The sequence below is a fragment of the Amblyomma americanum genome, chromosome 1 (assembly GCF_052857255.1).
Source record: "Amblyomma americanum isolate KBUSLIRL-KWMA chromosome 1, ASM5285725v1, whole genome shotgun sequence".
Taxonomy (NCBI): Eukaryota; Metazoa; Arthropoda; class Arachnida; order Ixodida; family Ixodidae; genus Amblyomma; species Amblyomma americanum.
The window spans coordinates 361,123,782-361,195,870 of NC_135497.1; the positions used below are offsets into that span (position 1 = coordinate 361,123,782).

Here is a 72,089-nt window from a genome sequence, read left to right on the forward strand (position 1 = left end):
AATTGCTCATACTCGAGCAGCGCCGCCCCCATTCGTGAGCGCGGGTGCGAGCGCATACGCTGGAGCAGCGAGCCGCCGTCCGGTGCGCGGTGAAGCCGGTCGATGTGATTCAGTGCCCTGCGCGCTGCTTGGAGCTCAAGGGGCCACGCTCCTGCCTCGGCCAACGTTGCGGCGCACTGCGAGTTTTTGGGCAGGCCTAGGCACACGCGCAGGGACTTGCGGTGCTGAAGCTCGAGCTTCTTCCAGCACGGCTTGCGCACCGTGACGAGCGGCAGCGCATAGAGCACCACCCCCAAAGCTGCGGCATTGTATAGACGCAGCGCGGCTTGCTGCGAGATGCCCTGGCCTCGAGCGGTGAGCTTGTGCACGTCGGCGGTGATCCTCTTCATCTGCAGACAGGCCTTGGTCGCCGCGGGGCGGAAGGAAAGGCGCCAGTCGATGTCCAGGCCAAGGTACCGCACCGATTTACGCCAAGGAATCGGAGTCCCGTCCAGTGACAGTGGCGCAAGGTGCGCGCGCGAGCGCGAAACGCAGGCCATGGCCACCGATTTGTCCGCGCTCAGCGACAGACCAAGGCCGCGCAAGCTGGCACCGATAGCGGTCAGGGCTCCCTGAAGGCACCCCCGCACGCGGAACGCCTCGCCCGGTGGCCCCCGGCACCACAGAGCTATGTCGTCTGCATATATGGACATGTACACATGGTGTCGCCCGCTCGTGGGGAGGGAGGCCGGCACCACCGACATGGCCACATTAAACAGAAATGGTGATAGGACAGAGCCCTGCGGCACGCCCATGTCGACCGGGCGAGGCATGGAGAGCTTACCCCCTACTCGTACGCGCATGGTGCGCCCGCTCAGGAAGCCATGAACGTATCGCAAAAGGCGCCCGCTCACACCAGCCCCCTCAAGCACCGCGAGAATTGGTGCGCGGTGAACGTTGTCAAAAGCGCCCGAGACGTCCAGTAGCAGCAGCAGCGCAACCTGGCCTGCTGCCCTGGCATGCTCCAGCGCGGTAACAACGTCCGATATAGAATCAGCCGTGCACCGCATCCCACGGAAACCCGTCTGCCGCTCGTCAAACAAATCAGCCTCCGCAGCCCGCTCGTTCAGACGCTGCAACGCCATATGCTCCATGAGCTTACCTGCCGCCGATGTTAATGCCACTGGCCGGTATCCGCTCAGCTCCGTAGGTGGGCGCCCTGCCTTTCGGATGGGACAAACGACTGCGGTTCGCCAATCCTCCGGTAGCTCCCCGCGTTCCCACACCAGGTTGATCTGCTGCAGGAGGATCTGTCGTTGCTGCGCATCCAGGTTTCGCAGCATTTGGTATGTCACCCCGTCCGGTCCGGGCGCCGAGCGGCGGCGGCAGCGCTGCAGCGCATTGTTCAATTCCGCCGCGGTGAACGGCGCATCACATGGACCTTCCGAGGCGCCGGGCGAGGGACTGGCGTCGCCTCTGGGGCTCTCAGGAGCAGCTATGTTAGCGGCGTTTTGCGGGGCTGGGCGGCGCGAACCGATCGGCAAACCGCTCTGCCAATTCTTCAAAGCTGAGCCCGCTCGAGATTGCGAGGGCGGCCAGCGGTTGACGGTTTGCCTGTGGTTCGGTGATGCGCCGCAAGGTGTCAAACAGCCTCCGCGAGCTGACATCTTCCTCCATCCTTTGGCATAGTGAAGCCCACTGACGGCGGTATAGCTTGTTGGCGTGGCGGCGCGCTGCTGCGTCCAAGCGGTTGTAGACAGTCCAGTCGGCGGCTCTGTCAGTCCGTCGCGCCCGTCGCTCTGAGCGATCTCTCTTCTCGCGGAGATTGAGCAGCTTCATATCAGGTGTGGGCTGTCCTGCCCTTACCTCTGCTCGTTGGGTGGCTGCGAGAGCGCTTCGGACTAGACTTGAAAAGAAATCTGCGGCAGTGGCCGCCGCCTCGTCGACCGCCCGCCTGAACGCACTCCAGTTGGTAATGGAGTAGGCACGTTTGGGGCGCGCCTCCATCGCAGTGGGTTCAATTAGGATGGAGTAATGATCCGAGCCCCAGAGAGATGGTGATCGGCGCCATGTCGCCTCGATGCCTCTGATGCGAAGGCAACGTCGATGCAGGAGCCGGGTGATCCGCGTCGTCGAAAGGTGGGCTCGCCGGTGTTCAAAGGGGTCAGTCCCAGCTGCGTTGCTGCGTCTTGCAGGTCATCTCCACGCGCAGAGTGGCGCGCACTGCCCCACGCACTATGGTGGGCGTTAAAATCACCACAGATGATTTGGCGCGGGGCACAGCACGAAGACACAGCACGAAAACACAGCGCGTTCCACGCGACAGCTGGACGCACATAAACACTGGCCACCGACGTGGCAACACCACCGACGCGCACTGTCACCACCACGCACTCCTGGGCGTCAGATGTCGCCGCCGCCGAGCCGACGACGGTGTGCTGGACGTCCTGCCGCACGTATATCGCGCACCTTGATTTCCCGGGGCAATGAGATGTGACACAACAGGGCACTGCAGCACAGGTGGGTCCCTCGCACGTGGTGGCTGAGTGGTAGCCAATGTAGCCAGGTAGCCGCATCTGGGGCTCCCCGTCATGTGAACGTACGTACGTCTCCTGCAGCGCGATAACTTCCGGCGAATCCTGTGCGATGCGAACTCGCATTTCGGCGTACCGCGCCGCAAGTGAGCGCACGTTCCACTGCAGGATGGATGGCATGCGGGAGGGAGTCCGGCGGCTAGCCATCATGCTGGCTTATCTGTGCGGGAGCACCCGCTGCTTCTAAGCAAGCCCGGTGTCCATCGGTGCCCTCCGGGAAAAGTGCGCTGAGGGCGCGCAACGCCAGCTTTAGGCGCGCGATCTCCGCGTCCCGTGCGTCAGGGGGCTGGCCGTGAGAAGCGGCTGCAGGCTCGGGCCGCGCTGTACGGGACGCCGGGCAACCGGATCGCCGCTGCCGCTGCCGGCGCTGCCGTTGCTTCTGTGTCTGCTGCTGCTGCTGCTGCTGTTGGGGTGTTCCCCTGACGACCTGCGCATAAGAAAGAGCGCGCGGCGTCTGCTGATGTTGCTGGGCTGGGGCCGCTGTCTCAGCCTGGACGACGGCTCGGACAACCCGCCTGGACATCGGGGCCATGGATGTGGCCATTAAAGTGGCCACGTGACGCTCTCGCTGCCAGTGCGGGAACGCTGGGTCAATGGCTGAGTGCCGCCCCCCGCAGTTAATGCAGCGGGGCTTGCTCGCGCAGGTACCAGGCTCGTGTGGCCCGCCGCAGCGCGTGCATCGGGCAGGAGCATGACACACCTCAGTGGCATGCCCCAGGCTGGCGCACTTGGCACACTGGAGCGGCCGGGGACGGCAGGGGCGGACCGCGAGCCTGCGCTTGAATATGGTGATGAACGCCGGGGGTGTCGGCGCCGCAAAACGGAGAGCGAGTGTGCTGCCCGACAGAGACGCCGACACCATCGGTACCGTTGACTCCGCCGCCGCTAGCAGCTCCTCCGCCGTCCTGCGCCCGTCCACACCGAAGACCAGGCCGGAGCTTTGATTCCGAGGAGGAGGCTCCTTGGCGCAGACCGGCAAGCCGCGGATGACGGCCGTGGCTAGCAGGGCCTGGAGAGCATCGCTGCTCCCCGCGTCCACTGCCACCACATTCCGCCGCATGTTTACCCGGACGGCGAGGACGCCCGGGCGGGATCCGATCTCCTCGGCCAACTCCCAGCCCTGTTCCCTGGTGAAGGCGGTGCTCCGGTTCGCCGGCCGAAACAGCACCGTCCCCACCAGGCTGGACGGGACCTCCACGACAGCCGCGGCTCGCTCCAGGGCAGCTCTCCGACGCCGCTGCGCCTTGGTAGTGATAATGCGCCACGGGACCAGGCTGGCCCCAGCATCAGCGTCGCCGCTGCCTGCGGGGCATTGCCGCGGCGCTCCGCGGAGTTGGGCTCGCTCGCTGCCAGCAGACGAAGCCCCAGCTGCAGCCTGGTCTCGTGCAGCGGGATTTGGTGAGGTTGCACCCGTTTTTCTTCCGGACGCCGTCGCCCCACCAGCAACAGCAGCAGCATCAGCAGCAGGCTGGAGGTGGGCTCCATGGACCTCCTGCTGGGAAGGCCCTGCTCCTTCGAGTGTGGAGGGAGAGGGAACAGTGACGGTGGGGGGCCTTCGAGCTTCCCGCTTGGCCACCGCGATTTCCCTTTTGGTTTCCGAGTCCCTCTCCTCCTCGGACCCCGTTGAGCGTCGCCGTTTCCGGAGAGCAGACTCGTCCATTGGGGTGCACATGCTCTCCTCGGCTGCAGGTGTCCGCGGTGAGCCCGCAGCAGCAGCATCAGGGGGAGAGGGCATCACAGCCGGTTCCCCAGGAGCAGCAATGGCGGCAGGAAGCGCAGGGGTGGCCAGAAATGGCGGGGAGGGAGCCGCCATGGAGTTTTGCGTCTGGTGAGCTAGCGCCATGGCGTCCCTCAAGGCTAGAACGCGTGGGTCCGCCGGCGACACGTCCAATGTCCCGATGACGGACTGAAGGTTCTCCGAGGTGGTGATGAGCGCCGCCGTCAGGCACCTCACCGTGTCCCGCAGATCAGCGATCTCGGCCTGCATTCGCCGAATGGCGCTGGACGACCTTCCTCTGGACGGCGTTCGTCTCCGTGATCGTGAGCGTGACCGGCCTGCCCTGCGTTGCTGATTGTCACCGGCGAACACAGGCCTTCGCTCGTTCACGGTGTCTGTGGCCTCCATGGGGAGACCCCGCAACGCCGCGAAGCCTTAGGCCCAGCGTCCGAAGGAGCAGAGAGCTAAAAAACACGTCCGCTCGCTTCGAACGCCCACCGAAGAAAAAACTTTCTCAAAGAAAAAAAGCCGTTTTAGTGCTACCTGCGCAAAGGCGCTCGTGCAAGCGACTTAATGCGGCAAAGAACGTTCGAAAGACATGCGGCGCGCTGGTGGGGATCACATAGCGGTGAAAAAATTACTGCATTTGCAGTTTTTTTACTACTTTGTCTGGGGATAGCGATTCTAATGCATCACTTTCATGGTCGAGCAGCTTAGAAATTTAATGAATTACTTCATAACAGTAATTTGGCACCACAACTAAATAATAGCTTCAGAAATTACTTCTTTTATTAAGGACGGCTGCCCTTTTTGTCGGCAAAGCTTTGCTCTCTTATATGCTGAATACGGCGCATCGAAAGCAGGAACGATAAGCGGGACGCCTAGGCCAGTGCATCGCCAGGAGTGCACGTGCTACGAGAGAGAGAGAAAAACTATATTGTTGGAGAGGAAGTCGGGGTACGCCCCTGGGTCTCCGCACGACCCCACTGCACTCAAGTGCTTATGTTCCTAAGGTCCATAACACTGGCAGCCCAGCCGGTGGCGATTGTCTGCACGGCCGGGTCCTCCGAGCGCAGCAGGGTCTCCCAGTCCTCCCAGGTCTTGAGGTCCTCTAGGTCGCGCAGGGGAGGGTCCGCAGGGCAGAGGGAGAGGATGTGGAGGGAAGAGGCGAATGGTTCTCGGCACAAGGTGCAGGCAGGAGTGGGGAAGGAGGGGTGATAGTGGGCTAGGTTCAGGGGTGAGGGGAATGTGTGTGTCTGTAGTTGCAGGCGCGATATCGCATCTCATCCGCAGAGTTTCGGGCCATCATAGAGGCATGAAGGAGCGCGACCTCTGTCGCCTCATTCATGCCATTGTCCTAAGCCGTGTGCTCTACACTACCCCATACCTAGAACTATCCAAACACGACATAAATACTTTGGATGCCTTGATCCGCAAGGCATTCAAAGTCGCACTTCATCTTCCCCTCAACACCCCCACAGACAAATTACTAGGCCTGGGCCTCCACAACACGATCGGGGAACTCGTGGAGACCCATCGACAGGCCCAATACATAAGGCTTACGCAAACCTCCATAGGCCGGTATATCCTGGACTCCCTCGGAATCAAAATACCGGCCAACGACCCAACCCTCCTTCCCATTCCTCGATCCCTTCACCGAGAGCTAGTCATCAAGCCACTGCCAAAAAATATGCACCCCTCCAACCATGAGCAGCGCCGCAGAGCCCGTGCGAAGGTCCTTCACCGAGTGTACGGCTCCGAGCCGGACGCCGTATGGGTGGACGCCGTCTGCACTGGTGACGAAGCAACCGCAGCCGTGGTGGACTGCTCTTCATCCGCCCTCCTCTCACTACCTCTCCCCCTGACACCACCCCAGAGGCTGCCGAGGAAGCCGCAATCGCAATTGCCATCACCCGCACGGAAGCCCAGTACATTTTACAGACTCTAAAACTGCAATTCTAAATTTTTCGCGGGGCCGAGCCCACGTCCCTGCTTTTGGCATACTGGGCTCGCCCGATGCACCCCCACCCCGCCATGTAGAGCTTATATGTGCGCCTGCGCACTCCGGGAATCCCGGAAACGAGGCCGCCAACCTTTTAGCCCGAGGTTCTTTAAACCGGATTCAGGTGGCCTCGGATCGGGGATTCGCGAGGGAACGAATGCACTCGTCCAGCGAGATGACGCAGGCCTACAGAGCCTCGCGCCAGCTCTACCCCCCGCCCCACCCCTCCCTAGATAACAAAGACGCAACACTCTGGCGTGCTACGAGCATGTCTCAAGCAGACAGCGCATTTAGTGACTGAAGACGGGGTAGGAGAGCTCACAGAGGAGCTTCCATGGTTACATCGGCGAATGGCACAGGCATGTCTCAATATGCCGTTACCAGATGCGCGAGTGGACTGCCGGTGGACACCTCTGCCTTGCAGTGAATGGGATATGAAAAGGTCGAAATTATTCCGGAGCATTTTAATAGGACACTCGTTTCTCTCTTTCTTCTTTCACCATCACCTTCCTGCCTTCCCTTACAGCTTGAATGAGGTATCCACTGACTAATGATGCGGTTTATGCGCCATTTTCTTTCCTCAAAACCACTAATATGGGAAAGAGGCCGCCGCGAAGGGATGATGATAGGAAATATTACTAACAAAAAAAGATGTGCCTAGTGGATGCAGGTCTCCGGAATAATTTCGACCATCTAGAGATATTAACCTGCGCTAACATCGCACAGCACGGCGGCACGTTTTGTGTTTCGCCTCCATCGAAACGCGGCCGCCAAGTCTAGAGGATGCATTTGACTGAGGATGGCGGCGGCTGTGTTTGGATGGAAGCGAAACGCGAAGGCGCCCGTGTGCTCTGCGATGTAATTGCACGTTAACGATCACCAGGCGGTCGAAATTATTCCAGAGTCCTCCACTACGGCACCTCTTTCTTCCTTTCTTCTTTCATTCCCCACTTTATCTGTTCCCTTATGGCGCAGTTCAGGTGTCGCCGATATGTGAGACAGATACTGCGCCATTTTCTTTCCTCAAAAACCAATTTTCAATGCGCCCATGTACTGTGCGGTGTCAGTGCACATTGAAGATACCCAGGTGGTCGAAATTATTCCGGAGCCCTCCACTACGGCAGCTCTTCCGTCCTTTCTTCTTTCACTCCCTCATTTACCCCTCGCTTATGGCGCGGTTCAGGTGTCGGCCAATATGTGATAAATTTTCTGTGCCATTTCCTTTCCCAAAAAGTCCAATTAATAATAATAATAATATTAATTGGTTTTTGTGGAAAGGAAATGGCGCAATATCTGTCTCATATATCGTTGGGCATACGAACCGCGCCGTAAGGGAAGGGATAAAGGAGGTAGTGAAAGAAGAAAGGGAGAAGGAGGTGCCATAGTGGAGGGCTCCGGAATAATTTCGACCACCTGGGGATTTTTAACGTGCAATCACATCACGCAGCACACGGACGCCTTACCGTTTATCGAACCCGGCAACTCCTGATCAGTAGTCGAGCGCTCTAACCACTGAGCCACCGCGGCGAGTCTAAAAGTCCAATTTCCAATTTCCTACCTTCGAGAAGGAGGGAGGGCACTGCCTTCGCTTTGCATTTATTGAAGTTGAGCGTGTGACGGAATCCCGTCTGGCTGGGAGCGTACATTTGAAAAAAGAGGTCGGCGTCTGGTCGGCGTCTCTTGTTTTTTCAAATCCATTTATTGAACAGAACCCTTTTTTATGTTGCTTTTGGAGTTGCTGGTAGCCTCCAATGTCTTTACTAAAAACCTCCTCCTCGGGGCCAGATAAGCGCCGTTATGAATGCGAACTGTGATAAGCAGGAGGAAATAGCTCCCCTAAAACTGAAACCAAAACGGGTATTTTCACCAGTTTAATAAACTATCACGTGCTAGACTTCGAGTTCTATTCATGGCTGGTTTCCTGATAATGGTTGACTCGTTCTGAAACAAAGAACTTAGCGCAGCTTTCACTTGTGTCAGCACACTTTCGGTGGTCAGGCATGACGACTTCTCGAGTAGTAGAAATGAAGCGCCGGCTTCGAATGCAGTGCAGGTTTCCCAGTTTTTGGTCAATAAGGTTCCAGTTCGCATGTCGCAACGCATTCCAGTTGGCATTCATTCCGCTCGCCGCCACAGATTTTTCCCCTGTTCTCACTGTCGTGATGTACGACTGCAGAGAGGGGGACTTGCGCACGCCTTCTATTTGCCCACTGGTGGGGGGAGGTTTTATGAGACCACCACATAACATATATGTAAAAAATAAATAAATCATTTAATAATTCAATCAAGGAAGAAATCCGTTTATTTTTCGCGAAAAAAAGGTGACTGAAGAAAACGCCATTATGTTGCCGCTTGACAAAGCTCCAGTCACCCATCACCAATCAGCAGTGACGAACGGTGCTGTTGCATGAAAAATTAAACGGAAAGAGAAAAAAATTAGGGAGAAACGTACATCAGAAAAAACTGGAAATAAGAAACAAACATGGAAAATTACATCAGTGCAGGGTGTTGGTTGGAGTAGCAGTATACAAAATTTATATGAACAGCTCGGTATTACGTTTAAGGAATAGTTGTTCAATGTCAAATTGTGATGCGTCCCAATATCGATTTATTATTGTTGGCAACGCAAGTTTTGTCGTCATTTTACCGTAATTAGTTCGTGATGATGAAACTAGCCAAGGTGATTAGGAAAGCAGTAGTTACCCAAAGATTATTCAGTGGCGCCAATTCAAAATATATCTAGGGAACCGTTACTGGGCCTTTCGTATGTCCAGAGTATTTTATGCACGTACATGTTTTGTGTCTTAATGATATTATGTGTATGAAAAAACTGTCGCTGTTTGTTCTGGGAATTCCACATTTTCAACTGCCCGGAGGGTTCGTATCTACAGAAGAGAAATGTTCTGCTTATTCGTAGGAGTGCGTTGCCTCATATTGAAACAAGAACACAGGTGGTAATGAAAAAGAGGATATTAAATCAATCGTTTTATTTCAGTTGAAAAGAAATGCGGGAACCAGTTTATTATTCTTACATTCCTGCTCAATTTTGAGAGATAGAGAGAGAGAGAGAGAGAGAAAAAACATTTATTAGCACCCGTCAAAAGGATGATGGGTATCCGAGGCGCCGCTCGGTCCCAGCCATGTCCTCCCCCTCAGCCGTCGACCGGGATCTCTTAGATCTCAGCAGCGGCAAGGGCGAGAAGGATGACTTCACGTTGTTTAGTTTCGTCCTCGTTGTGAAGAAGTTCCTCCTAGGACTCATCTGTTCGGTGAAGTTGTCCAAAGCTCGGACATATCCATACCATATGGATCATGTCCGCTATGCCGTCGCTACGTTTGCACCTGGGGTTGAAAATCTCAGGGTGCCACTTGCTATAAAGCTGAGGGTTAGAGAATACTCCGGTTTGGAGCTTGCGCCACGCAGCCTCTTCGTTTTTGGTTAGCTGCTTGCTTGCTTTTGGAAGTACCGTTCGACCTAATTTTGAGAGAAAGCAGTGGACATGATCATTCCAGGAAATATTTCCACTCTGTTCACATTCTGCCGGCGCCGATCTGCTGCCCAGCGGCATGACTTGACTCGTGAGAGAGCGAGAAAGACCACGTTTCTGCTTCGGATGCGCATTGCTGGTCTTCTTGGCCATTCGATTAAAAGCCCCTTTTGAGTCGCCCTACGTTTGTCGGCGAAATTGTGGTGGAGGTGCTCGGTGACGTCCTGTACACCCTCACCGCGAAGACAATTTTGACGCAGATCCCCAACGCTCGGTAACAACACCCGTACACAATGCGAGCCGCACCTGCGAGGTCTGGAATCTGTGTTTCAACCACTGACGAAGCCAGTGCGTACCATGACGTCCACTACTGGCAGTCAGACACGTCAGCCTTCCGGCACTGTCCCGCCGGTTGTACTCCTTACACATCGCTCGCCGCCATCCTTCCACGGCGATAGACTCGAGGATGTCACGGACTGGTTGGCCACCTTTGACCGTGTGGCTACTTTCAACCAGTTGAGCGACGAGCGAAAGCTAGGAAACGTGAATTTCCTGATTCAAGAGGCGACAAAGACATCGTTCGAGAACCATGCTGCTTCCTCTACCAACTGGGAAGCGTTCCACTGTGAGTCGCTCACTACCTTCAGCAAAAACAAACGAAAAGAAACCACCGAAATCGCTCTTCGCTCCACGTCAAAGCATTCAAACGAAAACGTCGCCATGTTTATGGAAGATATGACGTGCCACTTAACTCGTGTTGATTCTGCCATGCTCGAGGCAACGAAGGTACACCACCTGATGCGTGGTGTGAGAGCAGCTCTTCGCAGGCTTCACACGCGACCCTCCAAGAAACGTTGCTGACTTTGCGAAAGAAGCCACGGGTATGCAACGTTCCTTGCAGGAACTCAGTGCACAGTACGGTCGTCAGGAATGTGTTGCGACCGTCAACTACACCGCATCACTGCCAGTCGCCGGGGACGAGGCGCTCCGGGAGCTTCTGCGTAGCGTGATTCGCGAAAAACTGCGCAACCTCCGCTTACAAGCTCCACCTGGAAGTGTTGCAGCTGTAGCCGATGTCGTCCGGGACGAAATTGGGCGAGCGGCGCAGCCACCACCGGCACCGCAGCCGGAGCTGCACAGCATGAGCTACAGCGAAGCCCTACGGACGCCACAGCCGGAGCCGTACATCATGAGCTACAGCGAAGCGCCAAGGAAAACTGCGTCGACGCCGCATGCATACCGTCCTGCTGCTGAAATAATGCAGGGTTAACTTCCCCCCGTCGAGCTGCGGTACCCGCCCCTGTTCTACCAAAAGCGAACATGCGGCGCACACCGAACAACCGGCATCTCTGCTACCAATGCGCGGAGCCAAGTCTTCTCCTCTGCAACTGCCCATACCAATGGATGGGCTTGAGAGGATTTCCACCAAGCGCACCTCGACCGCGTTATGATAAGAGACGGCGGGACATTGAGCAGTACCTGGCCGATCATGTGCTCCCCGCAACGACTCCTCGACGTCAGTCTCGGTTGCCATCTCCAAGGTGGGTTCCTTCGACCAGTCGCGCATCATCCTCTGGCCAATTCAGAGGCACGTTCCGCCACCGGGAAAACTGAAGTCGGCGTCCTCTGGGGGTAAGACGCCGTAGGTAGACAGTCGACAGCCTTCATCCGATGATCTGATGCGACCTGCTGCTGCTGTCGCGCGCTCCTGTCGTACCGTCAAACTTCAGCTTGGGAGCCCTATTGCTCGGACAGCGCAGTGTCCTAACGACCCTCTCCAAGAGTAATGATTTCACGTGCTCTAGGTCCGCGTTTATTGAAGAGCTGTTCATTCTGAACTTTCAGGTCTGGGAGTGCGACGATTTTTATCGAGCAGTCGTTTTCTTGCCGGCCATGTTTCGCGTATCGTGCTAGATGCCGGTGCTTTATTTCTCTGGCGCAATCGCTGTGAGGCTGTTGTGCCACAATGCCGCCGCCGTGCCCTTTTTCCGCGGCTGGGGTCCCTTCGTAGAGAGCTGTTTTTTCTTTGGGAGGAAGAGTTCTTTAGACAGTAATCCTGCCCATTCGAGTCCGTTTCAGACGGGCGTGTAAGGGTCGTTTTTCGGCCCGCCTGGTTCGTGTAGCAGGGTCGGAATTTGCATCTATTATCGCGTATTGTGATCACACAGTATAAATCAGCAAGACGGACATCCACATTAGTAAAGTTTCTTCTTGCTTTCTTCCGTTTGCTTTAACCAGGGGTGCGCCGTGCGAGACGGTTTTGTGAAGGGAAGGCTAGTACTTGTGGGGTTGCACCACATAAGGATATGATTTCTCTTTCTTGAGACAGTGCATTGGTTTCCAAAGGCTGGGATAAACACAGAACTTTTATTGCTGAGACTGCTGCCTGGTACTGATCACCCGAATAACTAGGTCACTTACAGATACTTTAAAAGAAACTTATGTGTGGCTTGCCAACAGTAAACCACATTGATGCTTCCCTCGGAGAATAGTGCTGCTCAACAAACAATTCACATAATATATTAAAGAGAGAGAGAGAGAAAGACTAAGGAAACGGCTGGGCGGTTAATTAGGCGACGTCCGGTATGCTACCCTACACGTGGGAAGGGGAACCGTTGCCCAGTTCTTGCTGGGTACACAGGGCACACACTGATAGAGCACAAGCTTGCACTCAGTCCTGTGTCCTTTAAGAAGTTGAAAAGTGCCTTCAAAGCTGTCCTCTAAGGCGAAGGCTTACTTGAAGGACCCAGAATCTTTGCTTCATTAAGAGGCCGAGGATCTAAACGGCGGAGTGTTGCAGCCAGGAGGGCAATCTCAAGCTGAAACCGAGGGCCATTACAAAAAGGTGTCATTGTCCTGTCGCACCCACAAATCTCACACGCAGGAGAGTGTACCATTGCGATTAAGTGAGAGATGCATTTGTAAACGCCACTTCCAGCCACAGGCGACACAACAGCCTAGCATCGCAGCGGGAGAGGCAGGACGGCAGTCTGATTTGAAGTAAGGGGTCTAGGCGGTGCCGACGGCATGCGGAGTTTTCAGGAGAAGAACATGACGCTAAAAGCCAATTTCGGCTAAGCATTCGCAGATGTCTTGCTGCGTTGGTTCTTGTCAATGGTATCTGGAAATGTAGGCACTGCCGTGATGTGATCTAGCTGCAGTATCAGCTGCGTCGTTTCTGACAATGCCACAGTGTCCCGGTATCCCCTGGATGACGACGTTATGACCCTCGTCCTGCGACTGGTGTTGAAGAAGTCTTAATACAGCTACGAGTTAGTGGCGATCGCCATGGCGTAAAGCAGAATTAAGGCATTGTAAGGGTGCTTTTGAGTCGCAGAATACAGCCCTTTTTTGGGGGAGTTTGTGCACCGATGTACTGCACAGCCACATTAAGTGCGGCCAATTCTGACTTGGTACAGGTTCTCTGATGCGAAGTTTGCTGCTTAATACTGGTCTGTCTCGTAGGAAGGATCGCGACGTGGGTTGAACTTGTACTTTATACCGAGCCATCTGTATACACATAAGTGCGGTCAATCTATGCGAAGTGGAGTAGGCAGCGTCAACTGTTTAATGGCCGTTGTCGATAAGTTCAATTCTTTCATTGTGCCCGGAATTTTAAGGCGCACACTATGCTTCAGCAGACACCAATGCGTAGAGGAAAGCCATGCGGCCGGTGTGAACTGTGATGAAATGGACGATCGGTGGGCTGCTATAACCTTTGGAAACGCTGCTTTTGGTCTTGAACCGCAATTGACACAAGGTGGTGCTGGGGAATTCTAGTTAGATGGCATATGTGGATAAGCTGGGTGCCGAGGGTTATATACGTCCAGACTGGGTAGCCCTGGGCGCTAGCAATGGTAGCAGATGTTGATGCCCTGCAAGGGACACGCTGGCATGTGCGAAGCGCCTTATTTTGTATAGTCTGGAGGGCACGAAAATTTGTCTTGCATGTGCCTGAACGCACTGGTGTACATTAGCGCAAAAATCCCAAAAATAGTGCTCTGTACAGCTGTACTATTGACAGAATCGACGAGCCCCATAATTTCCCGCCAAGAAATCTGAGGAGGTGCGTGATAGAGATTAGCTTTTTCTTTACAAAGCCGCAATGCGGGCTCCATGATAAATTCAGGTCTATGATAATTCCTGAAAAACGCTGAGAAGCGCGGTAGGCAAGGGCATGGCCGTCAATAGTTAGCGGATAACGAGCCAAACTTTCCGCGTAAATGCCACTATAGCGCTCTTCTGGGCTGACACGCTCAGACCTTGCTTTCGGAGATAGGAAGAAGTTATGGTTGCTGCCCTCTGAAGACTTGCTCGCCCCTTGAGACGCGTCACAGAGGAGGCCCGGAAGCAGATGTCGTCGGCATACATAGATATATGGGTTGGATTAGATAGGTACTCTGGGATAATTGTAAGTGTTAGGTTAAACAAAGTAGGACTGACGACTCCGCCCTGGGGCACGCTGCGGTGAGTGTAATGCACGAGTGTAAGCCATCTTCACACGTAATAAAAATATCTTTTTGGCCTGATAGCTTTGGATCTATTTATACGATAGAGTTTCATACTATTAACTAGAGGTAAAGCAGGCGTGACGTCTAAGAAGTTTGCATGGAGCTTCGTCGAGGCCACTTGTACCACGATGGGCGCTCTAAGCATCATGGGGCAGGGAGCTACCGACGGCAGAACCACAACGTTTGGCCAAAAATAATGAAAAAACAAACGGTGTTCGGTAATCAAGAATGCCCTGGCATTCAATATCCTGTCTATAGTTTGCAACGAACGAGCAGAATAGCATGTAAATATAAAGGTTGATCAAAATAAGTGATGGCTTGCTCTCCCACTGGCCCAGCATGGCAAACTACAAAAGGCATAAATTCGTGCTTAACAGGCGCACTTTAAAATGTGTGTGTGTGTGTGCGTGTGTGTGTGTGTGTGTGTGTGTGCGTGTGCGTGTGCGTGTGCGTGTGTCTGTGTGTGTTTAAATATTGCTTCAACAATTTTAGAGGTTTTTCGTGACTTTTGAGAAAACAGAAACCTCTTGTTGGCGTCATGTCCTGTTGCATTTTCCCTACTATGGCTTTCGCATGCTATAGGTTCGGGCGGTGCGAGCCTAAGTCCAATGTCTTCTGCGCGCACTGCGCGCCATTCGTCGGCTGTTACTATGTCTTGGCGGTGCGCGTACGGACTTTGCGAAGAGAATCATAATGTACGAAGCGGCAACATGTAATACCACAAGTAACTGCCGGACGTTTATGTTAACAATTGCTCATTATCTTGATATTTCCGTGAATTCATTAAGTCGCGTCCGCGAACAATGGGAATCTACCGCCCGGCTTCGAAATCAGCGGGAAAGTTTCAACTGCGGGTAATGTAAATGTCGCTTGTCGAAGTACTTTGCGCTTTTAAAAAGTAAGTGGCGGTACGAGAAAGGGGAAGTTGCGACAGTAGCAACTCGATAAGTTTAAAAATCACAAAAAAACATTGTTCCATTTTCTTGCCTGTAGGAGATGTGTTCACTGCACTTCGCAGGTTGTCTGAAGCTCACAAACACTTTTTTCCATTTCCTCATCTTTAGCGATTGTGTTCAATGCGCAGGTTCCCACGGGACAATCCAAACTTGCTTTCTGAATGGCTCCAACCGATGGGGCAACCAGACTTCAGGCACAACAGACACCAAAAACTGTGCTCGCTGACCTCAGGGCAAGCGATTTTAGAGCTGGGTGTCAACGCTTGCTGCATGAAGGCGCAGTGCCATCGCAGTTTCCACACCACAGTGGAGGCGAACAGGTTGGTATGCACACTCGCATATTTTATTGCACTTCATCCATTAGCGACCACACAACATAGAGAATAGCAGCGGCCTTATTTAGGTACACAAGTTCTTGGCTCGGCAAACTGTAAAATATGGAAGATAGGTTCACTGCTCAGGTGGTGAAGAGTCGGCACAATGCTAATCGGGAAGTGTGACGTACCTTACTTTAGTTTCCATTAGGGGGGGCATGCAAAATAAATATTACCACTGACATTTAAAATATTGAACATACTTTGCAGGTATTATACAGAGCGCTAGAGTTGTTCGGTATAACTAGACACTGCAATGTGAGGCATTAGACATTCGTATGCATGGATCACCCTTTGGTAATTGTGTACGACCACTTAAAAGATTTAGTAAATGAACTCCATCTTTATGCTGTTTTGGTTTCGATTTCATTGACCGAACGACGACTGTGACGTCCACTTGATGTTTTGGTCATGTGATGCATTAGAAAAACTGTAATATTAATCACTGACAGGTCATTCTTTCTCAGTGCAGGACTTGAAAGAGCCAGGATGAAATGTCGTAGGGAATTAAGAATGCATATCAGTGAGCATATTACACTCTTTGTAGTGGATCACGTAACTAAAACACCAACTTTATGTCGCAGTCGTCGGTCAGACGATAAAACCGAACCAGATATAAGAGAAGACATTCAAATGTAAATTATTTAGCGACTGTAGGCAAATATCACCGGGTAATCCGTGCATTCTCTATTGGAAAAATACACTATACTGGGCATGTTGGTACCCGGCACCCGACATGATGGTGGATTATGGTGATGGGCAATGTTGGGTGCCCACCATATGATGGGTGGTGGGTATCATGGTGGGTGCCCAGCATAGTGCTGGGTACTGCTGGGTGCCGGGTAATGCACTGTTGACTGCCCAGCATAGTGGCGGGTGCTCGTGTGTGCCGGGTAACATGGGCACTGTTGGGTGGCCAGCATAGTACGAGGTACTGGTAGGTGCAGGGCATTATGGTGCTCATTGCTGAGTGCCTGGCATAGTACAATGTAGAATGCCGTGCATTGCTCAGGTGCAGCTTTTATGGCAGGCATAAACAGAATATTGAGTGATGGCCATAACCGAGCAAGCTGGGTAGCAGCACGACTGGCATACGCATGGTACTACTGCTGTATACTGTGGCTCGGCATGCTCGACGCCAGAAATTTGATGAAACAGCATGTGGAATGGGACTCAATAAAATTTTACAGATACCAGATATAATAATATTGAGAGACGCTCTCTAAACTCTATATGATGCATTAAACTAAGATTAAGGAGCACATTCACCTCATGATAAAGCATAAACTGATGCACTGCAACCTGCAGAACATAAATTATGGTGACATAAAAGGAAAAATATGGCTGTCTCCTTGGCCTGTTTGCAAACAGAGAAAAACAACCTGCTACCATCAAAGGTTTATTTGTCTGCAGAGCTTGTACGGCACAGCCGCTGGCTTACATAGATCTTCTCAAAAATACTTGTGCACTCACGCACAGCAACGCTCCTGGGACAGCATGGTGTGGAAAGGTCATCGATGTCTTGCCCAAGTCTGTAAAAGGGAATGAGGATGATCACCTACAGGAATGGCAGCAGTACAGAAGTATTCTTGCCACGTTATGTGTCCTTCGGGCTGCAATTCAGTAAACTACCACAAGAACTCATTCCCTCATATAGCCTCCGCAGTTAAGATGGGCAAGTACTATTTAAGGACGCACTGAGGACTCCATCTAATTTTTGTTTCATGCAAAAGCTGAGTCACGGACTCTGTGCCACTTTCTGTCTATGTTAATCGCATTTATTGCAGCCAACCGAATTTAAAAATGGGACATTTTTTCCCACTACTCAGTTTCCAGTTTCCATTTGTGACGTCAAGACCAAAAAAGACTCCGTGATGACTGTTTTGAAGTGAATGACGATGCACCGTACCTTCAAGCATATGCTCACAATAACTGCCATGAGGGCACCAGTTTGCTTGTGAAAACGACCACTGGTAGTGGTACCTGCATTTTATTAGACACTGGCTTCAAAACCTCTTTTCAGTGAAAGTAGGTTCCTTCAAATTAGAACGCAGGAATTTATCAATACAGACCATCATCATCAGCCTGACTACGCCCACTGCCAGGCAAAGGCCTCCCCCATGTCTCTCCAATTAACCCAGTCCTTAGCCAGCTGCACCCACTGTATGCCTGCAAACTTCTTAATTTCATCCCTCCACCTAACTTTCGGCCGCCCCCTGCTACACTTGCCTTCTCTTCGAATCCGCTCCGTTGCCCTACCAACATTTATTGATTTGTTTATGTTACCCCTAAATGCCCTCTACTGGAGCAGCTGGGATACCTTTAAATATTACATTAAACAGAGGAAAGATTAATAAACAAAATTAGCATAGCCAAAGGCAAGCAGGCCGCTACTCATAGCTATTTGTACCTAGCACAAAAATATGGATACTCTTTTCATCAAAAAATTCGTACTTCATCAAAATACAAAAATATGATTTCAAGTCAGTTTTCAAATGGAACACTTGTCGCAAAAAAATTTCCCTGCAAAGAGGTAGATATTCAAACAATAAACCTGAAAGCAAACTGAAAATATGTGGTTACCTTTAAAATCCTTCAGACCCGAGAAAAGAATCCTTTGGCTGCAGTGCATACTTAAGTCTGACTAAGCGTAACTCTAGTACTGTACACAGAATATAAAAAATCTGGTCAGGAAATCATTTATTTCTGCTTTAATTACTATGTAAGTATTCTACCTACGCACTATAAAAGCATTCAACCATTCGCTCCTTAGCTTGAGCAAAGGTATACACCAGTTAAGATGGCGAAATGGACTAGTTGGTAAGAATTCATACTCAAGTAAAACAGCGCAAGAAACACTAACACCGAGAGAACGTAAACCCAGTCCTGACTCGCAGTTTAATACACAACAGAAACTAATTTACAACCTCAAGATATGCAGTGCGGGAAGGTGCGCAATCCATAAAGGCCGCAACAGGACACATGTTCGCCGTCAGTGCTGCGCTAAAAATGCAGATTCCTTATATTAGTGAATGAAGAGACTGCTGATGAAATCACCTCCATTCCTTATATTAGTGAATGAAGAGACTGCTGATGAAATCACCTCCATTTCCCCTGATATGAAAGCCTTCTGACACTTCCCACATTAACTGATCCCAGTGAAGGAATATGAAAGAATAAAAATCTGATCCCAGCGAAGGAATATGAAAGAATAAAAATCTTAAACCTTATGCAACAATTTTTCTTTCATGCTTTCAACTACGCCGTTCACACGAGGCACAGTGCGCTGAAAGATGTGAACCTCTCAGCGTAACTACATAAAAAATTCTCTTCCTGCTGCCCGCTGACACCACGGTGTCCGACTGATATAATATTGACCACAAAACATTAGCACCTATGGCACCAACAATGGCAGGTAGCCTGTGTTGTGCCTGACACCAAACTCAAGCGGTATGCAATCTTCCTTGGTGCGAGAAACCGCACATACGTTTACCTCTAACTCACATTGCGAAGGCAATGAGATAGCTCAATAAGGTAGTATGAGAGCAACCATGTTCCCTACCAGCCTATCCTGAGCTGGTGTCTTCACTTGGCCTTGTATCAAACCTGCACACACATATACAACCAGATCTTGTGAATAGCTGGTTATTGCTAATTTTTTAGACTGAATGGCAATAGCATATGGTGGTGGCAAATTCTACTGAGCATTTATCTGAAGTACGAGACATCACTCTTCATCAACTTCGAATATGTCAACAAGAAACTCAGGATAGGCACTTTTGTCCTCGGATAGTAAGCCTAGCAAACATGCCATGCTTTCCCCTCCATAAGAGCAACAAGGAACTGCAGTCTCCTCATCTGGCACTTTAACACTGAAGTCCAATCCCATGGTTTCCTTTTTGAAGGCCTTACAAACATGAAGTAGTTGTAACTAAACACTTCTAAGGCAAAGCCTTGCAAACTGCGCTAAATGTTTTGGTCCACACACACAAAGAAAATATTACTCAGAATAGAAGCCACACCTGAGCCTGCACAAACTTCTTTCTTCCACACATAAAGGTCCTTCTGTTCCCTCACAAACATAGAATCAAGGTGAAATTGCAAAACCTTGGAGACTGCACCAACAAAAATACCGCAGTTGTGGCCAGAAGAGCTTTTGCACGAAGAAAAAGAAAGAAATGAGCTTGCATTCATTCAAGAGTGGTTCCTACCGTGAGGGATATTTCCCTTGCTTGTGTAGACCAAAACTTTGAGCACAGTTTTAAAGGCTTCGCCTTGCAGGTGTTTAGGTATTACTTCGTGTTTGGAAGTTCTGCCAGCCAGCCTAGACCCATAGTTGCAATGCTGCGGGTTATCAATGTGCAAGGCTGGGGATTAGATTTCAGTGCTGAAGCACCACATGAAGGGATTCAGTAGTTCCTTGATGTATGGCCTTTGTCAAAAATTACAGCCTGAGGAGTTTGCTTCCAAGCTGCATAACGAGGCCCTTGTAGCAACCTGGGAAGCCCTAGATTCCAAGGGGGTGAGGATGCGAACTCTTCTTACCTTCATGAGGTTTAGAAACCTGGTGATAGGTAATGAGACACACACCATGGCGAGAATCAGACTTCTTGGGCTCAAAATTTTTGAGAAAGGACGCATGTATGCAGGTGAGACCAAAACACATTTGCTGGGCGTATCACCCGAGGTCAAACAAAAAGCAAACTTGTTTTGAGCTTCACGGCAGCGTATTCAAAGGAGGTAAAGAGGGGTATTGTAGTCTTACGTTTCAAGTCAGTGCCCATGAGGCCTTGCCACTGTCAGACTGCCGCTAGCTTTGGCCTTCAGCATTTTTGGTCTGTATGATGAAGCCGGCAAGCTCACACCTGTTACCGCGTTGTGCCACGTGTGGACAGCAGAGGGAAAAGGATGAAAGTAAAAAAACAGCGTAAGCCTTTGTTCCATAGTGCTAAGGTTTTTAATCTGTCATCTGGACCAGTAACGTGGGAAGTGTGGACAATGTTTCATATAAGCAGAGGTGGAGATGACTGCATCAGCTTTGCCTCTGTGTACTTGTATGATAAAGGAATCTGCATGTCTGACCTGGCAATGTCAGTGAACACATGTCCAGTTGTGTCCTTTTGGTTTGCGTGCGGGTTTTTTCCACAGCCTGTTTTTTGGCACAATGATTTCTACAAAAAAGCACAATCTGAAACGTTGTAGGGAGCAGAAAATATCAACTTGACATCATATTTTGCCACCATGTATTCTAGAATCTTGCCAATACTCTCCTAAGGGGCCGAAACATGGAGGGTAACGAAACGTGTTCAGCTTAAGTTTAGGACAATGCAGTGAGCTATGGAAAGAAAAACGATAGGTGTAACATTTAAGAGACCTGAAGCAGGCAGAACGGTGAGGGAACAAATGCGGGTTATTGACATGCTACCGAAATCAAGAGGAAGAAAGGGGCTTGGGCAGGGCATGTAATGTGAAATCAAGATAACTGCTGCTCCTTCATGTTAACAGAGTGGATTCCAAGGGAAGGCAAGCATAGCAGGGGGTTCCAGAAATTTAGGTGGGCAGATGAAATTTTCTGGAATACGGTGGCAACAGCTGTCAAAGGAAATATATGGGAGAGGCCTTTACCCTGCAGTGGGCATAGTCAGGCTGATGGCAATGATTCAAGTTATGAGAGAATTTGCGTAATTATGGTTGTAGTAAACACTTTGATCCAGTTCTCTGCTCAGTTTTTCTCACACTGTTGGTCACACTGTAAAACTGCTTTTACACTGTTTCTACCACTGCTTGGAAAAGAGGCAAAGGGAAGAATCCTGTTTACTGTCTCGACTTGTATTTTACTCAGCTCTGCCTTTAGAGGGTATGAGCTTATGACACGGTCATTTAACCAGATGAGACTGCGAAAAATAAATCGCCATGACTTCTTTCAATATTCTAGAAATATGAGCTCACCATATGGTCCTGTTTAAAGGAGCACTAAAGAGGATTCTGAGCTCACCTTTTTGTGATGGGAACTCGATCTACACGCTGCAAGCTTTCTTAGAAACTTTGAATAGTCCTGTGGAGCTGATTTTCATATTACATCAGATGAAACGTCCCGTTTCCCACCTTTTTTGTTTCATTATAATTGACCAAGAGTAGGAGTCAACCAATTTGAGGAGTGCTTTCCAGTCAGTCACATGTTGGCTTGCCACTTGTCATCGGCGGTGTGATATGTAGTAATACGGGGAATGATTTGTGAAAACAGTTCACGGAGATTTTTATTTCTGTGGGCCTAATTGGCAGCTATGCTGTCTGCAACTAAAACTATTCGTAGAAACCTGAAAGCAAAGCAAAAGCAAGAGCTGCCACGTGACTGGCTGAAGGCACTCCCCGCGCTAGTTGACTCCTCCTACTCGCAGAGGTCAGTTAAAAACAATGGTGGCAGCTAGGACATCTAATCCAATTTAACAGAGAAATTGGCTGCACAAGACAAAAATTCGAAGTTTCCAAGAATGCTCGGAGCATGTAGATAGAGTTTTCACGGCAAAAATACCAGCTCAGAATCCTCTTTACTACACCTTTAAAGAACTGCATTACATCTAAACATTTCACTTTCCTTGCGGCACTTCCAAAGCACAGTGGACGTGAATAAATACTGAGACTTCAGGAACAATCAAGGAAAGTTGGCATCATTTAACAAACCATTAAACCAGTAAAAGATCATTTATATATCTCACCATTGTTAAAATCTGGACATCACATAAGGCAATTGCTAGCTGTTTTGTGAATGTTGCTATAGTCGGATACATATCAAGAGAGAAGCAGCAGATACCATTCAAAGGAGGTGCTCCAGCCGATTACGTCGAACGATTTTCCTTATGCCATGGTTAATTTGCTTTCGTCTGGCTCCCCCTACGACGCCACCCTAGCAGGTCAAAGGGAATTAACCACATTTTGAGAATAAGTCCTCGCCATTGGCTGGGTGCAATCATTTGAGGGGCATTTGGTGCTTTGTTTTGAATTTTATCCAACTATATAATAATTTCAAGAAAGTTGTTACACCCTACCAAAAATCAAAACGTCAATCTTGCACAACCACAGGCTTTGAAATCTCAAAATTTTTTGACATTCACTATGCACCACTTTGGAAATTCCACAAGACGAGTGTCTCAGGGGTATAGATTCAAACTAGTCACTTGAATGCGACGTGTTACACTGATCCGCCTAGTATAGTGACAGAAAGAGCACATATTTATTTTCCGCATCCTTAACCTGTTGCACGGGTAAAGAACCTTCATCCTGTAATTCTGCTGTCGTCAGCACCTAACAACTTCACACAGAGCCGAGTAACATACAAGTCGAGTGCCTTCAAAAACCAGGCTTCCCTTACCGCCTTTGCAGGCAGTGGCAAAAACAGAGCTGAAGCAGTGGTAGAAAGCTCCCAACAATGTGAAAGAGGCTGAACACATAACTAGATCAAGTATGTGGCCCTACCAAAAATAGTACACAACATTTCTCTTAGCCTCCAAAAAAGTGGTGGCAAAATATGTCGAGCTAGTGTTTTCTTCAGCATCCCCTCCACCCATATGCTTATTAATGGTCAAAATAAATGTTTTTAATTCTGTCATTCCCCTTGCATTTCAGTTAAGTTTGTGATTACTTAAGGTGGAGATGCACATTTATGTCATTGCTTGCTAATTGACAGACCTAAGGGTTCAACCATCTTCAAATTCCTTAAAACCATCACAGTTTATTACATTACTAAGAAAAATCTTATCCCAGCTTGTTTTTTGCGAAAAAAATTTCTATGCCAAAGCCGCCGTCTCAAGTTTCGAAACTCGTGTAACAATAAATAAATAATAAACTCGAAACAGGTACAAAACTGCGATTTTTCAATTTTTGATGTAATTTTATGTTCTCACAGTGATGATTACAACTACTTTCTAAGTTGCCTGCCAGACAAAGAAGCCAAAAAAATGTTTCAGCGATTAGAAACCGTAAGCACTAAGAAAAAAAATTTCTTAATTTAAGTAAAGTAGCTTTTTGTGCCATATTAAGGTGTGAATTCATTGTGAGGTGATACTAGTAAAAATATGAAAGGTAGTAAGCTGCACATTACCATTGAATGCAATTTATTCTGGAGAGTGATTGAAGTAATTTTTGTATTAGGTGAGAAAACAGTGTTGAAAGCTGAGCACCGATGCCGAACCTCAACGTTGCTCTGTGCCTGCTCTTTACTGCAGTGCTCACTAGAGCCGGTTGCAAACCATATATAAGCAGTGCTGTAAGGTGCTCCAAATGGATGTTCCCATGTTTGTGGGTTGAAAGGCCTGGTGGCATGTTCATCCATGTTTGAATACTTGAAACAATTGGGTCACTGATTACGATGTAATTCTAGCATGCACAGTTGAAGTACGACTGACTTTCAACCGTAGAGAGAAACTGGGAGTGCGACACCGCCACACTTTGAGAACCGCTGCTGCCAAGAGACAGCTAGAACGGGCGCATATTTATTGTGCATGTACCTTTGCCATCAATTCTCCCCAGCTGTCAGCAGCTGTGCTTTGCGAAGCACGGTAGCCATCCACTCCCAGTTTTCCCTTAAGTGGGAAAGAGCCTGCACATGAAGACGATGTGATGAAACACTACTGATCTTTCCAAGGTGCTCTTTTATACCACTTAGTGAGTTCAATTTGTTTTTCTTGAATGACTTCAAGGAAGCAGAAGACAGCACCATCATTTCATAGTGCTTCTTGAATCTGTGCAATGAGGAGCGTGGCTGCGCGGTCTTTGGTCCACATCTCCAGTTACCACGAGGGTAGACTTGATGCTTCTGCTTAGTGGCCATTTAATTTTTATTTTTTGTAACCTTGCCCTTGAGTAGACCTCTGTACTCCAGAAGATGAAAGCATTCAGGCCGAGCACACCACCTGCAGCATTGCTTAAACCTACACTTGCAGCTGGCTCCAGCATGCACTGCACTGAGCAGCAGGCAGGGAGCAATGCCACGGTAGGGCATTGATGCTGAACTTGCAGAATGATGCTTTTTAGAACAAAAATTAGTCGAATTAAACTTGTGATAATAAATGCGACTGAATGGTATTGTGCAGCTTACTACCTTTCTTATGCTTACCAGTACCACATCACTATGCAACTGACAGCTGAATATGCCACAGAAAGCAACTTTTCTCCAATTTAGGATTTTTTCTGGCATGGCTTAGGTTTTCTCATCGCTGAAACATTTTATAGGCTGCTTTGCCATTCATACAACTTTTGTGAGACCATAAAATTTGGTAAATAATTTCAAAAATTGATAGCTTTCCATCTTTTTCAGTTTAAAAATAATGAAACATGAAACAAATTAATTTCAAATTTTTGTAAGTGAAAGCATAATGTCTAGTCTAAAAAAATTGATAGTCATGCGTTCTTTATTAAGCCAAATGAAAAGTGATAGTGCATGCATGTGGTACTTCAGATATCTTTAGAACATTCACCTTTCCACTGTGCAGAAAACATATAAGATCATGCACCTGCATAGTGCTTCACATGTTTATGATGTGCATGATTGCATGTCTGCGCGAGCACATACTAAAAATAAAAAACACTTCGCTATTTCATAATGCCCGCTGCCAGCCCAAAGTAGCCGATTCGATGGTTGAATTGAGAAAGAAGCTGCTTCACCAGCCGCATAGCAAGCATACGCACCATGAATGTAGTTCTGAGCTTTGCGGTTCTGATCTTGCTGTGTACAATGGCTGTACACAGCCAGAGTGCACAGAATGCCCAGCGAAAGCTTCAGCGCTGATGTTTGCAGCTAATCTTTCTTTCAGTTATCGCTTTTGCGCTGTTTTAACTACGAGACCCTTCGCACTGTCGGCTAAGCTCGTCATGCTGCCTTCTTCGCATTTCGACGCTAATGGCCCCATATGACGATATAGCGTTCCTCCAGAAAGCTCACGAGTACGCCACTCGCTATCACGGCTCAAATGCACAATGGACATTACCACGTGTTTCTCGCTTTTCTTACACGTATATCTATAAGTGTTGTTTTCTGGTTAAAATGATGTAAGTGCTTTCATGTGATCCTACCTTACCAGTCTAGCCTGACTTAGTATTTCCGTTTAGTGCCCTTTAAAGATGGGGCCACAGCACAATTTTTTTTTTCAAAAACAAGCTGGCTTCTAGTAATAGAATAAACTATATGCATTTTTAAAGGAAATCGAAGATGGTCGAACAAAATCTGGGTCAGATGGCTTGGAATGACCCAATTTCAAGTTTATAAACTAAAATACACTATCACAAAGTTATTAAGTCTTGTCACATGTCAGCTGCACAAAAAACATGCACTGACGTCTCATCAACTGGTGTCTGCTGAAATTGCTATTTTTGTGTTGTGTACCCAGATATCTCATCCAATCCACTAGATACATCATGATACTTATGTTAGCACACTTATCAGTTGTGTTATAGGCAGCACCTTTCCCACAGAATGATGTATGAAGTCTTCAGCATACTTTTCTGTGAATACATCAAAGTGAAGGGATAAGGAAAGGCAGCTGCTCTACAACACAAGAATGCATAAATAATCATGCACCACAGGTCTTTTCTCCTCCAACAGCACCAATAGCCCAAAGTGTCATTAAAAACTTAAGGTGCTCTTTGAGTGACACGAGAAAGTTTTACTGGCTGAAATGAAACAGTTATGGTATTAGTGTGGCCTCACCTGGATGTGCAGGTAAAGCAGTCAGACCCCATGGCACAGTACAGCTGTGCAACAAGCAGGCAGTGATATTCTTGCTCTCTGCAGTAAAAAATGAGATAAGAACATCATCATATGAATCAGAAGCATTCAAAGCAAATAAAAAAAATATAGACACTATACCACATGCAAAATGGTTTTGGGGCGGTTGGTTCAGCATTTTCAAAAACAGCGCTCGAAGAGACAGACAGAAGGATGAGAAGCACTACACACATTGAAATGAATTAACAGAACAATTTTATTCATTAAGCATTACAATATACACAATGCAGAAAAAAGAGGCAACAATCAGTCCCATCACATGCTCCATCATTATTTTCATCTTTCCCCTTCCAGAAATACCCTTTGTTTCACTAGAAGCGATAGCAATGCACTGCTCACGCATGTGTCTTTATAATCAAAGATTATATGCAATACAGTGATAGTTGACTGAAACCGAGATGAAAAAGCACAGGAAATTAATGAGCGTAAAACAATGTTTGATTATAAAGACACATGCATAAGTAGCACCTCCCTATCACTACTAGCAGAAGAGGCATTTTTGGAAGAGGGAAGATGAGGGTAACGATGGAACGTGACAGGACTGATTGTTGACTGTTTTATCTGCATTGAACATCTTGAAATGCTTCATGAATAAAATTTATTTGCCAGTTCAACATAGCGTGTGCGTCATCATCATTCTGTCCACATCTTCCAGCATTGCTCAGAATAATATATACCAAAGCTGAAGTACATCCAGCGCACGAGGTTTTCCTCTTGGGTTAGCCCATACAAAAACTGCAACTTTTTTTTGCTTTTCATCCCAACATTCAACACACTGACCGCTCTCGCTACGCCAGGCAGCCTGCAGACTGTCCTTAACCTTTTATAAGGTACAAGCTGCACGCATGTCTCCCCATGGCCGGTCTAGAGGGGAACGTGTTCTCTATTTCTTACGGCCTGTGCAAAGCGGTCTGTTTCTGCCTCTTGCCACATCGCGGTGTGGTCGTCACTGCTTCACCGCTGCAACCGCCATTCACGCGGGAGGAGAAGGTTCCTGATAAGGTTCCTGAGTTTTTCCTGATACTTGCTAACACATTAGTCATTAGTATTCCATCGAGGTATCGATACAGGTCTCTCGTTTAAGGAAGTTGTGAGGTATATGGGGGGTAAAATAATTCAGGACACGTGAAAAGTGATATCAGCGTAATGAAGTTTTATATACATTGCCCCGCAATATTTATTTGACAGTCAAATGTTAGTGTATGTGAGTCTGACTATGCTCTACAAGTATCGTCTCAAGCCAACAGCCAATAATGGTGGTACAGGATTTACCACTCGCACGTTGCGGACACTTTTGCCCCCGATGGTACATTTTCATGAGGTGAGCTTCAAAACTCACTATCTGAGTTTTCCGTTTCTTCCCCTTAGCATTACGCATCATTTAATCATGGACCATGAGACGTGCAAGAAAATCATCAGAGTACTTCCTTCTGGATGAGGAATGAATGATTCCTGCTTTTAAATATTTTCACTGAGCACATTTTGTGATGAATCTGTGCGCATGTGGGCTGCACTGAAGACGCGCAGGCTCAGCATTCTGTTTTTTTTTTAAATTTCAGTGTTGCACTCACTATGAACCAGTGGCCGACAGCACGAACCAGGTGAATGCCACCCACCACCGCAGATACAGGCAGGGAGCAAGCAGTCGGGTCTTGACGTCTATAGCAAAAGCAGACGAAATAACTTCTGGAGAAAAATTCCCATTGCTTCTGCGGTGATTGTAAAGGCCGTAGGAAGAGTGAAGTGGTCCCCTTGACACCAGCTTAGCCTGATATGCCTAAAAATGGTAAAAGTGCATTCAGAATGATTCTGAAAATCCAATGACATCATTTTCAAGCCGTTTTGACCACACGTTTTGTAGAAGAATGGTGAACACATTTGCACCAATGATTTCGTTTCTTTCAAAAAGACCTCAAATGCGATGCCTATGTTTTATCTACCTATAAGAACACTTGCAATATATTTGAAGATTGCTTCGAGGCAGTTTACTGATTGAAAAGGCTGAAACTGTCAACAATTTATCAAATTTATTTTCCCACCAGTACGGGCCACATCAAACTGAACAACTATAACCCTTATTGATGTACTTCATGTCTACCCCTCATGTAATAATACCCTGTAATGGGGCCTTTGAGTATGAATATATAAATAAACAAGTAAATACCCATGCTTGTAAATACACACAGAACACCAGGGGGACCATTACCAAAAGAGAAAAACATTCTGAGTGGTTTGTTTTATTGTTAGGTAGTAATGAGCACATAAAATATGTTATGTAATGTATCATATTCGTTTGCCGGCACTTGAAGCAAAAGGAACGCGAATCCCCGAATCCTACAAAGGGCTCAACATTTTTCACATACTGTAATGGCTGAAATGCAATTTGTTTAAATCAGTATGATTATCCAATGTGTACTGAAATCCAAATGCTTATTTAAATGCTGTCCTGAAACAAGCCATAAAATAACACTTTGCCGGAATTCACGCGCTCCTTTTCATTCCATACAACTCACAAAGTTTACTTTTACGAGGAGGCAAGACCCGTGCTGTAGGCTCCAAAGTGGATGCAGACGATCCGCATGCGACGAGCCACGATCCACCTGCGAACACTCGTTATTAGAGAGCATAGTGATATAAGAAATGAAAGAATGTGTCACAACATTGATTCCCCTCAGTTATGAATAGAGAAAAAGAAAAACTAGGAGATTTAACGCAATCAGCTCCCCTAAAATTGCAGTCTGTCAACACAAGTACTTCTGTTATCATGACAACTGCCAAAACCTGTTAAAGCACCAAGTAAACCCCAGAAAAATAAAGGCAGCACACACAAAATGCGAGCATGAGTGAAAGGATTCAGCAGGCATTATTTACGCATTGTAACACGCAACAGAGGTGACGCCCTTTATATTCCAATCATGATGAAAATTTACAGAAGGAAAAAGACGCAGAAACACAAAAAGCTTGACAAATGAATGTTCAATTTTTAACAGTGATTAGCAAATGGTAGACAAACTTGCGCTGAAGCTTCTCCACATACTAAAAGCCTGTAAAGAGAAGCCCATTCCTGTATATTATGGCATTCCTTTTGCGTAAACAACCACACAGGAGAACTGAATGGACATGCTCCGAATTATAATGCATCTTTTCAGCTAATGATAAGGATTGCAAGCGAATAACTCTCCGAGTTGCACAATCGCAGCATTTCAAAGCTGGCCTGCAAGTACTCTCGTTGCCGCTTACTTTTGCACTAACTGAGAAATTTTACATTGTGCAAAATAAGCGCACTAAAGTTTCCGTGCAACGGATTCGCAACAGGCATGCAGCATATATTATAATCGGCGACAGCTTTCTGTGGCTGCGAAGCAGAAAATACGAGCGCGAAACGCCGGCTCTCACAAGCGCGCTGCACGCACGCGCTCACGAACCAACGACGCAAGCTTGTGAGCCGGCGGTGAGTGAGTAAAAACTTTATTGAAAGAAAGTGTAGATTCGTGGTCAGTAAGTGAGGTCCAGACCATGTAGGTCTCGTACCGCACAGGCCCATTCGACAGCCTTGACTTGAGTGCCTCGGTCGTCGCTGACCTTTACTGAAAGCCACGCGTCAGGTGAGGGAGCAGCCATGAGATCTGGGGGTGGGGGATGTGCTTTACAGTCCCAGATTATGTGGTCTAAAGTAAATTTTGCACAGCATAAGCGGCAGTTAGGGCTGGAGGTTGTAATAAATATGTGCGAGTACACATTTGGGTTGGGGAAAGAGTCGGTTTGTAGTCTTCTCCACGCCACCTGCTGCTCCCTTGAGAGGGAGGGGTGCGGCGGCGGGAACTGCCTACGTGCGAGTCTAAAATGGGTGGTGTGGTCGTGATAGGAGGTTAGCGCTTCACCGGTTGCCTCCGGGTTCAGACTATTTTAACCTGTGATACTTTAGTGGTACAGGCAGGAGCTCATTGGTTTACGTTTTTTTATGGCAGCTCCACCATATCTTTGTCTACTGCTCGGCCGGCTTTAACTCGAGCTTGTGCGTTGGCGGCCTCGTTTCCGGGGTTTCCGGCGTGCGCCGGGACCCATACCAGGTCAATGTCTCTGAGGAGGGATGTGTCTAACATTTTCCAGGATATTTCTGGCCGTGAGTGAGATGCGGCCTTTGGCAAAGTTCGAAATGGCATATTTGGAATAGCTAACGATGGTTGTAGCGTCCGTAAAGGCGATAGCAGCTGCAATTGCAGCTTCTTCCGCGGTTTCCGCGTTCTTGGTAAATACTGTAGCGGCCATGAGTGTAGTGGCCGGGTCCGGGTCCTGAGGATGAGATACCCCACAGATGGCGAATCTGTGGGTTCTGTCTTGGTAGTTGGCTGCATCGACGTAGATGACGTCTTGAAGACTCTGCAAGCGTCGATGCAGAGCTCTGGCTCTTGCTTCCCGCCGACCCTGTTGGGTTTGCGGGTTCATGTTCTTGGGTAGAGGTAATATTTTTATCTTTTTTCGGAAATGGCTAGGAACGGGGCCTGGATGGTCCGCCATAGGCTCCCCTTCGATGCCAAGCCTGTCCAGGATGATTCTGCCCGCTGCAGTGCTGGAGAGCCGAGCAGTCTGTGTTGTTAGGTGGGCTTCCTTAAGTTCAGAAAAGGTATTGTGTACGCCCAGGGAGAGGAGTTTCTCGTTGGCTGTGAATTTAGGAAGGCCCAACGCCGTTTTGTATGCATGCCGTATTAGGGTATCGATCTTTTGTTCTTCTCCTTTCTTGAGATGGAGATATGGGAAGGCATATGTAAATTTGCTGATGACGAATGCTTGAAGGAGTTTGTATAGGTCGTGTTCCTTCATGCCTCGTCTCTTGTTGGCGATGCGCCTGATCATGCGCGCCACCCGGTGTACTGAGCTTTCGAGTCTCCCCAGTGCTACAGTGTTGCGGGAGGTGTTGGAGATGTGGAGTCCTAAGACCCGCATGTTCTCCACTTCATCTATGTTCTTGCCTTGGATCTTAATGTTGATGGGGATCCTGTCTTCAGGTTTCTTGCTCCGCCGTACGATTAGGAGTTCTGATTTTGGTTGGGAACACTCGAGGCCGGCTCTCCTTGCCTCCAACTCAACCGTTTCAGCCGCTGCTTGGAGAGCTTCTTCAATTTGTCCATCGGAGCCGCGGTTCGTCCAGATAGTTATGTCGTCTGCGTACAGAGTGTGATGGATGTTTTGAATTGCGTTGAGCCTGTCTGGAAGCTTGATTAAAGCCAGATTAAAGAGGAAGGGCGACAAGACTGCTCCTTGTGGTGTCCCTCTGTTACCGAGCCTGATTGGGGTGGATTTCAGTGGTCCAACGGTGATCTCCACCGTTCTATTTTCTAGGAAGGCTTTAACATAATTGTACGCCCGTTCGCCTGGGTTGAGGTCGGCTAGGTGTTTCAGAATGGTATTGTGTGACACGTTGTCGAATGCCTTTTTGAGATCGAGGCTCAATATTGCTCTTGTGTTCTTAATGCAGGGGTCGAGTATGTCACGTGATTGCTGGAGCATGACGTCTTGGGTGGAGAGTCCTCTTCTGAAGCCCACCATGGAGTGTGGCATGAGGTTGTGGTCTTCGGTGTAGTCCCGTAATCTGTTCAGAACCACGTGCTCCATGAGTTTCCCGAGACAGGATGTGAGGGAAATGGGTCTTAGGTTGTACACGTTGAGTTTATTGTTGGGTTTTGGAATAAATGTCACTCGGGCATGTTTCCAGCTGCTGGGAATGATTCCTGTCTCCCAGCATACGTTGAAGTAATCTGTGACTGCAGTGACAGATTTCAGGTCCAGGTTACGGAGGACCTTATTCGTAATCAGATCTGGTCCTGCCGCTGAGGTTGTTCTAAGCTGGCCCAGCGCTGCCCAGACTTCTGCATCACTGAACGGCTCGTCCAGCTGCGTATTTGGTTGTCCCGAATACTGTGGGCTCGTTTCTCTGTCGTATGCGGTATTTAGGTATTTGTCCCTGAGGAGGTCCAAGAAGTAGTGTTCGTCCCCGGTGTGTTGATGGATGACTTTAGCGAGTTGTCCTTGCGCAGCCGACTTGGACTGTGTGGGGTCGAGAAGGTGGCGGAGCAGGTGCCACGCCCTCTTACTACCCAGTTGTCCGTTCAGGCTGTCGGGAAGAGCTCGTAGCTTCCGCTGCATAGTCACTCCTTCAGAGGCAACTTCACAGAAAGCTGCATCCGAGTCTATAGAGAATATTCTTACTTAGAAAACTCCGTTCGTGACGAAGTCAACGGCACCGAACCATTGGCGCAGACATCGGCACAAGACCTGCTACACAATGAGCACATTCTAACACATAAGAAGCACATTAACAACGTCCATGCACTGCGATTTCAAAACTGAGACTGCACCGACTTCTTTGCGACGATCTAGAACAAAGGGGACACTGACGGGAAGAAGCTTCGTCGGCTGCCGCTGACCCTGTTTGCCACGTACGGCGCGTTTACAGCGGTACGCGAACCTACACTCTTCTGTGGTTACATACGTGCACGAGCCACACTACAATGCAGGATGGTACTGCACAAAACACTGAAAACCCGTCCTCATTACACCCGCGCAAATAGCGGCGCACGCCATAATAGACGGGAAAATAACGTCGACGGTATAGTGACGGAGGTGACGAAGGCCTCTGGCTGGCCTGGCCCCCTGCCGGGCAAAAACGCGATGCTGAGTTTCAGTTTCGGTGTTTTGCGAAACGACTGGTATTTCTTCGCGACGGGCACAGGGAAATTTTACACGCAAACTTTTGCAGGTATTCTACCGCTTTGGAGGGCGCAAAATTGCCAGCAGCAACTAATATCGCGAGGAAAAGCTAACGATGCAACGATATTTTTATACTTGGATGGCGGTTCAGAATTAATGCTTGAGGAAACAGTGTCTTGATAGATAAGCAACGCGCATTCACGCGGTACGAATTCTGTCTACTATTTCGTTTGCCCTGCGGCTGTCTCCGTCTTCTGTCTCTCTTTTTTCTTGGGGGGAGGGGTTTGCGATGCATCTATTGGGATGTTTAGTGCATTACACAGTATCTTAGCTGCCGTCCCTACGTTATAAAGACGAGCCGTCGTTCGAAATTATGTTTTCGTAAGCCGCAAGTAGAGAGAGTGTAGAAGTCAGCGTCGAAGTGGTAGTATAAAGACCGCAATTCCTCGAATGCAGTCAACTCGCGTGTGCCATGCAGATATCCAGCTCGAGCGCAGCAGGTTCAGATTTGATGGCGTTGCCAATTACACGATCTCTAGCTGCCCTGGCTCGGTGTGTGCCGGCTTACCTGCCAGTCGGAATTTAACACGACACACCACCGCTATGGGTGCCCGCATGCCCAGTATCGTTTGTTCTGTGCCCACCTAACCTCCCAACAATTTCTGCTCCCAGCATCAAATGCGTTCACATGGCCACCATCGTGTCCGACATGCCCAGTTAGCTTCCCAACAAATGTCCGGCATTGCCAGCACGTTCCAGTATGGAAGTCTTTCTTCCCGGCATGCCCGGTACTTTCGCGACCATGTCCATTATGAATGCCAGCATAAATCATGCTGGTTTTTCCAACAGGGTCGCTCTACTTGCGGCTTACGAAAACATAATTTCGAACGACGGCTCATCTTTATAACGTACGGACTGCAGCTAAGAAACTGTGTAATGCACTAAACATCCCAATAGATGCATCGCAAACCCCTCCCCCCAAGAAAAAGAGAGAGAGAAGACGAAGACAGCCGCAGGGCAAACGAAATAGTAGACAGAATTCGTACCGCGTGAATGCGCGTTGCTTTTCTATTAAGACACTGTTTCCTCAAGCATTAATTGTGAACCGCCATCCAAGTATAAAAATATCTTTGCATCGTTAGCTTTTCCTCGCGATATTAGTTGCTGCTGGCAATTTTGCGCCCTCCAAAGCGGTATAATACCTGCAAAAGTTTGCGTGTAAAATTTCTCTGTGCCCGTCGTGAAGAAATAACAGTCGTTTCGCAAAACACCGAAACTGAAACTCAGCATCGCGTTTTTGCCCGGCAGGGGGCCAGGCCAGCCAGAGGCCTTCGTCACCTCCGTCACTATACCGTCGACGTTATTTTCCCGTCTATTATGGCGTGCGCCGCTATTTGCGCGGGTGTAATGAGGACGGGTTTTCAGTGTTTTGTGCAGTACCATCCTGCGTTGTAGTGTGGCTCGTGCACGTATGTAACCACAGAAGAGTGTAGGTTCGCGTACCGCTGTAAACGCGCCGTACGTGGCAAACAGGGTCAGCGGCAGCCGACGAAGCTTCTTCCTGTCAGTGTCCCCTTTGTTCTAGGTCGTCGCAAAGAAGTCGGTGCAGTCTCAGTTTTGAAATCGCAGTGCATGGACGTTGTTAATGTGCTTCTTATGTGTTAGAATGTGCTCATTGTGTAGCAGGTCTTGTGCCGATGTCTGCGCCAATGGTTCGGTGCCGTTGACTTCGTCACGAACGGAGTTTTCAATGTAAGAATATTCTCTATAGACTCGGATGCAGCTTTCTGTGAAGTTGCCTCTGAAGGAGTGACTATGCAGCGGAAGCTACGAGCTCTCACCGCCGGCTCACAAGCTTGCGTCGTTGGTTCGTGAGCGCGTGCGTGCAGCGCGCTTGTGAGAGCCGGCGTTTCGCGCTCGTATTTCTGCTTCGCAGCCACAGATAGCTGTCGCCGATTATAATATATGCTGCATGCCTGTTGCGAATCCGTTGAACGGAAACTTTAGTGCGCCTATTTTGCACAATGTAAAATTTCTCAGTGAGTGCAAAAGTAAGCGGCAGCGAGAGTACTTGCAGGCCAGCTTTCAAATGCTGCGATTGTGCAACTCGGAGAGTTATTCGCTTGCAATCCTTATCATTAGCTAAAAAGATGCATTATAATTCGGAGCATGTCCATTCAGTTCTCCTGTGTGGTTCTTTTCACAAAAGGAATGCCATAATATACAGGAATGGGCTTCTCTTTACAGGCTTTTAGTAAGTGGAGAAGCTTCAGCGCAAGTTTGTCTACCATTTGCTAATCACTGTTAAAAATTGAACACTCATTTGTCAAACTTTTTGTGTTTCTGCGTCTTTTTCGTCCTGTAAATTTTCATCATGCTTGGAATATAAAGGGTGTCACGTCTGTTGCGTGTTACAATGCGTAAATAATTCCTGCTGAATCCTTTCACTCATGCTCGCATTTTGTGTGTGCTGCCTTTATTTTTCTGGGGTTTACTTGGTGCTTTAATAGGTTTTGGCAGTTGTCATGATAACAGAAGTACTTGTGTTGACAGAGTGCAATTTTAGGGGAGCTGATTGCGTTAAATATCCTAGTTTTTTTCTTTTTCTCTATTCATAACTGAGGGGAATCAATGTTGTGACACATTCTTTCATTTCTTATATCACTATGCTCTCTAATAACGAGTGTTCGCAGGTGGATCGTGGCTCGTCGCATGCGGATCGTCTGCATCCACTTTGGAGCCTACAGCACGGGTCTTGCCTCCTCGTAAAAGTAAACTTTGTGAGTTGTATGGAATGAAAAGGAGCGCGTGAATTCCGGCAAAGTGTTATTTTATGGCTTGTTTCAGGACAGCATTTAAATAAGCTTTTGGATTTCAGTACACATTGGATAATCATACTGATTTAAACAAATTGCATTTCAGCCATTACAGTATGTGAAAAATGTTGAGCCCTTTGTAGGATTCGGGGATTCGCGTTCCTTTTGCTTCAAGTGCCGGCAAACGAATATGATACATTACATAACATATTTTACGTGCTCATTACTACCTAACAATAAAACAAACCACTCAGAATGTTTTTCTCTTTTGGTAATGGTCCCCCTGGTGTTCTGTGTGTATTTACAAGCATGGGTATTTACTTGTTTATTTATATATTCATACTCAAAGGCCTCATTACAGGGTATTATTACATGAGGGGTAGACATGAAGTACATCAATAAGGGTTATAGTTGTTCAGTTTGATGTGGCCCGTACTGGTGGGAAAATAAATTTGATAAATTGTTGACAGTTTCAGCCTTTTCAATCAGTAAACTGCCTCGAAGCAATCTTCAAATATATTGCAAGTGTTCTTATAGGTAGATAAAACATAGGCATCGCATTTGAGGTCTTTTTGAAAGAAACGAAGTCATTGGTGCAAATGTGTTCACCATTCTTCTACAAAACGTGTGGTCAAAACGGCTTGAAAATGATGTCATTGGATTTTCAGAACCATTCTGAATGCACTTTTACCAATTTTAGGCATATCAGGCTAAGCTGGTGTCAAGGGGACCACTTCACTCTTCCTACGGCCTTTACAATCACCGCAGAAGCAATGGGAGTTTTTCTCCAGAAGTTATTTCGTCTGCTTTTGCTATAGACGTCAAGACCCGACTGCTTGCTCCCTGCCTGTATCTGCGGTGGTGGGTGGCATTCACCTGGTTCGTGCTGTCGGCCACTGGTTCATAGTGAGTGCAACACTGAAATTTAAAAAAAAACAGAATGCTGAGCCTGCGCGTCTTCAGCGCAGCCCACATGCGCACAGATTCATCACAAAATGTGCTCAGTGAAAATATTTAAAAGCAGGAATCATTCATTCCTAATCCAGAAGGAAGTACTCTGATGATTTTCTTGCACGTCTCATGGTCCATGATTAAATGATGCGTAATGCTAAGGGGAAGAAACGGAAAACTCAGATAGTGAGTTTTGAAGCTCACCTCATGAAAATGTACCATCGGGGGCAAAAGTGTCCGCAACGTGCGAGTGGTAAATCCTGTACCACCATTATTGGCTGCTGGCTTGAGACGATACTTGTAGAGCATAGTCAGACTCACATACACTAAAATTTGACTGTCAAATAAATATTGCGGGGCAATGTATATAATACTTCATTACGCTGATATCACTTTTCACGTGTCCTGAATTATTTTACCCCCCATATACCTCACAACTTCCCTAAACGAGAGACCTGTATCCATACCTCGAAGGAATACTAATGACTAATGTGTTAGCAAGTATCAGGAAAAACTCAGGAACCTTCTCCTCCCGCGTGAATGGCGGATGCAGCGGTAAAGCAGTGACGACCCCACCACGATGTGGCAAGAGGCAGAAACAGACCCCTTTGCACAGGCCGTAAGAAATAGAGAACACGTTCCCCTCTAGACCGGCCATGGGGAGAAATGCATGCAGCTTGTACCTTATAAAAGGTTAAAGACAGTCTGCAGGCTGCCTGGCGTAGCGAGAGCGGTCAGTGTGTTGAATGTTGTGATGAAAAGCAAAAAAAGCTGCAGATTTTGTATGGGCCAACCCAAGAGGAAAACCTCGTGTGCTGGATGTACTTCAGCTTTGTTATATATTATTCTGAGCAATGCTGGAAGATGTGGACAGAATGATGATGACGCACACGCAATGGTGAACAGGCAAATAAATTTTATTCATGAAGCATTTCTAGATGTTTAATGCAGATAAAACAGTCAACAATCAGTCCTGTCACGTTCCATCGTTACCCTCATCTCCCCTCTTCCAAAATGCCTCTTCTGCTAGTAATGATAGGGAGGTGCTACTTATGCATGTGTCTTTATAATCAAACATTGTTTTACGCTCAATAATTTCCTGTGCTTTTTCATCTCGGTTTCAGTCAACTATCACTGTATTGCATATAATCTTTGATTATAAAGACACATGCGTGAGCAGTGCATTGCTATCGCTTCTAGTGAAACAAAGGGTGTTTCTGGAAGGGGAAAGATGAAAATGATGATGAAGCATGTGACGGGACTGATTGTTTGCTCTTTATTCTGCACTGTGTATATTGTAATGCTTAAGGAATAAAATTCTTCTGTTAATTCAGTGCAATGTGTGTAGTGCTTCTCATCCTTCTGTCTGTCTCTTCGAGCGCTGTTTTTGAAAATGCTGAACCAACCGCCCCAAAACCATTTTGCATGTGGTATAGTGTCTATATTTTTTTATTTGCTTTGAATGCTTCTGATTCTTATGATGATGTTCTTATCTCATTTTTTTACTGCAGAGAGCAAGAATATCACTGCCTGCTTGTTGCACAGCTGTACTGTGTCATGGACTCTGACTGCTTTACCTGCACATCCAGGTGTGGCCACACTAATACCATAACTGTTTCATTTCAGCCAGTAAAACTTTCTCGTGTCATTCAAAGAGCTCCTTAAGTTTTTAATGACACTTTGGGTTATTGGTGCAGTTGGAGGAGAAAAGACCTGTGGTGCATGAATATTTATGCATTCTTGTGTTGTAGAGCAGCTGCTTTTCCTTATCCCTTCACTTTGATGTATTCACAGAAAAGTATGCTGAAGACTTCATACATCATTCTGTGGAAAAGGTGCTGCCTATAACACAGCTGATAAGTGTGCTAACATAAGTATCATGATGTATCTAGTGGATTGGATGAGATATCTGGGTACACAACACAAAAATAGCAATTTCAGCAGACACCAGTTGATGAGACGTCAGTGCATGTTTTTTGTGCAGCTGACATGTGACAAGACTGAATAACTTTGTGATGGTGTATTTTAGTTTATGAACTTGAAATTGGGTCATTCCAAGCCATCTGACCCAGATTTTGTTCGACCATCTTCGATTTCCTTTAAAAAATGCATATAGTTTATTCTATTACTAGAAGCCGGCATTATAAAATAGCGAAGTGTTTTTTTTATTTTTAGTATGTGCTCGCGCAGACATGCAATCATGGACATCATAAACATGTGAAGCACTACGCAGGTGGATGATCTTATATGCTTTCTGCACAGTGGAAAGGTGAATGTTCTAAAGATATCTGAAGTACCACATGCATGCACTATCACTTTTCATTTGGCTTAATAAAGAACGCATGACTATCAATTTTTTTAGACTACACATTATGCTTTCACTTACAAAAATTTTGAAATTAATTTGTTTCATGTTTCATTATTTTTAAACTGAAAAAGGTGGAAAGCTATCAATTTTTGAAATTATTTACCAAATTTTATGGTCTCATAAACGTTGTATGAATGGCAAAGCAGCCTATAAAATGTTTCAGCGATGAGAAAACCTAAGCCATGCCAGAAAAAATCATAAATTGGAGAAAAGTTGCTTTCTGTGGCATATTCAGCTGTCAGTTGCATAGTGATGTGGTACTGGTAAGCATAGAAAGGTTGTAAGCTGCACAATACCATTCAGTCGCATTTATTATCACAAGTTTAATTCGACTAATTTTTGTTCTTAAAAACATCATTCTGCAAGTTCAGCATCAATGCCCTACCGTGGCATTGCTCCCTGCCTGCTCCTCAGTACAGTGCATGCTGGAGCCAGCTGCAAGTGTAGGTTTAAGCAGTGCTGCAGGTGGTGTGCTGGGCTTGAATGCTTTCATCTTCTGGAGTACAGAGGTCTACTCAAGGACACGGTTACAAAAAATAAAAATTAAATGGCCACTAAGCAGAAGCATCAAGTAAACCCTCGTGGTAACTGGAGATGTGGACCAAAGACCGCTGCAGCCACGCTCCTCATTGCACAGATTCAAGAAGCACTATGAAATGATGGTGCTGTCTTCTGCTTCCTGGAAGTCATTCAAGAAAAACAAATTGAACTCACTAAGTGGTTTAAAAGAGCACCTTGGAAAGAACAGTAGTGTTTCATCACATCGTCTTCATGTGCAGGCTCTTTCCCACTTAAAGGAAAACGGAGTGGATGGCTACCGTGCTTCGCAAAGCACAGCTGCTGACAGCTGGGGAGAATTGATGGCAAAGGTACATGCACAATAAATATGCGCCCGTTCTAGCTGTCTCTTGGCAGCAGCGGTTCTCAAAGTGTGGTGGTGTTGCACTCCCAGTTTCTCTCTACGGTTGAAACAGCCAGTGGTACTTCAACTGTGCATGCTAGAATTACATCGTAATCAGTGACCCAATTGTTTCAAGTTTTCAAACATGGATGAACGTGCCACCAGGCTTTCAACCCACAAACATGGGAACATCCAATTGGAGCGCCTTGCAGCACTGCTTATATATGGTTTGCAACCGGCTCTAGTGAGCACTGCAGTAAAGAGCAGGCACAGAGCAACGTTGAGGTTTGGCATCGGTGCTCAGCTTTCAACACTGTTTTCTCGCCTAATACAAAAATTACTTCAATCACTCTCCAGAATAAATTGCATTCAATGGTAATGTGCAGCTTACTACCTTTCATATTTTTACTAGTATCACCTCACAATGAATTCGCACCTTAATATGGCACAAAAAGCTACTTTACTTGAATTAAGAAATTTTTTTGTTAGTGCTTACGGTTTCTAATCGCTGAAACATCTTTTGGCTTCTTTGTCTGGCAGGCAACTTTGAAAGTATTTGTAATGATTACTGTGAGAACATAAAATTACATCAAAAATCGAAAAATCGCAGTTTGGTACCTGTTTCGAGTTTATTATTTATTTATTGTTACACGAGTTTCGAAACTTGAGACAGCGGCTTTGGCATAGAAATTTTTTTCGCAAAAAACAAGCTGGGATAAGATTTGCCTTAGTAATGTAATAAACTGTGATGGTTTTAAGGAATTTGAAGATGGTTGAACCCTTAAGTCTGTCAATTGGCAAGCAATGACATAAATGTGCATCTCCACCTTAAGTAATCACAAACTTAACTGAAATGCAAGGGGGAATGGCAGAATTAAAAACATTTATTTTGACCTTTAATAAGTATATGGGTGGAGGGGATGCTGAAGAAAACACTAGCTCGACATATTTTGCCACCACTTTTTGGAGGCTAAGAGAAATGTGTACTATTTTTGGTAGGGCCACATACTTGATCTAGTTATGTGTTCAGCCTCTTTCACATTGTTGGGAACTTTCTACCACTGCTTCAGCTCTGTTTTTGCCACTGCCTGCAAAGGCGGTAAGGGAAGCCTGCTTTTTGAAGGCACTCGACTTGTATGTTACTCGGCTCTGTCTGAAGTTGTTAGGTGCTGACGACAGCAGAATTACAGGATGAAGGTTCTTTACCCGTGCAACAGGTTAAGGATGCGGAAAATAAATATGCGCTCTTTCTGTCACTATTCTAGGCGTATCAGTGTAACACGTCGCATTCAAGTGACTAGTTTGAATCTAAACCCCTGAGACACTCGTCTTGTGGAATTTCCAAAGTGGTGCATAGTGAATGTGAAAAAAAGTTGAGATCTCAAAACCTGTGGTTGTGCAAGATTAACGTTTTGATTTTTGGTCGGGTGTAACAACTTTCTTGAAATTAATATATAGTTGGTAAAATTCAAAACAAAGCACCAAATGCCCCTCAAATGATTGCACCCAGCCAATGGCGAGGACTTATTCTCAAAATGTGGTTAATTCCCTTTGACCTGCTAGGGTGGCGTCGTAGGGGGAGCCAGACGAAAGCAAATTAACCATGGCATAAGGAAAATCGTTCGACGTCATCGGCTGGAGCACCTCCTTTGAATGGTATCTGCTGCTTCTCTCTTGATATGTATCCGGCTATACCAACATTCACAAAACAGCTAGCAATGGCCTTATGCTATGTCCAGATTTTAACAATGGTGAGATATGTAAATGATCTTTTACTGGTTTAATGGTTTGTTAAATGATGCCAACTTTCCTTGATTGTTCCTGAAGTCTCACTATTTATTCACGTTCACTGTGCTTTGGAAGTGCCGCAAGGAAAGTGTGAAATGTTTAGATGCAATGCAGTTCTTTAAAGGTGTAGTAAAGAGGATTCTGAGCTGGTATTTTTGCCATGAAAACTCTATCTACATGCTCCGAGCATTCTTGGAAACTTCAAATTTTTGTCTTGTGCAGCCAATTTCTCTGTTAAATTGGATTAGATGTCCTAGCTCCCACCATTGTTTTTAACTGACCTCTGCGAGTAGGAGGAGTCAACTAGCACGGGGAGTGCCTTCAGCCAGTCACGTGGCAGCTCTTGCTTTTGCTTTGCTTTCAGGTTTCTACGAATAGTTTTAGTTGCAGACAGCATAGCTGCCAATTAGGTCCACAGAAATAAAAATCTCCGTGAACTGTTTTCACAAATCATTCCCCGTATTACTACATATCACACCGCCGATGACAAGTGGCAAGCCACCATGTGACTGACTGGAAAGCACTCCTCAAATTGGTTGACTCCTACTCTTGGTCAATTATAATGAAACAAAAAAGGTGGGAAACGGGACATTTCATCTGATGTAATATGAAAATCAGCTCCACAGGACTATTCAAAGTTTCTAAGAAAGCTTGCAGTGTGTAGATCGAGTTCCCATCATAAAAAGGTGAGCTCAGAATCCTCTTTAGTGCTCCTTTAAACAGGACCATATGTTGAGCTCATATTTCTAGAATATTGAAAGAAGTCATGGTGATTTATTTTTCGCAGTCTTATCTGGTTAAATGACCGTGTCATAAGCTCATACCCTCTAAAGGCAGAGCTGAGTAAAATACAAGTCGAGACAGTAAACAGGATTCTTCCCTTTGCCTCTTTTCCAAGCAGTGGTAGAAACAGTGTAAAAGCAGTTTTACAGTGTGACCAACAGTGTGAGAAAAACTGAGCAGAGAACTGGATCAAAGTGTTTACTACAACCATAATTACGCAAATTCTCTCATAACTAGAATCATTGCCATCAGCCTGACTATGCCCACTGCAGGGTAAAGGCCTCTCCCATATATTTCCTTTGACAGCTGTTGCCACCGTATTCCAGAAAATTTCATCTGCCCACCTAAATTTCTGGAACCCCCTGCTATGCTTGCCTTCCCTTGGAATCCACTCTGTTAACATGAAGGAGCAGCAGTTATCTTGATTTCACATTACATGCCCTGCCCAAGCCCCTTTCTTCCTCTTGATTTCGGTAGCATGTCAATAACCCGCATTTGTTCCCTCACCGTTCTGCCTGCTTCAGGTCTCTTAAATGTTACACCTATCGTTTTTCTTTCCATAGCTCACTGCATTGTCCTAAACTTAAGCTGAACACTTTTCGTTACCCTCCATGTTTCGGCCCCTTAGGAGAGTATTGGCAAGATTCTAGAATACATGGTGGCAAAATATGATGTCAAGTTGATATTTTCTGCTCCCTACAACGTTTCAGAATTGTGCTTTTTTGTAGAAATCATTGTGCCAAAAAACAGGCTGTGGAAAAAACCCGCACGCAAACCAAAAGGCCACAACTGGACATGTGTTCACTGACATTACCAGGTCAGACATGCAGATTCCTTTATCATACAAGTACACAGAGGCAAAGCTGATGCTGTCATCTCCACCTCTGCTTACATGAAACATTGTCCACACTTCCCACGTTACTGGTCCAGATGACAGATTAAAAACCTTAGCACTATGGAACAAAGGCTTACGCTGTTTTCTTACTTTCATCCTTTTCCCTCTGCTGTCCACACGTGGCACAACGCGGTAACAGGTGTGAGCTTGCCGGCTAAATCATACAGACCAAAAATGCTGAAGGCCAAAGCTAGCGGCAGTCTGACAGTGGCAAGGACTCATGGGCACTGACTTGAAACATAAGACTACAATACCCCTCTTTACCTCCTTTGAATACGCTGCCGTGAAGCTCAAAACAAGTTTGCTTTTTGTTTGACCTCGGGTGATACGCCCAGCAAATGTGTTTTGGTCTCACCTGCATACATGCGTCCTTTCTCAAAAATTTTGAGCCCAAGAAGTCTGATTCTCGCCATGGTGTGTGTCTCATTACCTATCACCAGGTTTCTAAACCTCATGAAGGTAAGAAGAGTTCTCATCCTCACCCCCTTGGAATCTAGGGCTTCCTAGGTTGCTACAAGGGCCTCGTTATGCAGCTTGGAAGCAAACTCCTCAGGCTGTAATTTTTGACAAAGGCCATACATCAAGGAACTACTGAATCCCTTCATGTGGTGCTTCAGCACTGAAATCTAATCCCCAGCCTTGCACATTGATAACCCGCAGCATTGCAACTATGGGTCTAGGCTGGCTGGCAGAACTTCCAAACACGAAGTAATACCTAAACACCTGCAAGGCGAAGCCTTTAAAACTGTGCTCAAAGTTTTGGTCTACACAAGCAAGGGAAATATCCCTCATGGTAGGAACCACTCTTTAATGCATGCAAGCTCATTTCTTTCTTTTTCTTCGTGCAAAAGCTCTTCTGGCCACAACTGCGGTATTTTTGTTGGTGCAGTCTCCAAGGTTTTGCAATTTCACCTTGATTCTATGTTTGTGAGGGAACAGAAGGACCTTTATGTGTGGAAGAAAGAAGTTTGTGCAGGCTCAGGTGTGGCTTCTATTATGAGTAATATTTTCTTTGTGTGTGTGGACCAAAACATTTAGCGCAGTTTGCAGGGCTTTGCCTTAGAAGTGTTTAGTTACAACTACTTCATGTTTGTAAGGCCTTCAAAAAGAAAAGCATGGGATTGGACTTCAGTGTTAAAGTGCCAGATGAAGAGACTGCAGTTCCTTGATGCTCTTATGGAGGGGAAAGCATGGCATGTTTGCTAGGCTTACTATCCAAGGACAAAAGTGCCTATCGTGAGTTTCTTGTTGATATATTCGAAGTTGATGAAGAGTGATGTCTCGTACTTCAGGTAAATGCTCAGTAGATTTTGCCACCACCATATGCTATTGCCATTCAGTCTAAAAAATTAGCAATAACCAGCTATTCACAAGATCTGGTTGTATATGTGTGTGCAGGTTTGATACAAGGCCAAGTGAAGACACCAGCTCAGGATAGGCTGGTAGGGAACATGGTTGCTCTCATACTACCTTATTGAGCTATCTCATTGCCTTCGCAATGTGAGTTAGAGGTAAACGTATGTGCGGTTTCTCGCACCAAGGAAGATTGCATACCGCTTGAGTTTGGTGTCAGGCACAACACAGGCTACCTGCCATTGTTGGTGCCATAGGTGCTAATGTTTTGTGGTCAATATTATATCAGTCGGACACCGTGGTGTCAGCGGGCAGCAGGAAGAGAATTTTTTATGTAGTTACGCTGACAGGTTCACATCTTTCAGCGCACTGTGCCTCGTGTGAACGGCGTAGTTCAAAAGGATGAAAGAAAAATTGTTGCATAAGGTTTAAGATTTTTATTCTTTCATATTCCTTCACTGGGATCAGATTTTTATTCTTTCATATTCCTTCGCTGGGATCAGTTAATGTGGGAAGTGTCAGAAGGCTTTCATATCAGGGGAAATGGAGGTGATTTCATCAGCAGTCTCTTCATTCACTAATATAAGGAATCTGCATTTTTAGCGCAGCAGTGACGGCGAACATGTGTCCCGTTGCGGCCTTTTTGGATTGCGCACCTTCCCGCACTGCATATCTTGAGGTTGTAAATAAGTTTCTGTTGTGTATTAAACTGCGAGTCAGGACTGGGTTTACGTTCTCTCGGTGTTAGTGTTTTTTGCGCTGTTTTACTTGAGTATGAATTCTTACCATTTAGTCCATTTCGCCGTCTTAACTGGTGTATACCTTTGCTCAAGCTAAGGAGCTAATGGTTGAATGCTTTTATAGTGCGTAGGTACAATACTTACATAGTAATTAAAGCAGAAATAAATGATTTCCTGACCAGATGTTTTATATTTTGTGTACAGTACTAGAGTTCCGCTTAGCCAGACTTAAGTATGCGCTGCAGCCAAAGGATTCTTTTCTCGGGTCTGACGGATTTTAAAGGTAACCACGTATTTTCAGTTTGCTTTCAGGTTTATTGTTTGAATATCTACCTCTTTGCAGGGAAATTTTTTTGCGACAAGTGTTCCATTTGAAAACTGACTTGAAATTATATTTTTGTATTTTGATGAAGTACGAATGGTTGGATGAAAAGAGTATAAATATATTTGTGCTAGGTACAAATAGCTATGAGTTGCGGCCTGCTTGCCTTTGGCTATGCTAATTTTGTTTATTAATCTTTCCTCTGTTTAATGTAATATTAAAATGTATCCCAGCTGCTCCAGTAGAGGGCATTTAGGGGTAACATAAACAAATCAATAAATGTTGTTAGTGCAACGGAGCGGATTCGAAGAGAAGGCAAGTGTAGCAGGGGGCGGCCGAAAGTTAGGTGAAGGGATGAAATTAAGAAGTTTGCAGGCATACAGTGGGTGCAGCTGGCAAAGGACTGGGTTAATTGGAGAGACATGGGGGAGGCCTTTGCCTAGCATTGGGCGTAGTCAGGCTGATGATGATGGTCTGTATTGATAAATTCCTGCGTTCTAATTTAAAGGAACCTACTTTCACTGAAAAAAGGTTTTGAAGCCAGTGTCTAATAAAATGCAGGTACCACTACCAGTTGTCGTTTTCACAAGCAAACTGGTGCTCTCATGGCAGTTATTGCGAGCATATGCTTGAAGGTACGGTGCACCGTCATTCACTTCAAAACAGTCATCACGGAGTCTTTTTTGGTCTTGACGTCACAAATAGAAACTGGAAACTGAGTAGTGGGAAAAAATGTCACATTTTTAAATTTGGTTGGCTGCAATAAATGCGATTAACATAGACAGAAAGTGCAACAGAGTCCGTGACTCAGTTTTTGCATGAAACAAAAATTAGATGGAGTGCTCAGTGCGTCCTTAAATAGTACTTGCCCATCTTAACTGCGGAGGCTATATGAGGGAATGAGTTCTTGGGGTAGTTTACTGAATTGCAGCCCGAAGGACTCATAACGTGGCAAGAATACTTCTGTACTGCTGCCATTCCTGTAGGTGATCATCCTCATTCCTTTTTACAGACTTGGGAAAGACATCGATGACCTTTCCACACCATGCTGTCCCAGGAGCGTTGCTGTGCGTGAGTGCACAAGTATTGTTGAGCAGATCTATGTAAGCCAGCGGCTGTGCCGTACAAGCTCTGCAGACAAATAAACCTTTGAAGGTAGCAGGTTGTTTTTCTTTGTTTGCAAACAGGCCAACGAGACAGCCATATTTTTCCTTTTACGTCACCATAATTTATGCTCTGCAGGTTGCAGTGCATCAGTTTATGGTTTATCATGAAGTGAATGTGCTCCTTAATCTTAGTTTAATGCATCATATAGAGTTTAGAGAACGTCACTCATTATAATTATATCCGGTATCTGTATTATTTTATTGAGTCCCATTCCACATGCTGTTTCATCAAATTTCTGGCGTCGAGCATACCGAGCCACAGTATACAGCAGTAGTACCATGCGTATGCCAGTCCTGCTGCTACCCAGCTTGCTCGGTTATGGCCATCACTAAATATTCTGTTTATGTTTGCCATAATAGCTGCACCTGAGCAATGCACGGCATTCTACATTGTACTATGCCAGCCACTCAGCAATGAGCACCATAATGCCTTGCACCTACCAGTACCTCGTACTATGCTCGCCACCCAACAGTGCCCGACATGTTACCCGGCACACATGAGCACCCGCCACTATGCTGGGCAGTCAACAGTGCATTACCCGGCACCCAGCAGTACCCAGCACTATGCTGGGCACCCACCATGATACCCATCACCCAGCATATGGTGGGCACCCAACATTGCCGATCACCATAATCCAACATCATGTCACGTGCAGGGTTCCAACATGCCCAGTATAGTGTATTTTTCCGATAGGGGAGTGTAGAAGTCAGCGTCGAAGTGGTAGTATAAAGACCGCAATTCCTCGAATGCAGTCAACTCGAGCGTGTCATGCAGATATCCAGCTCGAGCGCAGCAGGTTGATTTAATGGCGTTGCCAATTACACGATCGCTAGCTGCCCTGGCTTGGTGTGTGCCGGCTTACCTACCAGTCGGAATTTAACACGTCACACCACCGCTATGGGTGCCCGAATGCCCAGTATCGTTTGTTCTGTGCCCACCTAACCTCCCAAAATTTTCTGCTCCCAGCATCAAATGTGTTCACATGGCCACCATCGTGTCCGACAAGCCCAGTTAGCTTCCCAACAAATGTCCGGCATTGCCAGCACGTTCCAGTATGGAAGTCTTTCTTCCCGGCATGCCCGGTACTTTCGCGACCATATCCATTATGAATGCCAGCATAAATCATGCTGGTTTTTCCGACAGGGTTCGATTGTCGAATACAGCGTTTGACAGAAGAAAGCGCGCAATAAAATTAGGTGTCTATGGTTCTTTAAAGATGTGCGGCAATGCAACACAAGAAAGTTGAACACTCATGTCTTTCGCTCCCAGGAAGCACTGCAACCCAATGGATGTGCTGACACGGTCTCACAGAGAGAAAACACACCACCATCATGCCTAACAGACCAGCCGAAGGCTGCAATCTCTGGGCCCTCAGCAGAACAGCCATCGGCTGTAGAGCAAGAGCACGCAAACAGCCGAGAAATAACCGAGGACAGGGTGAAGCTGCTGAAGGAAACTGTTACACCTGCCCGGAAGAAAATGATAGTGCTGCACCGCAAAATGGCCAGATACGAAGAAAAATGTGCAGAAATCCAGAATATCATCAGGAGATGAAGCAGAAAATTTGCTTTCACAAGAAAATGTAAAAAAGTTTGCAGAGTTTCGGAATCTGCCACAAGAGATTTTAAAGGGGTAGGTGGAAAATGCAGCAACAGAGCAGTCCTGTCGAAGAAGGTACACTGATGAGATGAATTTTCTTCCACATTGTACTACTATTCACCACGGGCGTATGCATACTTGCGTACACTGTTTCCTATGCCCAGTGTACAGGCTATCAGGCAGTGGGTGCAAGTTGTCTGCGGCTTGCCGGGCTTCACTGCTGAAGTTCTCAAAGACTTAAAGGCCAAACGTGGGCAAGAATCACCGAGGAAGCGCCTGTGGCCCATTGTACTTGTTAATAAGATATAAGAAAGGCTTGTGAGCTTGATGCTTCCAGCGGCCGTCTCATGGGTTGAGTAGACCTAGGACACTCTCCGGAAAATGTCAATGATGCGCCGTTAGCGACAGAAGCGCTTGTGTTCATGGTGATTGGCAAAGCAGCACCTTGGAAGATTGCATTTGGCTATTTCATAAATGCGGGTTCCTCTGGTGAAGTTCTCAAGAACTTTCTGGTGGACTCCGTACACTGCATAACAGTGTGGGCTGACAGTAGTGGCTGTTGTGTGCGACTGTCTCAGCGACTGCCAGGTCCATCAGCAATCATGCAATGACCTGAAGACCTTTTTTATTCACCCAGAAATTGAGCAGTAAAAAATCATCATGCTGTTTGATGCCTGCCCCGGCATAAAGCTGCTCCGGAATCTGCTTGGTGACAAAGGTGATGCGGTCAGAAGCAGCTATGGGTAAAAGAATACTACATTTTAACGATGAGAAAACCTAAAAGTGTAATCAGTTGTCCACAAAAAAAAATTTGGAGGGCACATAAACTCCGCCTTTATTATTATGACTCGACAGCGTTACCGACTCTCTCCTGCAGCTCCTATAACAGATCCTTGGATTCGTACATGTATTTGTCACTCGTTCAATGACTAATCTCTTCATATGTGCCTCTATTTTGTCACACATACTTATTACCATACAGTCATAAATTACAATATTATGTTAATGCCCACTCGACATAGATATAAACCACCACTTCGACAAAGCTGCGCAAATGTGCCCGTGGTTTAGGGGCAGAGTGTCTGACTGGAGATTTCAAGAGACCTGGGTTCGAATCCCATCTACTGCGAACTCGGGCATGCCATGTTGTCTTTAGATGCCACCAAACTTGTTGACTGATCATTGCTTGCCCATATCTCCTGGCAACTACGAGAGGCATGGCCAGGGTTTCTTCGCTCACAATGTCGGCAACAACGATGCTAAAATTTTATTTGCAGAACGGGACCCTTAATGTAGTCGTGTTAAAAAGCCCATGCAATGCCTCTACAAAATGCATTAAATTGGCTCCTGTTCATAGGTCGGTACAAAAGCTAAAGCTACTCACAAAGCTGCACTCACAGAAGATGCAGATTAAGGACAAAAATTATTGTGGGGAATGAAAAAAGATTGAAAAATAAAATGCCCAGCCCGTGGTAGATTAAGTACAATGAGGAGAAAAATAATTATGTAAATGATTAAGTATAAGGAACCACAGTCACATCAGCCTTGGAAGTTCGAAAGATAAAAGACCGCCATGTGAAAGCTCTTGACTGTGATATGCCTTAGTTCAAACGTCAGGCCAAGGCTAATAGAACATATATCGTAAAGACATTCTTGGGATGGCGTTGCGCAAACGAAAAGACATACACAGCAAAAGTAGACGATGGATAGAGCGCAATCTATCAACTGGATTTATTGCTTTCACAAAAGCATATAAATGAAGAATTTACACGTGCAAAAGAAGGGGGGGTGGAATAAAAAATAATGGAATGACAAGTCAAGTCAACAAAGGTCAGCAAGAGCAATGGAAAAAATTCTTTTCCCTAATATATAAGGTTACCGAGGTATCGCCAGCACGATTGTCGCCTTTTTCATTGATGTGGAATGCTTCTAAAGGTTCGCGGGCTATTTTGTTTTTACTCTTGCCAAGAATCTTAGTGTCTTTGAGCAGCAGATCACAACCAGGACATGAAATGCAATCAGCAGGCAAGTTCGCCCCTTCTCTTTTTCGTATAGACAGACCATGCTCCCCTACGCATTCATTGCTGCAGGGTCCAGTTTGGCCGACATCCACGCATCCACTCTTGAGCGGGATTTGATAGACCACGCCCGTAGCACACTCCACAAACTAAACAGCTTGTTTCTATGTCCATGCGCTTTGTGGGTTTCCTTCCTCGGTGATCCTTGGGCATAACCCAGCAAGCTTTTTTGGGGCCGAAACAACCTCCAGAACACCATGCCTGTTTTACCCTTTTCTAAATTGGCGACTTTGTGCATGTAGGACACCACCGTCAGATTTGTACTCTGCAAGCGCTGAAGGTCAACGCTGCACTTGCGTTTCTTTATCTTCTGGACATGGTTCTCGGCTAGCGCTGTGATGAGCGAGCGGGGAAATTCGGCTGAAAGTGTCCTGGTGATCTGATTATGAAATCTGGAATGCGTTTCGTGCTGGCATGATTTCGTTAAAGCTGGTTCTAGGCACGAGTTTGCAATTGCTCTTTTCACAATCTTAGCATGTGCCATATCTTATGAAAGTAGCGCTTATTGCGCTCGAGGAGCATATTTCCAACAGACATCGTGCTAGCGAAACTGCAAGTTAATGTCTAAAAACTGCAATGTACCGTTAGTTGGGAAATCGTACGTGAAAACTAAACGTTGGCTATATTGTGTAAAAAGAGTTAAAACACTGCTATCTGAATCACTGCAGATCAGAGTTTCTTTTTAAAAGGCTCGTGCTTTTAGAAAACGCCACACCACGGCAAAAATTTCACGTGCCTTTGCGACGAAAGTGACCTTGTTTTCGAAAAAACAAAAGTGATATGGTTATTACTTATGGCCCGCTACAATCATCGCCTAAGAGTAATAGAGCTAGTTAACCAGGTTCTCTCACATCATGATGGCTGTTTACCAATATGCCTCAAGAGAAATGCATACAACAGGTGTATCTTACCAGTACTCACCTGCCGGGAAGAAACCTGGAGGCCAAAGAAAGGGGTTCTGCCTCAGAGAGCCATGGAACAAAAAATGATAGGCGTAATTTTAAAAGACCGGAAGTGAGCAGAATGGTTGGCAGAAAAAACGCGGGTTAATGATATCCTATTCGAAATCAAGAGTAAAAATAGGCTTGGGCAGGTCATGTAATGCGAAGGCAAGATAAACACTGGTCCTCAAGGCTATCGAACTGGATTCGAAGAGAAGACAAGCGTAGCAGCTGGGGCCGCAGAATGTGAGGTGGGCGGGTGAAATTAAGAAGTTTTGCGGGAATATGGTGGCTACAGCTGTCAAAGGACAGGGTAACTGTAGAGACAAGGCAGAGGCATTTGCCCTGGAGTGAACGCAAGTATGTCTGATGATGATGATAATGAACCGCCTTACCTATAATTATGACTCACTTTTCACATACAGAACGTATCCAAGCTCTCTGAAAACAAGGAAAAGCATCTGACCATCCATCTCACCATGAGTTTTCGTGCCTGTCATCTTGTTAGGCCTGTAAACCGATACCCTACGCCCCTCCTCCTCATGCTACTCCCCAAAACATATCTTGGCTATGTGCCTACCGCCGCATAAGTACTACAGTGCCGCAGATACCATCTCCAGAGCTCAAAAAGCCCGTTTCTAAATATTCTGCGTCCACTTTGCTGAAATAGCCTTTATTTTTTATATCTTATGTGCAATGCATGGAATTTGTTACGCCGCAGAAAATCAGTTCAAATTTAAGATTACCTATAACCGTGAGTCCACTTCTTTCTCAATACACATACATCTGTTATTGCGAAGGTTTGTATTGCTCTTCGGCAACGAAGCTCGGCGTCGACGTTGACCAGCAGCAGTGGCGCCCAATATCGCAGATGATGTCACCATCACAAAGAAATCTAAAGTTACTTCCGAAGACGCAAGGAATTTAACCATGCACTTTCAGGTTTTTAGGCGAGCACGCAAACCCATAGGCAAGCAAACTTTGTTGCTTCGTTACATACAAACGTGAACCTGGCTACACGTCGTTCTACGACTGCATACTAATGAGCATGTGTGCCATTACAAATTGGCTGTGGTTTGGCTCTGGTTAAACCTGGAGTGACGCGGTAGCTACAGCTGGCCGAGTGGAACTTGCTCAGTTGAATTTTAAAGTCAGTCTTTCATTGCTGTTTCGCTGGGCATGCCTTAATCTTCGTCACACTTGACACGCCGCATGAGCACAGGTGTGACAGCTCGGTTTCGCCAGCGCCGCAGGAAGCAGCAGCTGCTCCGCACCACGAGGCTGGTCACGTGACCATCGAGGCGACGAACCACGTGATCAGCCACAGCGCCGCGCCGTCGGCAGCTGCTCCGTACCACGTGACCATCCACTTGACAGCGTGGCGGCACATCCCCTGGGTGGCGACGCAACCACAGCGTGACTGTGCAGCAACAGGGTCGCGGCGGCGCCGCCGCCACGTTGAAGGCTCGAAATGCTACCGTAATGTAGCTATCGCTATAAAAAGAAGAGAACAAGGTTAATTGTAAGAAAATAAATGTCGACAAGAACCAATACTTTCGCATTCACAGTACATAAGTAGTACATTAGCAGATGACACAAGGTTGACACGAGTGTGCCAGTATACGTTTAACACTGGAGAAGTTATGAAAAAACTAGGCCAATGTAGACCGATGTCTAGAATGGCACAGCCAATACTGGCAACCAGGGGGAAATTCTTGTCTAATGTGGCCTGTAATAGCCATTTTTCTAAAATGGTACAGCCAGCAATGGCAAAGAGTGGAAGAATTGTGGATAACGTGGCCCATGATAGACATATTTTGATGATGGCATCGCCAGTACTTGAAACGCATTGGAAAACCAGGGCCATCATTGTACGGCTAGAGAGTCGGTCAGCAAATATCAGATGCTCATTGCAAACTCTGGGCCTACTTACGGCCATGCTTTGAAAACGGATATCTAATATTGGCCCACTGTAATGTGCAACCTAGGTTAATACCTACGTTATATGGGGAGAGACACCAAATTCTAAGCTTGTACAAACACTGTAATACGTTTCCTTTGCATGTGAGCACCATAGGAGCCAAGTATTCAACTCAAGGGAGGCCTCGAAAATAGTGAGTTTAATTTTAAAATTTGTGAAAATGCTCGCTCTTGGAAATCCGACCCATCGCTAATGCATCAACATGACGCAGGGACACAGAATAAAACACATCAGGTATTTGTTACGTCATTGCACAGTTTTCTGACGTACCGGACAAAGTTGTGCGGTTTCGCGGCCTAGCAACCTTGATCGCGAATCTCTTTTCCTACATGCTCACGACTGCAGCTAAGGACCAAGGAGTCAACTCATGCTGTTGTAGCGAGTCCGCTAGTCACGCAGTCCTGCTTGCGTCTTAGTTTACGCGCACAGTGAGCTTCTGTGCACACCAATCGCCAGGCTTCAGGTTTCGTGCTTCGTTGAATTTTGCCTTAGCATGTCTGGCATCGAAGCGGCGTCGCATAAATTTTCTCGGGATGCCGCGCAGCGGCTTGCCTCCATTTTTTGTGCGTGGAACTGGGTGCCACTATTAGAATCCGAGCAAACATGCTGTGTTATATGCTGGCTACACTTTGACAGCTGCAGCTACGAATGCCACCCGCCATACCTCGTTGGCTTCGGCATTCGAGCAATACGTTTCCCGAGGCCTGATGGTAAGTTTCTGACTTCACCTTTTTTTTTTCCCCGCATCCTCGGGCCACAGTGAACGGACATCTTTAATATTTTGGAGCAGTTGGTTCTCTGGAGATAGTCATCGCCGGTACTTGGGGTATTTTTAAATTGCAACATTATTTAGGGATCAAGGAAGTATCGAAAGAGGAGGAGAAAAGTTTTTGCAGAGGAAAAATTTAAATGTTCAAATCGATCAGTGGGAGTAACTCGAGCAACAGTGGTGTTTCAAACGGAATAACCTATAGTGCGGGAATACCGATGAGCAGCTTTCGTTAACGGTATGTACTCATTTTTAGAGATGTCTCGATATATACAATATGCGAAGCCGGCAGTATTTCATTATGAGCAGTAAAACAACCTGAGACTGAATGTTCGTACCTTTAGCCCATAGTGATAACTTTTTCCTGTAGAAAGTGCCTTCAGTGGATTCGTATTAATATGCTGATATACGTCCGAAAAGAGGGTAAATGTTATTAATGCCATTCACGGCCAAGCGCTTCGTGGGACAGAATAAAATGTTATCATTGACTGTGTGCCAAATTATCCAGGGAGCAAAAAAAACACCACAGTGTTCCACGTCAATGCATTTTAAAGTCGTGAATTAACATTCAGAGTTTTACGATAACACAAGGAGCGCAGACACTGGTCCGCGAGGCGCACGCAGCGGAAAGAAAAATTGGGTCCTCAGCACTAAAGCAAAAACTTGGAGTACGCTTAAGCTTTGTCTTTAAGAGTGGAAAGCGACAGCGTGTTGAGCCTTGCCAAGGAGTCCCTCAAACGGAAATGCCTGTCTCACATATCTTGGTGGACACCCGAACAGCGCCGTAAGAGAAGACAAAATGAAACGAAATTTGGTTTTAAGGAAACTAAACGACGAACATGCGGGGTAGGCCCCCTTCATGATAATTTCCGACGCGCGATAACGACGACTACAAACTCTACTACGATACCGACGGCTTTACGACTTAACGAGCTGTATACGCTTTCGTATAAAATATTCCTGGCAGTTCATCATGGCTAAGCAAGCAATAGCAATAGGTACACGGTGTTTGCATTTGCAGGCCGTTTCCAGGGACCTCAAAGCGCGATTCTGGTGTCCACTGACCCAAAGATGCAGTTATGCGCCTATCTTTTCCTCAATACCAACGGAGCCTAAACCTTCTTTTGGTTTAGAGAAAAGGAAAGCCGCATAACTGCCTCAGTTTGTAAGAGGACGCCATCGCCTAACCACAGAGCGATCGAGGTGTCCACTGGCCTATTGAGCCAGTTCCACTTGCTAATCGAAGGCTTCAAATGCACAGACAAAGCTGAATATCTGGATGGTGGTGATGAACCACTTTTATTCATGTGAAGGAAAAATATAAAGAAAAATACGCAGACACTTTCTGGGCGGGCTTCAGGCTGCCGGTTGTGGCGTCAAGACCGTGCCTAGTCGCGATGTGCTCTGCCCAGGTCACCTGCCAAAGTTGGAGATCCTGCTCAGTTCTGGACATAGCAGCCTGCCACTGCTCCTGACTGGTTAGGTGCCAAGAGGCAGGGTCAAGTGTGCTGGGTAGGAGAACAGGATATGAGCATATACGCCTCTTGGGCTGTCACAAGCGGCAGGCCTGTGGGTACGTCTCGGCGTGGAGGACAGCAAGACGTCCGGGAGTACAATAGGCGTGGGCCTGAAGGTGGTGCCACATTCGCTGGTGGTGCTTGGAAAGGGATTTGTGCGGAAGGGGGAAACTACGTGAGGACCGTGATGCGCGTATCCATTCCAGGCGGGGGCAGACTTGCTCGGTCACTCGAATCGCGAGCAATGGAATTAGCCGGAAGGAATAGAAGGTGCTCCGGATGGAAGGTACTAAGACATTTCATAAGGTGATGAGTTATGCATACCTCATAGATGGAATGGAAAAAGTTCCATCCGAGTTTCTGGTGGTAAAGTGGCAAGAGGTGTATTAGACACTCATTGTAGACGTCATAGCAGGCAACCCTAAATTATATCGCACTTTATTCTTTAATAATGAGGTTAGGATAGCTCCCAAGATTTTAACTATTACAGATACGCGTCTCGTTGTAATCTGAAGTTTCCAGCTGGCCATCAGTAACAGTCATATCAGCTATTACATTCTAGAAAGTGGAATTGCTCTCTGCGCTACGGGGTTGAACAAATTTTGGTAATGTTTCGGTGCGTAGCGCGCAGAGCGACGCTCACCAGTGAACGTCACTTCAAAAGGCAGGTGCCGCATCACCTTCTCTGCCCCGTCTGTGCTGGAGGAGAGGGCCTGCATGCAGTGAGCAAAGCTGTGCACCGTGACGATAATTTCCGAGAGAGAGAGAGAGAAGGTCATGCGACACATGTGACTGGAAGTAAAGCGTTTTCATGGGCGTCGCTGTGCGTGCACAATAGGCACGCGGTTTTCGAAATCCGCGAGAAAAGGCTCAAATTTCTTGAGCCTCAGCGAACGAGGGGAATCACATTTGCAAAACTGTGAAAGTTGATATGGCTATTAATAATGGCTTGTAAGGAATCTCTAAGTGCATTCATGCGCCTACTGTAATACTTAAAATATTTTATTAGAATTGAGTTCAAGAGGTCAGTATACATAATTAACCATCGTCGTGCGGCCGCCATCATTGGTAGAGTTGAACCTGCTTATATTTGGACGTAAAGGGACCTCGTTACTTCTACCTTATAGCCAGTTCTTTGTTATATCAGCTGGTGACCCTGACCTCAACTATTGCATGACAACCGGCTACCCTGTCACCGTGCACAGTGCAACAAGACTTCTGTGGTTCAGTCTGCACCCGAAGTGTACTGGCATCACGGTGACCAGCGTACTTGTCTGTCCAAAAGAATTTCTCGCAACGATGCGCGCATGCTGTGTTGTCGAATATGAGTGCACCCGAACGCGGCGGCTGCGTTTTTATCTAGGAAAAACGCTAAGGCGCCCGTGTGCTGTGCGATGTCAGTGCACGTTAAAGATCCCCAGGTGGTCAAAATTATTCCGGAGCCCTAAACTACGGCACCTCTCTCTTCCTTTCTTCTTTCACTCCCTCCTTTACCCTTCCCTTACGGCGCGATTCAGGTGTCCAACGATATATGAGACAGATACTGCGCCATTTCCTTTCCCCCAAAAAACCAATTATTATTATTATTACTGAATATGTCAGCGCAGTCAACACGCCGTCTTTTGTCCTGCTGCCCGCTTAGGCTTCAGCGCCTTGAAAATTGGGTGACGTGACATGCTGCACAGCGGGTTCACAGCTTAAAGACTAAAGGAACCAGCGCAAGGAGGAAACGCGTGATGGACTTTCCGGGGATAACCTAATGTTGATGATGGGTCGATAGGCTAAGTGGGACTCCGTGGTTTTACTTTTGGATGCTAATAATATCATGCCCTTTCCTATCCGACAAAGGCAAGACATGCTGCGTACTCAAGTTCCGGAGATGGGCGTGCTGGTATCAGTTTTTTCGCACCGAAGGTGACTGTTATTAGGAACAAGCGGTCCGTGCAGTGTTCGCTTGAGGCGGAAAGAATTTTGCATATTCTTTTGAGCGGCGCACGACACAACTAGATACACCCTGTAATTTCATTTTGCCCGTATCGTCGAATCTGAACGGAACTGCTGTTTACCGTTACGAATCGAGTGCTCTGGGATTTATCTGGGATTCGTTATATCTCCTCGCAAGAAAATTTTATTTCGTTAAGCTAGATTTCGGTTACATATCGGTTTCTATTGGAACTTTTAAGTGAATATCTATTCATTTTTAATATCAATTACATCGTCATATTCTATTTCGTAATAGCAAGTTTTCAATCTAAGACTTTCCAGAAAAAAAACACCTTTTTATTTCAAAAGGTGCATATTAAAATATCATTGGCGGGCTTCAGTGCAGCATTCCGCAATTGGGAACAGTCCAGCATGAAAAACTACAGGGGCCCGTGCAGTCTAGAGGGCACCTGAGCACGTGAACAGACCTCAACATCGTTTGAGTCATTTAAGAGGTGACCACGCAGGGAGAGAGAATAACCTGCCTTTCCTTTCATTCCTGGATCTTCCTCCTACCGCGAACAGAAAAAATGAAAAGGAAAATTGTTTTTTGGGGTAAGGAAATGACAATGTATCTCTCTCACATATCGTAGGACACCTGAAACGTGCCGTAAATGAAGGGATAAAGGATGTATCGAAAGAAGAAAGGAAGAAACGGGCGTCGTAGTGGAGGACTCCGGAAATGTTTAATGTGGATTAGCTCAGCTATTCCAGGATATACAAAGCGAAATATGGCGGCGTTCACTGTTCATTGGCATTGGCGTTGACTATGTTCTAGACGGCGATGGCTCTGATGAAAGGAACGGCGCATAACTGGCTCCCTGGGTATTCGGATGCCTCATTCGTGCTTTGGGGTGTTGATAGAGAGATGTGGCCTGAATGCATTAGCGCGGACAGCGTTGTGGCTGACATGCGGCACTGCAGCAATAGCAAGGCCGCAGCGTTCATTTGGTGATCAATCACTCGCGATCAACCCTTAACTGCATGCCACCTCCAAGGGTGGCAGGGAGGGTGCGCTGCCCATCCAGTGTGCGGAACGCAACCGAAGCAGGCTTTTGCAGTTGTACACCAAACACGTACATGAAAGCGAGATTGAGGTCTCCACAGACCCACGGAGCCTGTTGTGCGCCTCTCCTTTCGTGAAAATGAACGGCCTTTGCAAAGCTATGAACGCCAATGACCTGCATGAACGCCGTCGGCTCACTTGTTTTCTTTGGTTTTTAAGGAAAGGAAATGGCACAGTTACCGTCTCACATATCTCGGCGTACACCCGAACCGCGCAGTAAAAGAAGGGATGAAGGAGGAAGGGAAAGAAGAAAGAGAAAAAGTGAAAATTGAAAGTTGGATTTTGAGGAAAGGCGCGGCGGAACACCTGTGGCTCGGTGCTACTAGTGGATGCGCAGTAGCGACTAGTGAGAGAGGGAGAGAGAGAGAAATATCCGTAGCCAGGCGCGCGTTGTGTCGTTATGCGCCTCCTCAGAGCACCGCCACAGCAAAATCGCAAGTTCGCGGCCAATAAAGCTTTCCCTTTAATATTTTCGACCACCTGGGGACCTTTATTGTGCACTGACATCGGACATAGTGTGCATCACCTTCTACCCCTATCCTTTCTTACTATAACTCTCCCCTCTTTCTTTCTCCCCTCCATGTTCTCTCCCTGTCTTTTTTATTCTTGCTAGTCGCAGCTGAGGTGCTTCTGGTTTCGATGGTATATGCCGCGGCTAACAATAATTGGTTTTTGGGGAAAGGAAAAGGCGAAGTATCTTCTCAAATATCGTTGGACACCTGAACCGTGCTGTAAGAGAAGGAATATAGGAGGGAGTGAAAGAAGAAAGAGGTGCCGTAGTGGAGGGCTCCGAAATAAATTCGACCACCTGGGGATCTTTAACGTGCACTGACATGGCACAGCACACGGGCAACTTTAGCGTTTTGCCTGCATAAAAACGCAGCCGCCGCAGTCAGGTTCAAACCCGGGAACTCCGGATCAGTAGCCGAGCGCCCTAACCACTGAGCCACCGCGGCGGCTATGCCGCGACTAGAAACATCTTTTCCCTCCATTGTTACTTTATCAATAAATAGCCACTAACAACAACACACTGACGTCGTACAGCACCTTTTGCGTTTCACGTCTGCGAAACACGGCCGCCGGTGTCGGGTTCGAACACAGGTACACCGAATCAGTAGCCGAGCGCCGTAACTTCTGAGCCACAACAGCTCCTATCCTCGTCCGTACAGGGGGAAAAATAAAAATTGATTTTCGGGGAAAGGAAATAACGCAGTACCTATCTCACATCTCGCGGACACTCATACCGCGCCGTAAGGAAATGGATTAAGGAGGGAGTGAGAGAATAAATGAAGAAATAGGTGCCGTAGTGGAGGCCTCCGGAATAATTCTGAACACCTGGGGATCTTTAACGTGCCCAGACATCGCAAAGCACACGAGCACCTTTGCGCTTCGCCTCCATCGAAACGCAGCCGCCGCCGTACTGGCGGCGTTTTTTTTTTACTTTCAGTATTATGTAAGAAAGCAGGGAGTATCGAAAGAGGATGGTGGTGGTAGTGGTTTTATTAAAAATAATAGTAAAAAGGAAGGAAAACACTTTTGCTAGCCCCGGCATCTGCCATCGATACTGTAGCACCTGAGCTGGGGCAGCGCAAATAAAGGACAGCAGGCAGAATGGAGAAATTAAATGAAAGAGGTGAGGGGACAGGAATAGAGGACAGAGGGAGAAGTAATATGTACAAACTATTTACACAATAAGAAATGTGTCCAGGTTGTGCGCGTGATTAGTTCATTTTAGAGGAATTAAATCACACACGCGCACAGCACAGTGTAGGTTACAACTGGAGTGGGGCGTCCAGTTATTAATCGTTCTAGGTAGAACTCTCGGAGCGCTCGGTCACTGCGTGTAACTACCTGACGGAGAACAGACGGGACGTCAAGCCCGTGTGTTCGAGGAATGCACAGAGGCTCACCGAAGTTCGCTCACGAGTGCGCGCACTGCCCTGCGGCCACAATAGCGTCTTCATGGAGTCTGGTAGTATGCCCTGCGCCCTATAGGCCGCGAGCATATCGCGACGAGCATCGGCGAACGCGGAGCAGCGAAGGAGCAGATGTTCTAGTGTTTCCACTGCACCGCATCCGTCACACACATCACTCGTCGCGATTCCGTGACGCACCCGTCGTTCCCCGGGCCACACGCAGCCAATGCGCACGCGGAGGATCATTGCACGTTGTGACCGTGTAAGTGCGCGACAGCCGGTAACACTGTCGATGCGCTCAGCTCCCGCGATGCGTGGGTCGGGGTGCTGCTTTCGGAGATGGTCGTGAATGGCCGCACGCACGTCCTCCAGCGCCAGGGGCAGATCGCTGGCAGGTAGTTGGTGTGCAGCGGTCGCGAGGTCGTCAGCTTCTTCGTTGCCGGCGATGACGCAGTGACCGGGCACCCACTGTGCACGCACGGCACAACCTCTCTTCGCGAGGCGCTCGATGCGCGAGCGAATTTCCCGCACTAGTGGGGTACCGTGGCCGTTAGATTGCAGACGGCTGAGGGCGGCGCGGGAGTCGCACAGCAGTGCACTCCTGAGCGGCGGAGGGCCGAGGGTGAGCAGCAGGTCCAGCCCGAGCCGGATCCCCATCAACTCCGCCGTGGTGGAGGAGCCCAGGAAGGCTGCGTGTTGCTGGCTGTGCAGTCGCAGGGCGGGGATGGTGGCCGCCGCAGCAAGGGAGCAGCTGTCGCGGGCCACTGAGCCGTCGGTGTACACGAGGAGATGGTCCTGGAGCTCCTCCTGTACGACGGCTCTGGCCAGCTGCTGCACAGCGCAGAGGGGTGTGCTCCGTTTTCCCGCGATGCCGACGATCTCTCGCTGTACCTCCGAGGCAGCAGGCCAGGGCGCGCAGGAGCCGTAGGGGGGTGGGCCTTGGGTCAATTGCTCATACTCGAGCAGCGCCGCGCCCATTCGTGAGCGCGGGTGCGAGAAATCGATATAACGGAGGGAAAAAGGAACGCAATTTGAACTGCTTAGCTTAAGTGACTTGAGCAACTTTGGTGTTCCAGTGCAATGACTGCCGGCAATGAAATCGTGCTAAGATATGCCTGTTTTGGCGGCAAGGAATGCAGCCTAATCTCGACAAAAGCGGTAACCTCCTTGAACGTTCATCTAAAACAAGTGGGTGTGCTGTTAAAATTCAGCTGCGTATCGTATCCTCAATGCTACAGCTTTATCGCAGAGGACTGGCACTCGAATGAAAAGCGCGCTACAATCCGGCCTTGCGTGTCAGCGCCTCACGTGCGTGTGCATGCATGATGATCCGCGCTGGGAAAATCATTTCTTTCATGAGCCAATCACGAGGAGATACATGCGTACGGCTCTGCTCAGATATTTTAAGTATTTGTGGAAATGACGCAAAATCTCTCATATATCGGCGGACATTTAAACCGCGCCGTAAGGGAAGGAATAAAGGAGGGACGTAAAGAATAAAAGAAGAAAGAGGTGGTGTAGTGGATGGCTCCGGAATAATTTCGACTTCCTGGGAATCTTTAACGTGCACTGACATCGCACACCACACGGGCGCCTTTGGCGACGAGAGAATCAGCACTCGCCTCGATCGGCTGCCGAAAGTGAACTGTATGCCCACATGTATGCCCGCAGAGATGCCTCGAGCGCTTGCTCGTGAGAGCTTTTAAAGGGGCTGAGACGGTTTCCCTCATAAATGGTTGGTTGGTTGGTTGGTTGAGGTGTTGAATGCTACAGCTGGGGTTAGCCTTGATTATCTGCCGGCAATTGCTCCACCGCAGCGTCCCTTCGATATTAACAATGCCGCATCTACCCCGCTAAGCGCAAAGTCTTATATTAGCACACATTCTCTCCCGTAGTCACCATTTATGCACACAATCAATCCACACAGTTCACATCACAGTCCACTCCAGAAGTCACCATCTATGCACATATTCAGTCACAGTAGAACATAGGCCATTCTAGTGCCACACTCCATACACACATTCACTCACAGTATAAAGTAATCCACTCCGGAAGACACCATATACGCACACATTCAATCACAGTAGGCCATAGTTCGTTCCTGTTGTCAACATTTAAAAACAAGATCCGTGTTCTGCAGAAATGTTAAAAGAAGGCGTGCAGCCTCCCTTCTGCATGTCTGGTTTCCACTAGGGTAGACAATGTCCTGAACTATGCTGTGACGGGTTCCTGTCTTCTTGAAGGACGCACATACATGACGTTCCGCGTTATACTCTGGGCAGTACATAATATAATGTTCGATATCCCCGCACACACCACATAAAGAGCAGAGCAGAGACGATGCTATGCCGGTCTTATGCATCCATGCAGGAGTGCGAGCAGAGGCCATGCGAATTCGATGTAGAAGAGCGCCTGAGATCTTCTCAGTTCCTTGGTCACACATGGCTTGTGGGACGCACTCCACAGGGTACTGAAGTGATCGAGCACCGTTTTCCTGCAGAGAATTTTCCCATCTTGAGGTACTTTTTTGATGGAATCCTTGAGAGAGCTTTATGGGCGAGACTGTCTGCCACCTCATTACCGTTGACTCCTATGTGAGAGGGCGCCCACTGGAAATGTAGAGTAAATCCTCTGCTGTGAAGATTCTGCACCAAGAGCAGAGAGCTTAGAGACAAGGCGTCAGTAGGGAATCCGCGCTCTGACCTCTGAAGGGTAGATTTTGAATCAGTTAAGATGACAACAGGTTGAGCCGGACAAGACCCTAACTTCCGTAAAGCCGCCTCAATAGCAACACTTTCTGCCGTTGTGGAGGATACGACAGCAGTACAGCGTACGGACCACTTACACTCCAAAGAAGGAATGCAAAAAGCCGCTGCGCTAGCTTGTTTGACCTTGTCCACAGAACCATCCGTGAATATTTGAAGATTTCAGGCATAATCTGTTTCCAAGTATTCCAGTACAAGCGAACGCGTTGCTGCCAAAGGAGAGCTGCGCTTTGCGCTCACATGGGGAATTGTGACCTTACAGCCGAGGGTCGGAAAAGACCAGGGGAGTTTCAACCGTTTCCTTTGCCTTCGGGCATTAATGCCTAAAGAACTAAGAGAATTGTGTGCCAAGCAAGCCTTCGACTCATATCTCTTGCAGAGCCGCTGGAGAAGGGATCGCCCAGCTACCGTCTCTCCTAAGCGGTCAAGATGCATTAATAGTCTATCAGAAGCAATAAGGCTAAGAGATTTCGATAGGGACTTATGAAGTACTGCCTTATTCGCAGCCGCTTGGGGAACTCCAATAGCTCTTCTTAGGCCGTTTCTGTGGAAAACTTCGAGACACTCAAGTTGTGATGCCGAGGAGGAAATTAAAGGTAATTGATACATTATCCGGCTGACCACCAGCGCTTCATGAAGTTTGACCATTGAAGAAGGATGGTTTCCCCATTTTTCACATGCAATTCTACGGATCACATTGAGACGAGAAGATATAGATGATACAATCGCGTCTACAGCTTTTTGCCACTGTAGACGGGAGTCAATGATGACGCCCAGGAAACGCGCGTGTTTGAATTGACGGATGCAAGAGTGACCGAGGTCTATCTTCAACCGCGCTTGACGTCTCCCTACACCTGGAAACAGAATAAAGCCGGATTTGTCCACTGACAGAGACAATCCCATACCATGAAGGTAAGCTTGTGCCGAAAGTACAGCCTGTCGAGCTATCAGGGCTAATCGCTTGTGTTGGTAGCCAGTAATCCAAATACAGATGTCGTCAGCATAAAGTGACATACGCACTTGCCTGCAACTTTTTTTCAACGAATCAGGTACGCCAGCCATTACGGCGTTAAAGAGCGTGGGGTAAAGAACACTTCTTTGAGGCACACCTCGTGATAGAACCCTTTCGGTGTTTAACGTACTCCCTAACCGTACAAGAACCGCGCGATCACTTATAAACTTGTAAATGAATCTTCACCTGTGGCCCTGTATGCCCATTCCTTGCAAACTGTTTAGAATTGAGCTCTGAAGCACGCTGTCGTAAGCTTTCGCAACATCAAGAAAAATGACTAAGGTGGAAAGGCCGAAAGCTCTCTGGTGTTCAATGTGACTGATCAAGTCTAAGACGCTATCTTGGGCACTAAGACCTCGGCGGAATCCTGTCATACATGATGGCGGTGCCTTGGTGTCCTCAAGCCACCATCATAAGCGCTCATTTACCAGCTTCTCCATCAACTTAGCTACACAGGAGGTCAATGACACAGGGCGATACGAGGCAAGGTCTGTCATGTCTTTGCCAGGTTTCAGTACTGGAACTACATGTGCCACCTTCCATGACGGAGAAACATCGCAAGTCTCCCAAACTCGATTGATTAAGTTGATGAGCTCCTTTCTGAGTTGCAAGGGCAGATTATTCAGCATTTTATTGGTGATGCCGTCGGGACCTGGTTAACACCGGCGCCGCAGGCCGCTGAGCGCAGTCTGAAGCTCACGAAGCATGAACGGGACGTCCATGATTGACCTGGTGGAAGCAGGTGGTGTATATATATCTATTCCAGAATCAGCGCGTACGAGTGCGTCTGCAAATTCCTCTGCCAAGCACGCAATAGGTTTTTCCTGGCGTATTGCAAGATCTTCAAAACGCTTCGAAATGCAAGGTTCTCCAGCAAGGCTGCCAATAACTCGCCATATTCTCGTTATCGGTGAGAACACAGTCAAACTAGCACAGAATGAGGCCCATTGCGACCTGTACAGCTTGTTCGTGTGCCGTCTAATAGCAGAATTCAGCCTATTGAAGGTCGTCTTCAGTTGCCTCTCGTCCTTCTTCCGCACGAGTTGGCGCTCCGCCCTTCTTCTCACTGCGCAAAGGTTCCTGAGTTTTAAATCCGGGGCCATGAAATGATCATGTAACTTGATCGCGTAGTTGTTGCTAGCTTACTAGAAATCATTTTGTCAACAACATCACCATAAACACGTTCTAGCTTCTTTCTGTACTTCTCCCAGTTGACCACGTTGCTAATTTTAGGACCATGCATACGAAAGTCGGCAGCAAACACAAACGTCGGATAGTGATCACTTCCCATGCGGTCAGGCGCTGTTGACCAACTCACGCGGACGTCAGGTGAATGCAGTGTCAGGTCTATGGCTGTCGCTGAGGCTGGACGCCGGAAAAAAGTGGGGCTTCCGTCATTGGCAACACACATGTTTAAACTGTCAATAACCTCTACAAGTTTGCGTCCACGGGAATCCGTGTTCCTGTCTCCCCAAACGGCATGATGGGCACTGAAATCACCGCAGATGATTCTAGGTGCTGGGCAGCGGTCGAAGAGCTGCTGTAGAAACAAATCTAACGCTACCTTCTTCCGCGGAGACACGTACACGGATGCAATAGAAAGGGTTCGAGAGCCGACCTGCATTCTCACATCCGCTACCTCAATGTCATCCGTGCAAAGATCGGCAACGCTTAGAGAAACATGTGGAATTTCTCTTCTTATGTAAAGCACAGCACTTACTGCAGGAAATGACTTTATGCTGCAGTTTTTATGGGCGACATATACAGTTAAACATCTCCCGATTGGCAGGCCAGCTTCTGACAGGGCCAACACTGGAACACAAGTCTCTTTCAAGGATAGTTTGAGTTCCGCTAACCGACTTAAAATCTCAGCGCAGTTCCACTGCAATATAAACGGCACTTTTCGGTGCATATGAGATCCACGAGATTTTGCCCCACCCATTTTAGATCGCAAGGAAGTTTGCTGCGAAGGTGGAAATTAGGGACTCAAAGAAAGCACCAGCTGTAGGAAGTTCTTCAGGTTACCAGGCGCCATCGCTGGAACATGTGTACGAAGGCCCCAAACAAAACATGAAGCAGGTCAGACATACCTTGATTTTTGAGCTCCTTATTTTGCCCAACGCACTCACTTACAACATCGACAAAAGATGCCGACGGGGACACACTCTTGGCCGCAGTAGCTGGTTTTTTTGTCACTTGTGCATATGAGGGTCCCCCTTGCCGTGGAGACTGGCTGTGATCCGGCCGCTCAGGATCATGGACACTTTTTGCTGGAGGACGAACAGTCGACTCGCGCGCACTGGGCCTTGGCGTCTTGCTGGACTCAGGTCTCTTAGGGAAGTTGTTGGGAAACGCGACAACATCAGACTCCAATAATGGGAACTCGTCTAATCTTGGGACAGGTGTCTCAGTCGGTGGGGTTTTTCGACCAGCAAAAAAGGACATCCGACTGTGCAGAGCGCTCAAACGGAACGGGCAGCCTCCGAAACTCGCTGGATGATCGCCACCGCAATGGGCGCAAGCAAAATCTGCCCTGCAGGTTTTAAAGTCGTGGTCGCCTCCGCACCGCTTACAGCGTCGATCCTTTGTGCAAATTTTGGCCACGTGCCCAAACCATTGGCATCTAAAACACCGTGGAGGAGCTTCAGTGAAATCTGCAACTGCGTGTTTTGTGAATCCCAGATCAATTTTTTCGGGGCGCTCTGAGTTGGGAGCGAATGTCCACACCATAGAGTTGGTAGGTTTCGCAGCCTATTCTTTTCCTGGAGACTCCACACGACGCACAAGTCGTTTCACGTGCAGCACACCTTGTGGTTTCAGATAATCAAGTAGGTCGCGTTCTGAATACCACTTTGCGACATCCTTAATAACACAGGTGTTGTTCATGTAGGAATGGGGCAACCGCATGTTAACTTTGATGCCAAAAATCTGAGACCTCTGCAGGAGCTTGTTAACCTGCTCTTTCGTCGAGACATCCAGCTGAAGAGCCCCGTGCATAATGAACCGACTTCGAATCGGAGCTGATCCCAGCAGTGATTGAATGGCCGCGAAAAGATGGGATTCTTCTCTCTTAAATCAACCCCCTTTTCTGTGGGCTTAACCACTACCGGGAACCCTACCGTTCGTTGCTTGCGATGACTCACCAGCTTGAAGCCCTCGTTGTCCACGTCAGCCATATCGGCCACTGACTCGTCACCGTCCACGATCGTTGACTCAGCCCCACTTAGCGATGAGGTCTCACTGGATGGGTGGTGAGTTCATGTTCTGGTCGCTCCACAGACTGGGAAGCCATGGCCGCCTCTTCCGAGCCAGCCTCCTTTCAATGGCGTGGTCCCTTTAGGCTTGCCGGCACCGGAGCAGCCGTACACTTCCCGTAGGGACAGTACCGCTTTGAAGATGCTGCTGTCCTCGAATATTCAAATAAAACTAGTAAATTAGGAAACATTAGCTAAATAAACAGAGCTGTGGCGACAGGCGATCGAACAACGTCTTCGTCTTCCTTCCTTGCCCTCATAAAGTTGCGGCATGCCTGGGATATTGAAGCACGCCACTTCACGAATAGTGTACAGAAAGGATTTTTATATGCCCTTTGTAGAAGCTGAGTTACCTGCAGTTAAAATTTGAACTTCTGCGTCTTCACCCGCCGCGGTGGCTCAGTGGTTAGGGCGCTCGACTACTGATCCGGAGTTCCCGTGTTCGAACCCGACCGTGGCGGCAGCGTTTTTATGGAGGAAACACGCTAAGGCGCCCGTGTGCTGTGCGATGTCAGTGCACGTTAAAGATTCCCAGGTGGTCGAAATTATTCCGGAGCCCTCCACTACGGCACCTCATTCTTACTTTCTTCTTCCACTCCCTCCCTTATTCCTTCTCTTATGGCGCGGTTCAGGTGTCCAACAATATATGAGACAGATACTACGCCATTTCCTTTCCCCAAAAACCAAATATTATTATTATTATTATTCTGCGTCTTCGCGCCTTTCCATCTCCTCTCGTCACTTTTTGCGCTCTGGAAGCTGGGCGCTCCTTCGCCGACCCCCTCTTGGAGCAGAGCTCCCTGACACGCCGGAGATAAATGGCTTATTGGCCGCGGCCACGGTAGCTGCCTGACGTGTGAAAGAATCTAAACAACGGCTACCTCCCGCCTTGTCTACTTGTCTACGCACATGCGGGGGATGGAGGAAGGTGCGATCACCGCGAAGGGCTCGCTAACTTTGACGCGTGATTATGGGTCGTGTGCTGCGTGTAAAAGAGTATTATTTGGCTATAGTTTTCACAGCAACACAGTGCAGTGATCAACTGAGTTAATAAGCTCTCCTCGGAAGGCGTTTCAGAGCCCCTTAATAAAGAACACGTTTCAATCAATCAAGCGTTTCAGAAACCATATCCGCCTTTCCAGTGCGTGGAAAGCAATAAACACCGTATACGCTCTAGTATCGCGCTCAACTAACACCTCGCCAAGCACGTTCAGCACATGCATATATGCGTGCGTCTGTGCGCGTATTCGGAGCCTGCAAATGCGGCCGCTCTCATGAAAGGCCTCCAACACCGTCGCAATATCTGCTGGGCGCACAAAATTAACAGCCGAAATATTTTGTGATCAGAAATATGCGATATTGATATGAGCGAGCATTTTTGCTTGCGCGGTGGTGAGGCAATCGAACCGCGGTCACACACTCGTACGTTAAACAAATAGATAAACAGCGAGAACTACCGCAAAAGGTGTCATTGCAGGCGACAAAGACGATATGCATTGTGGTCTAGTCGAAACAAGCGCAGGCACCGCGCTAAACATCGCACGAAGAATCGCGGTGATGCAGATCGTTGGTCACTGGCCAAAGTCAAAAGATGAAAAAACGTTTCGGGAGCACTACGGCTCCCTTGTTATATGGTCCTTCTAGTCCATATAAAGTTAATAATATTATTAATAATTGGTTTTTGGGGGAAAGGAAATGGCGCAGTATCTGTCTCATATTTCGTTGGACCCCTGAACCGCGCCGTAAGGAAAGCGATAAAGGAATGAGTGAAAGAACAAAAGAAGAAAGAAGTGCCGTAGTGGAGGGCTCCGGAATAATTTCGACCACCTGGGAACCTTTGATGTGCACTGACATCACACTGCACACGGGCGCCTTAGCGTTTTGCCTCCATCAAAACGGAGCCGCCGCGGTCGGCTTCGAACGTGGCGGCTGCGTTTTTATGGAAAAGCGGCAGCGCGCGCTTCCAGCGCGCGATACCATGCCACCTCTCCGTCGTCTGCTATAGTTGCCCGAGCGCTGGCAGCAGAAAGTCGTCCTAGCGAGTCTAGCTGCCCGCTGGCAGCCCGAAACCGCCCAGCAAGAGAAAAACGAACGCTTTCTGGGCACGTAGCGTAAGTGCGCGCAGCAGTCCGAGGAAATCGTGCGCCTGGCTCCGCGGTCTGCAGCCCGCGGGCAGCCAGAGGCGTAAATCAAAGCGACCCACTGGCGGCCCTGCCGATGTCTATGGTCAGCATAGCCGGGTCCACCGTGTGCAGAACGGTCTTCCGTCCTCCCAGGTCTTGAGGTACTCCAGGTCCCCCCGCTGGAGAGGGTCTGCCGGGTAGAGAGGGCGCATGGGGAGGAGAGAGGCCAATTGTTGAGGGCATGTAGGGTCAGGCAGGAGTGGTTAAGGAGGTATGACAGTGGAATGGGGCAATCAAAAGACGTGGGCAAATGCCCTCATTTTTACTTTTCCTCCCTCACTTTTGAATCCATTGCCCTTCCTCCCCCTCGCCCAAATTTAAAATGTTATTCAGCCCTCCATCAGCCTCTCCGAGAAATCTGCTGGCCTTCACACCATCGGACCTCCTTCGCCCTCACCCTCAATAACAGTCTGTTTAAAACTCGAGTTAGTTTTGTAGTCGGTAACTTCCGGCTATGTTACTCAGTATGATTGTCAAACATTAAGAGAAACCTTCAAAGCACTATTGGACCAGCAGCTAGAGCTTATATTGCGTGCTTGCGTACGCGGGCGCGCGCGCGCGTGTGTGTGTGCGTGTGTGTTGTGTGAGCTTGAATAATCGAGAAAACCGAGACAGTTACGAGTTGAGCCCCAAAATATCACTCTGCCTTTACTTCTGACAGGTGTGTACTGTAGCATACTAATGCCCAGCACTTACAAAAATTCAGTGTTATCTATCTGTTATGATTCATAGCGCAGCTACAAAACAGGGGACAAACACAAGCGTTAAACTTCCACTACGGCTTTATTTGGTGCATACAGAATTTATACATGAAGAAAAGAACGATACTTGTCAGATTATAATAGAATATTTTAGATATAATAGAATATGTCAGATTAGAATATAATATATTCTTTTCTTCATGTATAAATTCTGTGTGCACTTGTGTTTGTCCTCTGTTTTGTTGCTGCCCTATGGATCCTAACGCCTACCCCCTAGCCCGAACCATCACCTTGTTAAGTTACCTATCTGCACTGCAAAAAGTGTCACCGCGTTGTGTCTGCGTACAGAACCTAATGTACGCCAAGAATATATAGGAAACAATGCAGTAGCATTTACCACATTGAATAAAATAATTGGTAAGCAGAGATTACACTCAGAACAGGGAATGTTCGTAGGCCGCTTAATTACCATTACTAGATAATATTGCAATACCACTGGGTGCTTAATTTAACCATTTCTAATACCCTGCCATTTCGTGCGGTTTCCTGCATTCTCGTCTGATGAAGCTGCCAGGCGCAAAGATGGAATATGATGAAGACCAAGCTTTCAAACTCCTCCAAGACAGACTCGCAGATTATGTTGTTGTTGTTGTTACACCAACAACATAACACACTTCAACGCGGGTACGTGACGAAGACGACGACATTGCAAGCACAGCTCGAGAGTTTGTGCAGCCGGCAGGGTGTTAGGTTTTTCCGAAATGATTTTTTTTAGATAAGCGTGAGAGCTGACCGACTTTAAACTGATGTAGCACTCCCGCTTGGTGATGAGCTCAGGCTGATTTCGCGTCTAGTGACCTGTATTTTTGTGATGTCTGTCGTGGCGTTTCTTGAAAGCTACAGAAATAATTTACTTGATGTAAATATACTTCAATGCAATAGAAGTCATGCTTTAAGAAAAACCTGTGGTGATGGCATAATGGTCTGAAGCATACAGGAAGCGGAATTGATTTTTTAGCGGCGCTACTGGTTCGGCTTCCGCTCCTCTAGCTATAAGTTTATTATACCGGCTTTCCGCTGCAGTGAGGCTTTTATGCTGTCGCTTAAAACAGAACATTATTAAGGTCACTT

At 47.3% G+C, this 72,089-nt stretch overlaps 3 long non-coding RNA genes across 3 annotated transcripts; 1 reads left to right on the top strand and 2 right to left on the bottom strand.

Annotated features, from left to right (window-relative positions):
* Nucleotides 1-17,087: 17,087 nt before the first annotated feature.
* Nucleotides 17,088-28,104, bottom strand: LOC144100858 (uncharacterized). Its single transcript, XR_013307873.1, has 4 exons — nt 27,973-28,104; nt 26,324-26,401; nt 19,184-19,227; nt 17,088-17,153 (listed from the first exon to the last, which is right to left on the bottom strand). It is a non-coding gene; the product is annotated as an uncharacterized LOC144100858 (long non-coding RNA).
* Nucleotides 28,105-28,113: 9 nt separating this feature from the next.
* On the bottom strand, nt 28,114-33,316 carry LOC144100865 (uncharacterized). Its single transcript, XR_013307875.1, has 3 exons — nt 32,827-33,316; nt 28,915-29,001; nt 28,114-28,178 (listed from the first exon to the last, which is right to left on the bottom strand). It is a non-coding gene; the product is annotated as an uncharacterized LOC144100865 (long non-coding RNA).
* Nucleotides 33,317-34,494: 1,178 nt separating this feature from the next.
* Nucleotides 34,495-45,319, top strand: LOC144100870 (uncharacterized). Its single transcript, XR_013307876.1, has 5 exons — nt 34,495-34,861; nt 35,803-35,889; nt 36,626-36,831; nt 38,388-38,465; nt 45,010-45,319. It is a non-coding gene; the product is annotated as an uncharacterized LOC144100870 (long non-coding RNA).
* Nucleotides 45,320-72,089: the final 26,770 nt, after the last annotated feature.